Below are 72,089 nucleotides of genomic sequence, written 5' to 3' on the forward strand. Positions count from 1 at the left end.
GATGGCTCGTCCCTACTTTGCGCTTCAGAACGGCTCATCAGAATCCTATGGGTGACGTCACTGACACTACGTCCATATTTTTTTACAGTCTATGGTTAGTACATGTTTGATAATTAATGCATTAATTAACATGTATGGTTAAACTAAATCAAACAGGCTCCTTAAGAATAAATAAGAAGTACTCTGACTTTCACTGCATGAAAAGTGGGATTTTCGTCAGTATGTGACACTGTAGATTGCCGTGAAACTTCAGGTTTACGACTGTGCACGGCAATTTGCAGGCAACACCGAAAACTGCCGTAAATTGTGGTAAATTGACGTGGGCCTTGCTTGGCAGTTGTCCCCCCATGACCCCCCCTCCCCTTAATTCTAGGGGAGGCTTTATCATGTAAATGAAGATGCTGTGAGCTACACAAATGCAAATCAGAGTAGCAGCAGGGGGAGTTTTATCTAGGTTCTGAATTTTTTTGACTAAAACAAGTTTAAAGTTTAAGTTAAAATGTTATCTTAAATTTAAGTAAAATGTACTCGTTTTAGTACACATTACTAAATTTTTAGGGCAACCAGTTTGCTCCAATTTTTTAAGTAGATTCAACTTGTCCGGGCTCACAGTGTAGATTAATTACTCTGTATGTCATTAGCGATAACCAATGTTATGTAAAAAAAATAAAAAAATACAGGACAGCAGTTCATGTCTTCAACCTTTAGAGAGGTTATGTGATGCAACAAGACAATGAACCAAAGCACACAAATAAATCAAGTAAAGCATACAGTTTACATACCAACATTAATTTTTCCACCCTGCACTGTGAATGATTTTTTAAATGGCTATTAATCATAAATGTGAAAAGTACAAGTTTGTGTGTTTATAGTTAAGTCAGATTGTGTTTTTCTGTAATTGTCATTTAAATTGAGCTCACACCACATTTTATGAATTATCAATGCAGATTTTCAATAGGTGGTTTCCTGGTTTAAATTATGCCAAGAGTAGGCCTTAATCTAGTTAATCGTGAGTTAAAAAATTGTTGCCTGGAACAAAGATTAAGCACAGATTACTAACACCTGGACTATGAGTCCTGAACTAAAATAAACTGGATTCATTTACAGTTTTATCTAATTGCTTACACACAATTTCTGAAAATATGGCTCCATTTCTTGTAACTCTACACACAAAACATCAGACATCTCTTGCAAAAGCAACACTTTGTGCAAAACTATTTTAACTATTTCCAAAAATGTTGTTTTTGCATATATCTAACTACACAATGCACAACTGGGTGGCATTTATAGTGAATCGAAAGTTATCCAGGGATAATGTCATGATGTAGTGTGTGTGTGTGTGTGTGTGTGTGTGTGTGTGTGTGTGTGTGTGTGTGTGTGTGTGTGTGTGTGTGTGTGTGTGTGTGTGTGTGTGTGTGTGTGTCCGTGACTCTTTAGCTCTGCACGCCTGCATGAGCTCGGGTGTTTTCGAAAAGAATCGGTACAGCGTTATAAATATGATCAAACTAAAGACTCTACAGAGATATGACGGATGCAACACTACTCTATAGGTACTCAAGATTAACATGGAATTTACAGTTGAACTGAAATCAACTGAACTGAATCAACACTGAAGTCACTTGAGCTGAATATTGACACTATATTGGCTTGTTAGAGCCGGTTTACAGCAGAATTTGTTTTGAACTTGTTACTGAAGCTGCTATGAAACAATATATTTTGTTGTATGCATATTCTTTCTTTCTCAAACCTTAGTTTTGATTTCTAAGTGATCAATTTATGTATAAGTGTTTTCACACATGATCATTGGCTGTATGGGTCCTCAGTAAATGAATGTGGCATTTAAATGGCAAAAGTTATTCTTGTCTCTATAACTTATGGCTTCCTAAAGACACGTTTATGGGTAAATAAAATATCAATAATATAAATAAAATGAATATCAAAACATATTTTAAATATAATGAAGTCATTTTATTATAGCACTCATCAGATGTTCCTGGAAACAAAACAGAGACAGAACAGTATAAACAAACTATACAACAAACTAAACACCAAATTACAAAAACATTATTATGTGAAAGTGAATAAAGTTGTGTGTGTTTTCAGTTATAAATATGTGCTGTGTAAATTAGCCTATACTTTTAGAAATTATATATAGCCTAACTTTAAAAAACAAACAATAACCCATATAGATAAATTATAATAATTGTATAATATTAAGCATTTACTTAATATATATTGTAACATTAGGCTACTTTACTCTAGCACAGTAGTCAGTTAAACAATTAATTAATATCTTATATTAATATGTATGTAGCCTAGGCTACATCTAAAGGTAAGTCTGCTTTAAAAAAAAAAATATTACACTTCGACATGTACAGAATGTGCGCGTTAAGAAACACGTTCAAATGTGTCTTCTTAACATGTTAAAACTGTGCGTGAAGCGGAAAACAGGGCGTGTTGAAGGTTGAAACGATCATAAGTCACGCGTTTCGTATAAAGAGATTTGGCCCCGGGCGCGTTCCATATCAGAGCCCTAGTCCAATGAGGTGCGAGGTCGAGGTCATGGCCATGACGCGTAGAAGACGAGCTTTAAACTATTTTTTTATGTTTTTTGCTGCTTTCCTTTTTCGTGATCAACAATGACAGGACACCGTCTTCAACTCAATCTCTGCATGGACGCGACGAACTTTTTGGACTCATTTTCAGGAGGCTGTCTTCGTCTTCATAACTCTGAGGCAAACTGCAGCCGCTATGAACCACAGCATGGGTAATGTAACGTTACGATTTAAAGAATATGCTTTTATTCAGCTGTATAAGGAAATGGATGCGTTAATAGATCCGAGCTTAAAACTGCACATTTTGTTTACACAGACTATCCTCGCCTCATAACGAAGCCGTGAGCTCTTATCTGCTTGGAGAGATTTCCGCGAGTCCAGATTTAACCGCTGATCACGACGAAATTGTGTGTAAGTAACTTCTAATGTGTTTCTCATTCCTTGTTTAATTTTACCGTGACTGTTTTTATTAATACCAGTCTCATGTAATTGTTTTCCAGCTGCCTGTAAGACGTATTATGAATCGACACGCCGGAGCTTCAGATACAAACAACCTGAAACTGCGAAGTTTAGCTCGGAGTCGATCAAGAAGAAAAAGGGTAAGATTTATTATATTAGATCCGTTTTTTGTCAATGTGAGTATTTTTCAGGTTGCTTATTGTCTTTATGGATTGTATTACAGTTGCTGGAAGCAAGAGTGTGCTGGATGAGGTGGACGTTTGGAAGTCCGCGGCCATTGAACTCATGTCTGACGAGGAAGACGGCTTTGTTGACGGGGTGTCTGGATGGATTGTGCGGCCACCGCGCTCTCGCAGCCTGGAGCTCGACGAACTTTACATTACGAGACATTACTGCTGCACTGTACATAGTTGTGTGTTTAACAATAAAGCTCTTTCTTTGAGTAAACCGCTGTGTTTTATAAATGAAGCTCTTTCTTTGAATGAACAGCTGTATGCTTATAAATGAAGCCCCTTGTTTGAATAAACGGCACGGTCCGTATAATTTTCCCATATATTCCTTGATGGTATGAATACTTCATAGCACAATAACATTAATATGAAACAAATTATTACAACATAAATTATATATTTATTATTATTATTATTGGGGTTTACATTTATAATGAGCCAGGGGGACCAATAATGATTGGTTTGCAGTGATCTGCCAACCAATCACGAGGGATTTTTCTTTTTTAAATGTAGTGGCTTCAGCCAATAGTGAGTGAGTAAATTCAAGTCTGGCCGTTGACTCTCTGGTTTCGCTGCTATTCATATGCAAATTAGAGGCGTCGCACCTCCGCGCGGTCTCTCAGCGGGGGGCTCTCCACCTACGTCATGGTTCGTTTACGACAATTTGTGGCACAGACGAACGCGACGTTCGCTGCCTCTAAATTGTCGAAAACTGCCGAAAATTAGGGAGATTTCCAGGAGTATACAGGCGTTTATGGGGTCGAAAATCCCACTTTTCATGCAGTGTTTGAATTAAACATGTGATTTAATACTGTCATAATTTAAACTGTAATAGCCTATTATAATCTGCCATCTGCAGCTTTGTGATTTTTAGCCATTTTTGTGAGCCATTAATTACACACATTTGTCAAATCAAACGTGGAAAATAGACTAATAACTATCACTAATCATTTTAATTTGATATAAACCGTTTTTAGATTTTTATAGTTCAATTAGGCTACGTTTAGTCACAGCTAGTTTTCTTCCCGGAACTACAGTATGTAGGGTTTGTTTCTGGTGGGACACTCATTAGTGGCGCTCTCGGTGCTCCTAGCGTGTTAGTTGTGTTCCTTCGGTATTGCTGGCATTTTCATCAAATAATATATGTCGACTGCTTTGGTTAACCGAAATAATAATTTAAGACATGTTTGTATGATTGTTGTATTGGAATATTTCTGGAGGTGTGTACTTTAATTAACTGTATCTTTTAATTGTTCAAATGTAACTTATATGCTTCGATTAGCATTAGCCGGTGGATGCGCCCTGTTTTACATGTAAACATGCCTTATGTGGGTCTTTACAGGTATGTTTGGGCTTTCTTTTAAGTCCATGTTTAATTATATAAATATAAATAAAAGAACTAGCCTACAAATACTTTTTATCTTTGTTTGTTTTCTTTGTACCAAGGGTGTAAAGGAATAAGGATTCTTAGTGTATATGTTTATTCATTTTGTAATGAATTAATTGTTAGTCCATCATTGTGTCATGACTTTACTTCAGGGGGCACGACATTACTATCTCATGGTTATCTTACCATACACTAACATCAACTAATGGCTTGTTACTGTATGACTATGTCATGACTTTACTTTAGGAGGCACATCATGATTAATTCACTATTAACTAACCATACACTAACATCAACTCATGGCTTGTTAATGCATCATTGTGTCATGACTTTACTTGAGGGGGCACATCATGTTTAATTCACTGTTAACTACTTACCAAATTCAGCTCATGATTTATCTTAAACTTATCAAATACACATGTAACTAACTAGTATTCAACCCAGTTAAGAGAATGGAGGTACAGTATCATCACGGCCTGTGTCTGGCTGGAGAGAGAACTGTACGGTTCCCAGCAGACGATCCCTCACTTCCTGACTTTACTGCATGTTTCCTGTTTGGTTATTTTTTGGGAACTGATTTCTCAGAAACTGTTATAAGTCACGGTAGGTTTAGTTTGATGGGAAAGAGAATATCACAAAACAGAGACCTTTTGAGATAAAATATAGCAGATTTAGTATTTTCTATGATAAGGGTGATCAGTGAAAGTAATGAAAAACTATTCCTGTGGCTTTCAGTAATATTTATGATGAAGCTTCTGATAAAAATTGTTTAAATTATTACAATAATACATTTTAAAATGTATTTCAAAGTCAAAATATTTGTTATTCATTCTTAGAAAGCCTGTTTGATTTAGTTTACCCATACATTACCCATTTGACTCCTGTCTTAGTTCATGATAGCTCCTCATTTGTTCATGATTAGTTCATATCTTCACTAATCATGAGTTCATGTTTAATTAATCATTAATTCATGTATTAATACATGATTATTCATGTACTGTTATTGTAAAGTGTTACCTGTTTAAAATAACCAAGTTGCATGACACTTGCATGTGCTTTACAACAATCTACAAAATTTGATTGGTTACACTCAGGCCCCGCACACACAGAGGCGCGATTAGCTGTATACATAATTTTGTATCGTATCGGCATTTCGTCCAGACAGATCCGGCATTTTTGGAAGCTGAAACCGCTATTTTTTTTACCCAGAGTGGATAAATCTGAAAACGACACCCTTGCGTTTTCGTGTATACAGCCAATCCGTATATTTTGTGACACGATGATGTCATCACCCCACGTCTCGACCCTAGTCAGACATGTGCTTCCATCGTCCACTTCACAAAGTGGAACACACTTCAAAATGGTGGCAGGAATTTCCTGAAGTGAAGAGAAGTGCTTAGGGATGTTTACAAGTGTGTGTCTAAAAGTAGAGTGGAACGCAGCCCCTACATGCCCATGCTCCAAGTCTTCTTCTCCGTTTTTAGTGTATATCTGTGGCAGAATTGCAGCGCCACATACTGGTCTGACATATATACTACATCGTTTTGAGTCAGTTTCAGTGGTTTCATGTGTACACAGATTTTTCTTGAGACAAGGGAAAAAAATGATTGGATAGTGAAAGCTTTGGCTTCGTGTGGATGTGTCCTCATACTAGCCTGACTTGCAGCTGACAGTTTTCCCAGTTTAATCACTGAAGTGACATCTATACTATTTAACAATGTAATAAGCATACAGTGCATGGCCTTAGTATGGCCACGGGAATTACAAAGTATACTCATTCCACTACCATCTGAGGCCTTTTGTTTAAAATACCCTTGACCTTCCTAGAAGCATAATTATGCACAGGGCACATCGACATTTCAGATTATAGCATAATAATATTATTTTGAGAGCATAAATTAGGAATTATATAATAATACAATTATAAGAATTTCCATATTACTTATAACACATCCATTGCCATTGTTTAAAAAAAAATTGCATTCCCCAACATAAATTTCCACCACAGGCTACATGCACTTTTGGATTTTGGTGATGTCAAAATGTACTTTATGTGTGCTGGAAGTGAGCACTACCGACAAACGGACAATTGAAGCATACTTTTGACTTTTTCTCTTTTCACATACTTGTATTTGTAGAGTACACAGTGGCTACTGCACCATAACAAATTGCCATTGTGGATGATAGATGAATGGAAAAGAAAGGGTGAAATGTCAGGCACCAGACAAGGGATAAGATGCCATCCATCCTGTTCCAGCAGTGATCCATCAGGGAGAAAGTCTCCACGGAAGAGTGACCCAGGAAAACCGAGGAAATCCACCTATAGAGCTGGTGTCAGGAGAGAGAATGGATCATTTGATGTGTTGTGTGTGTTTCTGTGATCACCCCAATAATGCATCTTCAAGGTCACCTTCATAAATTACGCTGACATAATGTAGTGTGGGCTTTGAATTTGTCAAGTAAAACCTGAATAGTCCCTTGGGATGCAATTTCATGAACCATAAATAGATTATAGTTGAGCAACGTATTTTGGGCAACATACCTTCAAAGGCACCTCCAAGCACTCTCTGCAGTCCATAACGCTAAGGGTTAAAAGAACGTTCTTGATCTGGTGGCTTTTTACACACAATTATGTACAGTATGCCACTCATGGACATCGGAATGAAAATGGTGGTGGTTCACGCAACTGACAGTTTCCCATATCAACACTAATCCCTCAACTTTCAATGGTCTGTCTTGCATTAACCGAATGTGACAAAAATCACAATTTGTAGGCCTTAACCCTTTTTTTAGGCCCTTATCCCTTTGACCTGGGAGCAAGGCAATCTGTAGTACATAGCACATGCTTACAATGGTTGCAGGCTCTTATTTCATCCTAAAAAAAATGATATAAAAGGTCTAAGGCTTATTGGATAGTAGTCAGATGTGCCATCCTGATGGTGGTTTATTGCTTCGGATTTTCATAGTTTCATAGGGAAAATTTGCCATATTGCATGAATATTTAGATAGATATTTTAGAGAAATTAATTGATTAGGCACAAAGTAAGTGTCACCACGTCAAATCTCTAGGCTTACTCTGGCCAGGAGCAGATGGCGTTGAATGATGCATTTTGTTGGAACAATAAATATTGACAGGTGTGCTGGATGCCTTCTTCAGCTCTCCGTGGGCAGTCGAGAGAGGGCATACTAATTGGCAACCTCCACTGTGAGCCCAGACATTGGCAGCTGCCTGACAGATTCATACCGACTGTGCTGGGAGAGCATGTACCGCACTTGACCTCTGCGTTCGCTGTTGCCAACAATTGCTCCAAAGACAATGTGAATGCTTGGACAAGAAGTCATATTGAACAGCTCTGACATCAATTGTGGTCCTGAACTCCTCAGTGAATTGAAATCGATCGCCTTACCTGGGCCTGTTTGACTTTTTAAATTCGCAACTTCAGCCATTGTGCTCTGGGAAAATGCTTCTCGTCACAACTTCTGTGATGGGCACAAAAGTTCAATGAAGTATAGGCCCTAGACTGCTATATCCAAGATTCCAATGCATACATTATACCATTACCACACTCTTACATTTCTAAGATGTGTATTCAATGTTTGCTACATTTTCCTGTATATTTTGTAGAACATTTTCTCACCTCCAATAAGTCACAGAAGCATTCCCTGACAAATGTTAGAAAGACATCTGTCTGATGTTTTCAGCAATTTTAAATATGTTCATCAAAAAAAACAACACATTTTTTGCAACGATTTTTAATCAGTCATTATCTTTATCTTTATTAATCTTTTTGCCATGCTTTAAGTAAGTACTAACATTCTAAAGGACATGTTAAGTACTTGAGTTGATTATCATTTAAAATGTGTTAGTATGCTGTAGATATAGTGTGTTATTCAATATTACATTTCAAGTAAATATATCTTAAATGTACTACATCACAGCATCATTTCAAATGTCTATTTACAAATGTAAATATATGACATACAGGTTTCAAAAGAAATTACATTAAAGCATATTTTAGTTTACCAAAAATGCTTGTCACTACATTGGCACGATAACAGTGTTTCAAAAGTGTCACAGCAATGGAAGCAATATAAAGATTTATTTAAGGCCTACTTAAGTGGGTAAAAAAGCACTCTAAAGTCCAGCTAATTGCATTCAATATAATTTTAAGCAATAATACATTTTCATTTAATTGCAATTATTACACGGCTCTGTGGAATACTTGATTCTGATTGGTCAATCGCACATTCCAGTGGTATGTTATTCCCAGATAACAACAGACTGGATGTACATTATCCCTTACTTAACATTCAGTTAAGTGCCAGAAAACATTACGCTCTTTTTTTAAAGTATGCTAACGTGTACTGGTTGGGCTGGATATGAAGATTTAGAGTGTGTTCACACTAGTAGTTCGATTTGTTTGATCAAGACCAAAAAAACAAACCCATTTAGTCTAGGGCTTGAACAACTTCAGATTTTTTGAAGTCAACATTTATGTGATGAAAGTCGAGTCGACGTCGACTAGTCGCTGATGACATCATCAATGAACAAATAAGCCTGCCACTCAAGCTGAGACCTAATGCACAGCTATGGCATATGACACAGCGCTTTCCACAAGGTTATTGCTCCTACACAACAGCTTATTTTTTTATAATTTATTTTGGCCCCACTTTATATTAGGTGGTCTTAACTACTATGTACTTACATCAAAAAATAAGTACAAGTACATACTTACTGTGTTAAAAAAAAACACCTTTGCTGATATTGAGGTGGGATACAGGTAAAGTTAGGGACAGGTGTGGTGGTATGGGTAAGTTTAAGGGTAGGGTTAGGTGTAAGGGAAGTGTCAACAGTGTAATTACAAATGTAACTAAAGAAATGAATTACAGATGTAATTACATGAAGGTATTTTTAAAAATGTAAGTATAATATAAAAACATGTATGTACACATGTATGTATGTAAGTGCAATGTATAAAATTATTAATAAAAATGTTAGTACATAGTAGTTAAAGGGTTAGTTCACCCAAAAATGAAAATTATGTCATTAATTACTCACCCTTATGTCGTTCGACACCCGTAAGACCTCCGTTCATATCCGTAACACAAATGAAGATATTTTTGTTGAAAGCTGATGGCTGAGAAAGGCTTCAGATAGGCCTCCATTGGCATTCAGTACATTTTCACTCCCAAGACTGATAAAAAGGCACTTAAAACGTCGTTACAAAGTCCATCTCACCACAGTGACTCTACAATAATCTTACGATGCGACGACAATAGTTTTTGTGCGAAAAAAAATCTAAATAACACCTTTATCCAGCTTGTTATTGCCTTCCGCGTGTGCCTCCACGACGCATGCGCGAGAATATGACGTAGCACCAGGGTTCGGGAATCCATGAAATGCGCACTTTAGTCACATTTTGAGAACTAAGCCAAGACCTAAAGCACGATCAATGTAGAATCCAACAGCTTAGACACGCGAGTCTTCCTCTGATTGTAAACAAATCGCTTCTGGGTCATCTGTCCGAACGCCGGATCTGCGTCATATTCTCGCGCATGCATCGTGGAGGCACACACACGGAAGGCAATAACAAGTTGGATAAAGGTGTTATTTTGATTTTTTTTTGCGCACAAAAACTATTGTCGTCGCATCGTAAGATTATTGTAGAGTCACTGTGGTGAGATGAACTTTGTAACAACGTTTTAAGTGCCTTTTATCGGTCTTGGGAGTGAAAATGTAAATTCTGCTCGTTCTAAATCAGATACAGATAAAGTTACAGTAAAGATTGGGCTACATTTATATGAATGCATTAGTGAGAGAGCTATTGCGTGTGAATTGATTCTACCTGGCAGCGTCTCTCTACTAATAGTGAAGCTGCGGGTTTTAGTTACTAAGAAATATATGATATTTATACGAACTTTTCAGTTTCTAAGCTATTGTATTGATAAATCATAGAACAGTGTTGACAATACTTTTCTGTGCTACTGAATGATACAATAAGCTTTACAATACGTTTACAATAAGCTGTTTAAAACATGAAGTCAATAATCAATATTGAGCATCCCGATGGTATAATCAAACATATGGAGCACTCTCTGACTATGCATTTCTCTATCTCGTTTGAAACGGAGCATAAAAGTAGACTTACCCTGTTGCTCCCTATACACTCTAAAAAAATGGTGCTATATAGCTCTAAAAGTGGTTCTTTGGCTCGTAATCATAGGGGAACCACTTTAAGTGCTGTATAGCACCAAATCTGGGTGCTTCAGTGGTTCTTCAGTGGTTCTTCAGCAGTTCTTTAGGATGACTGAGGTGCTATATAGCACCTCTATATTATACAGAACCTGTTAAGATATGGTGCTATATAGCACCAAAAGTGGATCCATTATGATTACGAGCCAAGAACCACTTTTAGTGCCATATAGCACCATTTTTATTTTAGAGTGTAGGCCATGACCAGCGACTAGTCGACATCAAGCTTAAAGTGTCATGGCAGAGCATTAAAGTCTACTAGTCAATTAGCATTGCGTTCATATTTAATTCCAGAGTTCGTTTGGAAGCGGACCAAGACCCATCTTTTCAGTGGTCTCTATCTGCTTGTTTGGTGCACACCATGTTAGGATCGAAGCGTTCTCACTTATTCATGAACCACACTAACAGAAACAAAATGAAGTTTTAATAAAGATTGGAGGAGCATGTTCAAATAATCAACCTAATTAGCACGAAAGGATGTGTATATATAGCTGCCTTACCTCTGTCCAAAGAAAGTTTTCCAACATCCCTCCACTACCCCAACTCATCACATAATATTTTCCTATCATAGTCAGGGATGGGGGGTGTACTCTGGGTTCAGGCAAAATTCCGAGCTCGGAGCCCTCCCCTTGGACAGCACGCCAAATATGCACACTTTATACCACATCTGATTATATGTAAGGGTTAACTCATGAACTATAATTGTTTCTTTAAACAGATCGCCTGTTGTTGTCAGAAGTTTACCTGAGGCGTATGAGATGAGCAGGCAGTACTCGCATTGCAAAATGGCATACTGTATAATGTAAGCTTCTGGAATTACAGCTGAAGGAGAGAGAAAATAAGCCTTTTCCATCTTCCAGGGACAGTCACTCATGTTGCCTACAAGTACACAAGCACATACTTTCTCTCCAACTCTCTTAGAATAGGTGCTGTCCTAGAAAGGACACCCATGTGGTTAGGAAAAGCACTCACAAGTGTCAAACCAGGGATTCAAGCAGTTTCTCTGGCTCTCTCTAAGTCTCAGTCAAACCCCTTCAAGTCCCCAGTGTCTCATTTCCAGGCCCCCTTCAACAAAGTCGACCTAACTCTGGCATACCTCCACCAGACAGATGACTTTATGGCCAACTTACATGTCTGTTTGATCAAGCAGGCGACATATAAATGTCAGCTCATGCAGATGGAGATGTGAAGCAGCAGTAAATCCGACGAATCTGTCATAACCTTGGCTGGAAGCAGAAAGGGAAAATAGGGGAAGAAGGGGAAAGGGCAAAGAAATCACAGTGAACAGGAAACCCTTTTGCTGGCTTACCTAAATGAAGTGAATGTAAATCATCTCCGAAATGTAGCGCAGGCTCCCCACAGATGCACTCCATCATCGACTGTGCATTCATTATTTAGCAACATAAAAGCTAATGAAGGAGCCGTAGGAGCGAGTCTGCGGGCCGGGCATGGGGCGCAAAAGCGGGGACATCTCTCTAACACAGTGTGGAATACAGTAGGGCTGGGTGTCATTAACTTCAATTGAAAATGTTAATTTACAGTATATTCCTCTACTTGTCATTATTTCACAAAAACTTTGTTCAATTCATTGCATTTGTGATTTATTACAGTGACTTTGCAGTAAACAGAACTAGAGTAATATCTTGTATATTTACCAGGGTTGTATGCTATTTTGAATTTGAATGTGAGAAAGTAGAACTAAAATTATTTAAATTTTCAGAGAAATTCATATGATCTTTTTTCTAATCCATGCTTGACAACCTTGTATGAAAGTTTAGTAAAAACTTTTAAAAACCTTGACATTTGGGACATACACTATGTTGCCAAAAGTTTTGGGACATCTGCCTTTACATGCACATTAACTTTAATGACATCCAATTCTTAATCCGTAGGGTTTCATGTGGAGCTAGCCCACCCTTTGCTGCTATAAAAGCTTCAACTCTTCTGGGAAGGCTTTCCACAAGGTTTAGGAGTGTGTTTATGGGAATTGTATACCAATCTTCTAGAAGCGCATTTGTGAGGTCAGGCACTGATTGTTGGACAAGAAGGCCTGGCTCACAGTCTCCGCTCTAATTCATCCTAAAGGTGTTCTATCGGGTTGAGGTCGGGACTCTGTGCAGGCCAGTCAAGTTCCTCCAAACCAAACTCATTCATCCATGTCTTTATGGTCCTTGCTTTGTGCACTGGCACGCAGTCATGTTGGAATAAGAAGGGGCCATCCCCAAACTGTTCCCACAAAGTTAGGAGCATGAAATTGTCCAAAATGTCTTGGTATGCAGACGCATTAAGAGTTCCTTTCACTCCACTGCTCTAGAGTCCAGTGGCTTTACACCACTGCATCCGACGCTTTGCATTGCACTTGGTGACGTAAGGCTTGGATGCAGCTGCTCGGCCATCGAAACCCATTCCATGAAGCTCTCTACGCACTGTTCTTGAGCTAATCTGAAGGCCACACGAAGTTCGGAGGTCTGTAGCTGTTGACTCATGCGCTGATCCCGCTCTGTGTTATTGTGTGACCTACCACTTCGTGGCTGAGTTGCTGTTGTTCCCAATTGCTTCCACTTTGTTAAAATACCACTAACAGTTGACCGTGGAATATTTAGTAGTGAGGAAATTTCATGAATGGATTTATTGAACAGGTAGCAACCTATTCCATTCTTTCACAAATGTTTGTAGAAGCAGTCTGCGTGCCTAGGTGCTTGATGTTATACACCTGTGGCCATAGAAGTGATTGGAACACCTAAATTCAATGATTTGGAGGGGTGTCCCAAAACGTTTGACAATATAGTGTATGTAAGATTAAGTAGACAGATAACTATGGTGCACTAAGTGTTAATAGATACTCCAGATAACTTTTGTGGACCAGAGTAGAATAACACTTAATTTCCCAAAACGCATTACTTGCATTGAATTTCTTTTATTTGTAATTTAGTCAATTCAATTTCATCAGTTTGATTCAAATTCACACTCAATAACTAAAATAGAGTCAATTATTTTATATAGTACTGTATGAAACTTAGGAGGTCAGACATCACCAGAGTGAATTTGGAGAACATCACAGTCATACTGGGTGAAATAGAAGGGGGTAACTGATTTCGGTGACCTTTAAAATAGCCTCATCAGATTTGGTGTCTATGCTGTATGTCTTTTGGCGTTCATGTCAGACCAAAATTATTTCTATTGTATGAAACAGAGGAGATCAGACATTACAAGAGTGAATATGGAGAACGAAATGTCGTATACGCTCATCCAGAGCATCCCAAACATGCTCAATGGGTAACATGTCCGGTGAGATTAATATTTTGTTGTTTTATTAGCCTAATTTTGTAGCCTGGATGCCAGCCGAACTTAGCCCCACCCACAACATTTTTACTCGAGCAGTTCGGTCTGGACTTGATCCATAGAGAAGTAATTATGCCCGAACAGAAACTGTTCGGACCAATGAAATTGTCAGGGCGGGCTTTAGACGATGATGGACAGATGATCAACAGTAACGTAATCAATCACGTCATCAAAGGCGCTTGGGTTGAGTTTGTTCTTATCCTAAACGGAGAACTTGTTCGTATATGCATTCACCTTTACTATTTCTCTCAGAAATGATGATCGTGTTGGTAAGTACTCGGTGTATCCTTAAATTCTTTTTTTACAACACCGGCAAAGATCGTTTACACTCATCTTTTTCTTCTAACGTTAGGCTACTTATTCCAGCGTGCGTGCAGACAGGGTTGCCAAGTTTTTACAACAAAACCCGCCCAATTGCTAACGTTCCTCAAAACTAGCCAAAAACAAGCCCAATAGCTTTCCAGGGGGGGTTCTCCGGGAAAAAAGCATTTGGGGGGTAAAATATGTGTTATTTTGGCAGGGCTGGCAGCTAAAAATCGCATTCCTGGGTCTGTATGTCCCATAATTGGGGTCGCTTCAACCCGCGGACATGGCAACACAGTGCAGTTGAGTTCTGTTGACATTTGACAACTAACGTTATGCGTCGCTCCGTTGCTCTGATTGGTTGTAGGTCTATCCAATTGAGGTCTTTCCTGGTTCGGTTGAAACACGCCCCATAATCACAGCCCAACGGAGCAGTATCAGACTCATATTCTGACTAGAATTGAGTATGACGACGTCAGGCTACTAATTTTGGTTATTCAATAAATAAATATTACTTCTGAGAAAAAAATCTTTACTCCAAGTGTGCTCTCGATAACGTGCATGGGTGCCAGGGGTGTTCTTTCGCAAATGTTTAATGCGCAGCAATGGGTAGCCACCGAATTAAACATCATTAATAAGGTTGTCATTTGAAACACACTTGTAGGCTACTCTGCAAACAACCGCATTGGATTTAATTTGGACAGGCAAATAAGAATTTATGATGTGAATAACAAAAGTTCTGCACAGACTTTACCTTCTTTGACTTAAAGTCAGAACGTACGCTATTTGCATAGATCCCACAGCACAGTGACAACCACGCCCTCTACAGTCACATAATACGATGGTCACAGAATCTGGTGTAACACCGGAAAAGTCTCACATCGCAATCACAAAGATTGACCAAGCATGTCTAAAAATTCTCCAGAGACAACTACATGTTTTGTCCACACTAGCCTTAGAATAATTTTTTGATTCACGCAAATGGCATCATTGAAAACAATGGTACCGTTTAATGTATCCTTAATGATACTGGTTTCACAGCTGTTCTCAGCATGGTGATTATCCGTAATGGATTAATTATTAATGTGCATTATGGACGTTGAGTAATGCCATTTCAAATGGTGAAATCCACATGTTGAAATTCTTACTGTGACGATACAGCAGTTTTAATGAGGATTAAGTGATGTGTGGGTTTAGCGCGAGCTCCTTGGTCTCAGCCCATACGGCTTTCTAATTAGAGGCCCAGTGGACTTAACCCTGTCTCTTCAGCCCACTCAGACGAGGGGTTCTATTAATTGGCTCTGGTGAGTTGTCATGGATCTTCTTTTCTCCATGCCTTCTTCAACCAGTATGATGTCTGAGAAACATATTTCACTTGTGCAAATATTGACCCTTAAGACCCAGCACACTTCAAGTACCAGCAGCTTCCATTGTTGATTACCCACATAATCCACCATGATTGCCTCCGTATTCTCATCTTCACCACGTTTTCCAGGCATCACCTCTTTTCACCTCTGTATTTCTGTTGTTGGACTGTATTGCTGTCGCAGTTCAAATTTCATAAAATGTTATCAAAGTTACATATTTCAAACAGAGATCAAAGTGAGATAAGCAAAAGAGTTAACCTTTTTTTTTTTACTAGAATATTTAGTGATGTACTGAATACTGGCGTGATGGCTCCGATTGTTCGAATATTACAATTTAATAATTGTTAAATCGATATGTCATCCTCAATAAACCCGTCTCCGGCGTGTTGCCTCCGATCCTTTGAATATTGCACTTTAATAATTATTTAATCAACACATCATCCTCAATAAACCCGTCTCCAGCATGATGACTCCGATCTTTTATCTATTATGACCTCTGACCTGTAAAGTTGCCAGAATAATAATCATACGCTGTTTGTTAATTGGCCAGAGGAGAAATGGCACCCCGACTGAGCCTGGTTTCTCCCAAGGTTTATTTTTCTCCATTAGGTCACCTGATGGGGTTTTGGGTTCCTTGCCACTGTTGCCTCTGGCTTGGCTTGCTCAGTTGGGGACACTACATTTTTCAACTAAACATCCAAATAAATCTAATTATTAAAGGAGCTGTATGTAGGACTGTGGCCAAAACTGGTACTGCAATCACTTTCAAATTACTGTAGACCGGTGTATCCCCTCTCCCCCTCCCCTGACTCGAGGCTGCCAGATAGGCTGCAAGATCCAGCAGGAACGTAGGCTGCTACACGGAGCTTTCAATGGCAAGTGACGAGTCGTACACAGTAAGTTTTTTTTCTTTCTGTTAATTATGTTTATGCTTCAAGAGCGATGTTTTGTGAAGTAATTATGAATCGCAAAAATGTATTAATGGCCATTTGCCAAATATAATCGTAAATATGAACGCTCGTATGTGACAGTACATTCCCACATGAAAAAATACTATAGTAAAATTACAGCAAAGCTAAATAACATTAGCAATGGTCATACAGGTCAACTTGCAGCATGTTTTGTCCACTATATATGCGAAGAACGAATGAAGAATCATTTTTACTGAGGTAACGTTAGGCTACTGTCTCAAATACGTTTACACATTGCCATATATAGGCGTGCTAATGTTGTTTTCCTCAGCGTCCCAGCATAATGACAGAGAAAAGGGCTCTGATAATGCATTACTAATGTTAGCAATGACGACTCGCCGTTTTTATTTACCAAACAATTCCTTAACGTTACCTTTTCAATTCAATGACCCACCTCCTCCATCTGCGCTAACCTAATGTTACTTGCACGAACATGCATATCTTTGTTCGACTGTCATGAATATTTGAAATGTCCATTTACATTAAGTACAAGTTAGCCAAACATAGATGAACCTTACCTGTCCAGGAGAAAATTAGCAACGTTGGCTTCAGTCTTCAAATTATTCTCCGTTTTCAGCCGTCTCTATCTTTCAAAGGCATCTCAAATCCTTGTTTTATTTCGGACACTGTCACAACGTTTTTCTGATTCATAACGGTCGTTTAGGTTTCGTAAAGTTAGACATTGTTTATCCAAAAAGTTTGTAGCTGCAGCTGTGGTAACTAGAGCAGAGCTGGCAACCCGAATGCAGAAACGCTACTGACTTCGTGATTGGTAGACAGGTGGAGGGTGGCGCTTCAGGCCAAAACACAACATGTCAACATCAACATCAGTTGAGGGCTGCAACTTCACTTTTAAAATGACAATATCTTGGCCGGACAACCGTTGTCAGTGATATAAGTATTTGAAATTAACATGATTTCTTAATGTCTAGTGACATATCAGGGCCATTTTATGTTTAATTGAAATACATTTCTTACATACAGTTCCTTTAAACTAAATTAACCATATAAACTAAAGTACTGATCTAATTACTGATCTAAAGCCCACACTGTCATTGTATGATAATTGAAATTAACTGATGACATCACCGTTTTGAGCTCCGGAATGGCTGTACGGCTGAATAAAATTATGTTGCATTATTTTCCTGTTTAACACTGTGAAGCTGCTTTGAAACAATCTGCATTGTTAAAAGCGCTATATAAATCAAGTTGACTTGACTGACTTGACTTGACTTGACATGAATAGTGATGCTCATTCTGACTGTAAACTAATTCTGATTTTAATTTATCACTCCATTTGTTGCTCAATATTGTCATGTACACATACGGCAATGTTTGGGGAGTTACAACCATAAGTAAATGCAGGAATGAATCACCTTGTTCGGTTCTGTACACATAATAGAGATTTAATGAAAATTCCGAAGTCACTATCCGGATCTTTCAGTAGTGAATGTGGTTTTAGAATGTGAAGAGAAGTAGAATGTGAAGCTTCAGTGTGTAAAGATGAACTGTGGAAAACATGTTGTTTTTTACTCTGCCTGAGTGAGACTGTATGAAATTTGATATTTGGTCATTTTTTGATCTGTTCAGCCTGTACCAAAAAGCCCAAATGCATGTTTAGCCTTATTGAACAGTCTTTCTTACTCTGTTGCTTTCAATCTGCTTTTCTCTCTCTCTCATCTTCCCTCTCTGTAAGACGAAGGAATTGATGGGGGCCGGAAGCCAGAGCATGTAGAGCGGTTAGAAGTACTCATCTTTGACAGGGAATAGAGGTGAGTTTCCCGACCCATTCAGCTCAAGCTGTGCAGACAAATCAGAGAGATCAAGAAGGGTGAGGAACATGTGAGATTTCTACCACTGACGCACGCTTTGCCTCCGGATGTGCAGTGATCCCCTGCCGAGACGGCAAGTTACTAAACCACACAATTGACCTGGGTTTATAGATTTAAGAATGCTAGATTTGTCAATCTTTGATGTGCATAGACAGCATCTTACATAGACATTTTCCTATTAATTTCAATGATAAGAAAATCTGATACGTAGCTGCTATTTATTCCAAAAGACTCCTTATAAAAAAAAAATTAATATAGGCATAACATTATGACAGGTGAAGTGAATAACACTGAGTATTTCTTCATCACAGCACCTGTCAGTGGGTAGGATATATTAGGCAGCAAGTGAAGATTTTGTCTTTAAAGTTGATGTGTTAGAAGCAGGAGAAATGGGCAAGCGTAAGGATTTGAGCGAGTTTGACAAGGGCCAAATTGTGATGCTAGATGACTGGATCAGAGCATCTCCAAAACTCCAGCTCTTGTGGGGTGTTCCCGGTCTGCAGTGGTCAGTATCTATCAAAAGTGGTCCAAGAAAGGAACAGTGGTGAACCAGCGACAGGGTCATGGGCTGCCAAGGCTCATTGATGCACGTGGGGAGTGAAGGCTGGCCCGTGTGGTCCAGACGAGCTACTGTAGCTCAAATTGCTCAAGAAGAAGTTAATGCTGGTTCTGACAGAAAGGTCAGAATACACAGTGCATCTCAGTTTGTTGTGTATGGGGCTGCATAGCCGCAGACCAGTTAGGGTGCCCATGCTGATCTCTGTCCACTTCCGAAAGCTCCAATACTGGGCATGTGAGCATCAGAAGTGAACCACGTAGCAATGGAAGAAGTTGGACTGGTCTGATGAATCACGTTTTCTTTTACATCACATGGATGGCTGGGTGTGTGTGCGTTGCTGACCTAGGGAACACATGGCACCAGGATGCACTATGGGAAGAAGGCAAGCCGGCGGAGGCAGTGTGATGCTTTGGGCAACATTCTGTTGGGAAACCTTGGGTCCTGCTATCAATGTGGATGTTACTTTGACAAGTACCACCTATCTAAGCATTGTTACAGACCATGTACAGCAGGATAATGTGTCCTGCCACAAAGCAAAAATGGTTCAGGAATGGTTTGAGGAGCACAAGAATTAGTTTGATGTGTTGACCTGGCCTCCAAATTCCCCAGATCTCAATTCAATCGAGCATCTGTGGGATGTGCTGAACAAACAAGTCCATGGAGGCCCCACCTCGCAACTTACAGGACTTAAATAATCTGCTGCTAAAATTTTGGTGCCAGATACCTCAGGACATCTTCAGGGGTCTAGTGGAGTTCATGCCTTTACGGGTCAGGGCTGTTTTGGCAGCAAAGGGGGGACCAACATAATATTAGTAAGGTAGTCATAATGTTATGCCTGATCAGTGTATACTATATTATTAGAAAATATACTAAAATTAAAATGTACTTATAAGAAGTATAAGACAAACTTTGATGATGGCTTGAGAACACCTGGCAAAAAATATGGATGGATGGATGGATGACAAATGAATGGTGTGACTCCACTTGAATATCTGCTAATCTATGATTTTAATCAGGTTACAACTGTAAAATTTACAAATTTATAAGCCCTTTTTTATAAATAGTGGATGTCAGTTGTGCTTCATTGGTGTCTCTGACATCCAGAGGGAAATTAGAAGAAGAAGGAGATGACTGATTGGAGCCGCTACCCTGATGTTTATCTTTTTTACTGGCTCATTGCATTTGTCTCCGCCTGCCACCCTCTTGATCAATAATGTAAATTCCCAGCAATAACTGAGGCTGATTAATATTGAGAGCAGAAGTCTTAACTCACAGTGAGAGCCATTAGGAATGCACAGGAGCGTATCCACATACACAGACACGTCTTTATCTGACCTCGCGCTAAACATCTGATTGATACACCCCTTTACAATAGAGCACTGTGCCGCCATGCAAATGTTATTAGCTATGCCACAAATGAAATATTGCTTATAAGTGTCTCTAATACAATCCTTTCAGATCACAACCTTGAATAAATTGAAGCATTTATGCTTTGTTCCAATCAATGTCAGATTTGGGATATTCTTGCTTCATCTCTAAGTCATCCGGCGCTGCATCGACTGATGTTCGGAAGATGACATACATGGCAACTCTACTGTTAGCTTTGCATTTCCTGTTCGCTTTGTTTGTCAACCAAAAGGTCTCCTAGCAACCATATTGCAGAGGGTAAAAAAGACCTGATACACAGATTGAACTCATCCAAACAGGAAAGAGGGATGTACATCTAATGCCAAGTTCAGGGGTAGCATTCAGTCCAGTCGGTGAGTCAAAATTTGGGCTAAAATCAGGCAGTGTGAACTTGGCATAAGAGGAAGCCCTATGTAATTAGAATTGTTTAGGTTAATTTCCACCAGACACCGGTCAGACGTGTTCTTGCTTTCAAAACCATAAAAAGCAACATAATGGAACAGAATCAAGGGCCCTCAGGACATGTTTGTATGAACTATTTCTAGGTGAACAAGTTAACCTCACAACATCGACTATCCTGATTCATCCCTAGCAGAAAGCTGTAAATGCAGACTTACTGACTTGATCTGAACGCAGCATTAGTGACATGGCACTTAACTTGAACTGAATGCAGAATTATAGCACTTTATACTACGGGGCCGTTGAATGCTTGAATCTGATTGGCTGATGAACGTTCTGAGGTGTGCAGTTATTTTCTGGGAGACGCACAGCGAACGTAGTTCCAGGCAGCTCTCTTGACCGCATTACAGTTCCATATCACTGCGCATAGTTAACTGTAATAACGGAAATTACAGGACTAAAAAACAACAATATGACAGACGATTTTCCTAAAGTAAATCTTAATATTTACAGTGAATATAAAACGTTCAACAACTGGGCGGCAGCAGTATTAGACAGTCCAGATGAAAAACAATAAAGGCAAGCTTTTCTGTCTCATTACTGAAATCACACATGCTCGCACACGCACTACAGTTTGCACAAAAAGCTGTCAGCGCTGCCCTGACTATTTGATCAGTTCGCCTATATAGTGGAGCAACTTAAAGGCTACACGTGACATTTTTTCACTAGCGAGGTAATAACAGCGCTGTTTAGAGACGCACAGAGGGAGCCTAGTTCACACAAGCGCTCTTTCTTTCTCTCTCTCTCTCTCTCTCTCTCTCTCTCTCTCTCTCTGTCACTCTCATTCTCTTTCTAATAACTTTATTAATAACTGCAGTAGAATGCTATCAACGGCTCAAGCCTTCGTTAACAGCTTTAAAATGACGTTTCGGAACTAGCAAAAGAGCTGTTGGATGAGACGCGGAAGAAATAGTCCTACTCACAATAGCGATTTAAGTACAAAAACCGGACGAATCCCATTAAATATATAATCGGATCGATGTCTTGAGGTGTGGTAACCGTAGTATAAGCGGAATAATTGACTCCGCTTCGCGTCGTGACCGCATCACCACCTCGGGTGTGCATTATCATTCTAATAATTGAACGGCCCGTCGTCAATTATTCCTTACTTATACAATACTTTGATCCTTTGTTTCTGTCAATCATTTATCGTTTCCTTGATCCTTCGTTTCTGTGAATCATTTCTCGTTTCCAGTTACTATACCTGTATTATCTTGGCTTCATTGCATCTCAGTTGCTGGGCAGAGATGAGAAGGATCCAGAAGAACCTAGTTTCCGTTCATCATCTCAAGTCCTGCTCTCTGAAAAAGCTTTTAGTCTAATTTATTCCCTCATCTCAACATCATCTCAACTTCAACATTAATTTCTCAAATGAATGTCCCTCAGAGAAATTACCAGAAATACATTTACTGCTGTTCAGTGACCTGGACAACTCTTTTATTTTTTAATTTTTCTTTCTCTTTTAATTAACAGTTCATTTAAAATGATATTATCATGTTTTAAAAGCAATTTTTTTAGTGATAATTCTGGCACAAAATGTGACTGGATAAGCCATGTGTGAAGCTTTTTAAAATAGTTTTCTGCTGATAATGATCTGTTACCAATGTGTTAAAGCTGTCTTAAAATCTAATTACTACATTGCTTAGCATAAGAAATGTTAATTGTTATTAACAGCAATTTTTTTATATTATCATATTATTTTATATATTATAGTAATAATGTCAAATTAAAAACTTTAAAGTACATTTTAAGTCATTATGTTTTAATAATTTACTGTCATGTTTTAAATAAGTACACTTATTTTGATGTGTTGATCATAATTTTAACTCTAGTGACTTGTTTGATATTACATTTAATTTGTATATATTTTAAATGTACTAAATTGCAGCTTTACCATTACAAATGTGTAATTACAAAAATATTTAAATACATGATATACAAGTTTCAATAGACATGACATTAAAGTACATTTTAGTTCATCATACATGTTTGGCAGTATTTGGCAGTACACTTTAACCATATTTCAAAGTCAATAGAGGTCATTTTGAAATTGCATACAGTATAAAGATGTACTTAAGTCTTACATAAGTGTCACGGACTGTATTTCCCATCATCTTCCTTGGCACCTAACCACAGACACCTGGAACTTATCTAGCCTTCATCACCAGCACTATATAGAGCACACACACTTCCTCACTCATTGTCTGACCTTGGATGTGTCCTAAAGCTTAAAAAAAAAATGCTGCCTTCAGAGGATGCATTCCATGTAGGAAGGCATCAAGGCGCGTCCGAATCCAATGCTTCCTGCCAGTTGAGCTAAAAAATAAAGATGCCATCTGAAAGTTGCAGTTGGTGGTCAGTTTGTATGTAAATGTAAGTTTTTGACCAATGTTTTCCCATTTTGATGTCATTTCTAGCTGGAAATTACTATTGTAGTGAGTGGCGGCTGGTCGATAGAGGGCGCTGGGGCGCCGCCTCCATCAAAATTCCAGAAATATACATGTATAAAAAAATTATATAAAAATGAAATAAAAATAAAATAGTTTACTCATACGATGTGCCGTCTGTTAGTAAGAGCCTCAGCATTTAATAAAAACTGGCTTTGATCGGTTAGCTATTTTATATGTTCTTCAATATGTTTCATGCGGTTTCATGCGTGAGGGACGCCGGACAAATGATTGTCTATCTGAGTACAAAAATCTACGGGCAGCATGTGACCTGAAGCTGGTCTCTAATTGGTTTCTTAAAGATCCTCCTCCGGACGCAGGTCGCTGCGTCCCTGGCGAATCAGAATTGGATGCTGATTGGTTCTCGTCACCTGTCATTCAACTTTCCATTCTTGGCAACTAAAGCGAAAGTGCGCGGGCGACACATTCACTCCGACTCCGCCAAAACCTTGTAAGATGATCACTTTCGTAGGGATGGCAGCAGTTAAACCAAATTCTTTCACAAGGCGTTCGTTGGAAGAAAAAAAAGGATAAAGGATTCCGGACCAACGCGATTTACAAATCCAGCAGCAGGCCAGTGACAGAGGATGAAGCTACACTCGGAGTTTCACGCGCGTGTTATGAGAAACGTAGGTGGCTGGCTGGATGGATGTGTTGTTAGTAATGCCCTTTATTGCTTTCCCTATCTTTTATTTCAAAGTGTCGGTACTGAAGTTTTGTGGACAACAACGGGGGTAAGAGACCTCAAATATCTAACTGAACAATGCAAACGTCATGACACTACTGAGATGACTGACTTTGATCAGAGAGTCATTGAGAAATTTGCTGGCCAGAAAGAAAGGAGAGCAACATTTATGTTCAAGTAGTTTACATGCTAGTCTGGTGTTGCTTTTGTTTTTCCTTTCCTCCTTCAATTATATGCGGGAAATGAATGTGTAAAAAGATAAAAGTGAAGACACTGCTTTCTCTTTAATGCTTGAATTTAGTCAACATGCATCTTGATACTGCCCCCTCCCCCCACCCGAAAAAAAAAGCCGCCACTGATTGTAGCAATATTTGCTTAGTTATCAACAAAGCTCTCTCTATTTTGCTGCAGGGGAAGACCGGGGATGGTTAACACTTTTTGTTTGATCATCAGCAACTATAGTTGTTGACACTATATTGCCAAAAGTATTAAACACCCCTCCAAATCATTGAATTCAGGTGTTCCAATCACTTCCATGGCCACATGTATGCATGCAGACGCTTCTACAAACATTTGTGAAAGAATGGGTCGCTCTCAAGAGCTCAGTGAACTCAAGCGTGGTACCGTGATATGTTGCCACCTGCGCAATAAGTCCATTTGTGAATTTCCTCACTACTAAATATTCTACGGACAACTGTTAGTGGTATTATAACAAAGTGGAAGCAATTGGGAACAATAGCAACTCAGCCATGAAGTGGTAGCCCATGTCAAATTACAGAGTGGGGTCAGCGGATGCTGAGGCGCAACTTTCTGCAGAGTCAATAGCTACAGACTTCCAAACATTGTGTGGCCTTCAGGTTAGCTCAAGAACAGTACGTAGATGGCTTCATGGAATGGGTTCCCATTCAGTCGGTCACGTTCGACGTACGTCGGACGTACCGACGAATTGGGATCACTTCTGGGAGCCCCTATCAGCTTCGAGCTATCTAGAACCGGCCAATGAACAATTGGCGTGCGAGATTTGCATCTCGCGCTCCGCCCCGCGCCGCGGGTATAAACAGGAAGCGAGAGCGAATGCACGCTGTCATTCACTTCGGAGCCACACGGCAGATGAAGAGGACTCTCAACGCAAGACTGCTTGAGTTTATCGCTGCTATCAGCAAGCTTTATTTAGACCGGAGAATCCAGAGGAACGGCACATTTCAGCGGGATCCGCGCTGACTCATCGGCTGCCTCTGCAAACAGAGAAAAACTGCTGTTTTCACAGCAACGGGCAAACTGTTGGTCTGGTTGGGCATTTTTCCTGTTTTGAGTACAGGCACAGGCTGCACAACAATCCCGTGCGCTGTCGCGTTTCCCCCTGAGTGCTTCAGCACAGAGCGTTTCCTCACAAAAAGAGTTCACGGGTGACGTGCCGTCCTTTTCAGGATGTCTTACCACCCGTGCGTTTCTGGATGCGGTCGTTCCCTGTCCCCTGCTGACGGTCACAATCGCTGTCTCACGTGTTTGGGCACACAGCACGCTGAGGCGGCGTTTGTGGATAGTTCATGTTCCCACTGCGGGAACATGACTATCGCGGAGCTAAGATCGAGACTCTCCTACCTCCGGGCTGGGGGAGTCCCCTTACCCATCCCACGAACCAGGGCTGCCCCTAACCCGGGTGGACCTGCTTCTTTGGATGGCCAGGGTGATCTGAGGATCACGTTTAGGGCAAACCCGCCGAGTCAATCTCCGCAGGCCCCTATTCCCTCTGCTCCGCAGCCGGTAGAGCCTCCAGGAGAACCCGCTGGACCCTCCCACGGGAGACCAGTGGTGACTTTTGGAGCTCCAGCAGATGAACAGATGTCAATCGCTGCATCGGAGGGGGAGTTTCAGTCCTCGGGGGATGAAGGTTCAGTCGTACTGCCTCCCTCTGGGAGAGTGGCAACGGCTGCACCGGACCCTGAGATGGCTGCTATGCTTTCCCGGGCCGCCGAAAGGGTTGGGCTCGAGTGGAACCCTCCACCGTGTCCCGAACCCTCTAGGTTGGACGATTGGTTCCTCGGGGTGGGTCGCGCTGGTTCTCAGCGTCCCGCCCCGACACCTTTCTTCCCGGAGGTGCATGAGGAGCTCACGAGGTCGTGGACGGCACCTTTTTCTGCCAGAAACCGGCCGAGTGACTCCTCCCCCCTCACTACCCTCGACGGCGGGCCAGCCAAGGGTTACGTGGGAATCCCGCCAGTGGAGCGCGCCGTCGCGATGCAACTGTGTCCGGCGACCGCCTCTAACTGGCGCGGTGACCCGCGTCTCCCGTCCCGGGCCTGTAAGTTCTCTTCCAGTCTGACTGGGAAGGCTTACAAGGCCTGCGGGCAGGCTGCGTCCGCTTTGCATGGCATGGCGTTGCTTCAGGTCCACCAGGCCCAGGCACTCCTTGACATGCACGAGGGTAGGCCTGACCCAGAGCTCCTCCGGGAGCTCCGGACGGCGACGGACCTCGCCCTCCGGGCGACGAAAGTCACCGCCCGTGCCATCGGTCAGGCGATGTCCACGCTTGTGGTCCAGGAGCGTCATCTCTGGCTTAACCTGGCTGACATGAGGGAGACCGATAAATATCAGTTCCTGGACTCCCCCATCTCGTCAGCTGGGTTATTCGGCGACGCGGTCGAGAGCTTCGCCCAACAGTTCTCGGCCGCCCAGAAGCAGACGGAGGCGATCAAGCACATCCTGCCCCGGCGGCCCGCTGCTGCCTCCACCCCGCCGCCGGCGGCAGCGCCTCCGACTACTCGTCGCCGAGGACGTCCACCCGCCGCCGCCTCCGCCCCCGCCAAGGCATCGCAGCAGCCTTCCACCAGCCGACGGCGTGGGGCCGGCCGTGGGAAGGATGTCCAGCCCGCTCAGGCCGCTGCCAAGCCAGGTGGCAAGCGCCGTCGCAAGCGACCCTGAGACGGGCCGCCCAGAGATGGAGGAAACTGCTCTGAGGGAGATGGCTGCAGCACCACTCCTTCCCCCGGAGGAGGGCCGGGGGAAAATCTTTTGTTTGTCTGTTCCGCCGCTGGTCCCAGTGCCAGCGGCACCCAAAACATCAATAAAAGAGCAGTTTCCAATATCTCTGGGTGCCAAGAGAGCGCGCTTGGCGGTGGTCGACGCTCCCATGCCTCGCCACCCTCAAGTACCTCTCCCTTCGCCAGCAGGGGACGCCGGCTGTCGGGACGCACACAAGCGGCCTCCCCACACTCGCACGTCCCCTCCGCGGATGCAGGTAAGTGTTGCACAGCACACTCAGATCCCGCTTCGGGCCGCTCCCATGCCGTCCGAGCCGGATCCCTGCGTTCCGCCTCGCTGCCCCGCTGCGGGTACGTCCGTGGTGCCGATGGTCCCCCTTGCTCGGAGTCTGGGAGCCTGGCTAGCGCTTCCCAGCCCGTCTCGGTGGCTCATCCGTACCATCAGACTCGGCTATGCGATTCAGTTCGCCCGGCGTCCCCCCAAGTTCAGGGGCGTTCACTTCACGACTGTAGTGGAGGCGAACGCCCCCGTGCTCAGGGCGGAAATCGCTGTCCTACTGGCGAAGGACGCGATAGAGCCGGTCCCTCAAGCCGATATGAGGTCCGGGTTCTACAGCCCGTACTTCATTGTACCCAAGAAAGGCGGCGGGTTACGACCGATCTTGGACCTGCGATTCCTGAACCGGTCCCTTCACAGGCTGCCGTTCACGATGTTAACGCAGAAGCGCATCTTCAGGTGCATCCGTCCCCGAGATTGGTTTGCAGCGATCGACCTGAAGGACGCGTACTTTCATGTCTCGATTCTCCCTCGACACCGGCCCTTTCTGCGTTTCGCGTTCGAGGGACGGGCATATCAGTACCGCGTCTTACCCTTCGGCCTGTCCCTGTCGCCCCGCGTCTTTACGAAGGTTGCGGAGGCGGCCATTGCTCCCATGAGAGAGCATGGCGTTCGCATCCTCAACTACCTCGACGACTGGCTGATTCTTGCCCAGTCGCGAGAGCAGTTGTGCGAACACAGGGACAAGGTGCTCAGTCACCTCAGCCAGTTGGGACTTCAGGTCAACTGGGAGAAGAGCAAACTCTGCCCCACGCAGAGGATCTCTTTTCTCGGTATGGAGATAGACTCGGTCGCCATGACTGCGCGCCTCACCGAGGAGCGCGTCCAGTCGGTGTTGAACTGCCTGAATTCGTTCAGAGGCAGGACAGCGGTTCCACTGAAACATTTTCAGAGGCTCCTGGGGCATATGGCATCCGCAGCCGCAGTAACGCCGCTCGGATTGCTTCATATGAGACCGCTTCAACGCTGGCTACACGATCGAGTCCCGAGATGGGCGTGGCACAGCGGTTCCCTCCGCGTCCAAGTGACTCCGAGGTGCCGCCAAACCTTCGGCCCGTGGTCGGACCCTCTGTTTCTCCGGGCGGGAGTTCCCCTAGAACAAGTGTCCAGGCACTCCGTTGTCTCCACGGATGCCTCATCCACGGGTTGGGGTGCCACGTACAACGGGCTTGCAGTTTCGGGTCTGTGGACGGGGCCTCAACTGCAATGGCATATCAATTGCCTCGAGTTGTTAGCAGTTCGTCTTGCACTCAGCCGCTTCAAAGTGCCGCTCAGAGGCAAGCACGTTCTGGTCCGGACGGACAACACTGCGGCCGTAGCGTACATCAACAAACAGGGTGGTCTACGCTCCCGTCGCATGTCGCAACTCGCCCGCCATCTCCTCTTGTGGAGTCAGAAGCATCTGAGGTCGCTTCGTGCCCTTCATATTCCGGGCCTGCTCAATCGTGCGGCCGACGAGCTGTCACGTCAGCAGGTACTTCCGGGAGAATGGCGACTCCATCCCCAGGCGGTCCAGCTAATCTGGAGTCGTTTCGGGGCCGCACAGGTAGACCTGTTTGCCTCCCCAGAGACGACCCACTGTCAGCGGTTTTATTCCTTGACCGAGGGGACCCTCGGGTCGGATGCCCTGGCCCACAGCTGGCCCCGGGAAGAACGCAAGTATGCGTTTCCCCCAGTGAGCCTTCTTGCGCAGACTCTGTGCAAAGTCAGGGAGGACGAGGAGCAGGTCCTGTTGGTCGCTCCGTATTGGCCCAACCGGACTTGGTTCCCGGAACTAGTGCTCCTTGCGACAGCACCTCTCTGGCCCATTCCTCTGAGACAGGACCTCCTGACTCAGAGACGGGGCACCCTATGGCACCCGCGTCCGGACCTCTGGAAACTCCATGTTTGGTCCCTGGACGGGACGCGGAGGTTCTAGGTGACCTACCGCAAGCGGTAGTTGACACCATTACTTCCGCTAGAGCCCCCTCTACGAGGCGCCTCTATGCGTTGAAGTGGAACCTGTTCGTCGACTGGTGCTCTTCTCGCCGAGAAGACCCCCGAAGATGTTCGGTCGCATCTGTGCTTGCCTTTCTACAGGATGGGTTGGAGCGAAGGCTGTCTCCCTCCACCCTCAAAGTCTATGTCGCCGCTATCGCCGCTAATCATGAGCTCGTAGATGCAAAATCTCTAGGTAAGCACGATCTGATCGTCAGGTTCCTTAGGGGAGCGAGGAGATTAAATCCACCTCGTCCTCCCTCCATACCCTCTTGGGACTTAACTCTGGTGCTAACTGCGCTACAGAGAGAACCTTTTGAGCCTCTGCAGTCAGCTGAGTTGAAAGTTCTGTCGTTAAAGACAATACTCCTGACTGCGTTGGCCTCCATCAAGAGGGTAGGGGACCTGCAGGCATTTTCGGTCGACGAATCGTGCCTGGAATTCGGGCCCGGTAACTCTCATGTGATCATGAGACCCCGGCCTGGATATGTGCCCAAGGTTCCCACTACTCCCTTCCGGGACCAAGTGGTGAGCCTGCAAGCGCTGCCTTCGGAGGAGGCAGACCCAGCCCTAGCTTTTCTCTGTCCCGTCCGTGCTCTCCGGACTTACGTGGATAGAACGCAAAGCTTCAGGACCTCAGAGCAGCTCTTCGTCTGTTACGGAGGACAGCAGAAGGGAAAGGCTGTCTCCAAGCAGAGGATGTCCCACTGGATAGTGGATGCCATCGTCTTGGCTTATCAGTCCCAAGACGTGCCCTGCCCGCTCGGGGTTAAGAGCCCACTCCACTAGGGGTGTTGCCTCTTCCTGGGCGCTGGCTCGTGGCGCCTCGCTGACAGACATTTGTAGAGCTGCGGGCTGGGCGACACATAACACGTTCGCTAGATTCTATAGCCTCCGTGTAGAGCCGGTGTCTTCCTGTGTGCTCACTTCCCATAGTCAGTAACACCGAAGTACCCGTTCTAGTGTCGGCTTGCTGCGCCATTCCCTCCCCTATGGTACGGATGCGTGCGCTTTTCTGCTCCAGTCGAGTTCCCCGGAACGGCGGACCCTGTTGAGTCCTCCGCAACCCGCGGCAGTCGGACGTGGCGGAGCGTTCGACGCCAGGTCTAACACTCGTATGCATTGGTGGAACTTGTGTTAGGCTGGGTTCCGTATGTAGTGACCCCCACGGCGGTCCCATATGTGTATTCTTCCACGGTACGGCTCCCTACGGCGAGCCCGTGTCTTTCCCTCGGCAGAGCTCCTCTGCCGTCTCAGGTACGTGTTGTCTCCCTCCTAATTGGCCGGGGCCACCCCTGAGACTTCCGTATGTTGTGCTGCCCACGGCCAGCCCATACGTGTATTCTCCACATGTTAACTCCCTCTGGGCATGATGTGGCTTCCACAGCTGCCTTCACAGGCACGCTTCCCAGCGTTATCCAATACAGTCAGCTGAGTGGGTCTTGCGGAACAGCAGCTTTGACTCTCCCTGCGTGAACCTACCCGCCCGCATCAGATCGGGGTCTGTGGGGCTCATCGCTGGGCGCTGGAAGTGGTAGTAACTATGGCGTTTTCCATAGGGGATCCCAATTCGTCGGTACGTCCGACGTACGTCGAACGTGACCGACTGAATGGGAACGTCTCGGTTACGTATGGTAACCCTCGTTCCCTGAAGGAGGGAACGGAGACGTACGTCCCGTCGCCACAGTTGCTGTACCATCACTGCAGGTCGAGCCACTACGTGTGGCTCCTCAGTGAAAAACAGCGTGCATTCGCTCTCGCTTCCTGTTTATACCCACGGCGCGGGGCGGAGCGCGAGATGCAAATCTCGCACGCCAATTGTTCATTGGCCGGTTCTAGATAGCTCGAAGCTGATAGGGGCTCCCAGAAGTGATCCCAATTCGTCGGTATGTCCGACGTACGTCTCCGTTCCCTCCTTCAGGGAACGAGGGTTACCATACGTAACCGAGACGTTTTCATGGCTGAGCAGCTGCATCCAAGCCTTACATCACCAAGTGCAATGCAAAGCGTTGGATGCAGTGGTGTAAAGCTCGCCGTCACTGGACTCTAGAGCAGTGGAGATCTGGAGTGACCAATCACTCTTCTCTGTCTGGCAGTCCGATGGATGAGTCTGGGTTAGGCGGTTACCAGGAGAACGGTTATTGCCTGACTGCATTGTGCCAAGTGTAAAGTTTGGTGGAGGGGGGAACCCGATAGAACACCTTTGGGATGAATTAGAGCGGAAACTATGATCCAGGCCTTCTTGTCCAACATCAGTACCTGACTTCATAAATGTGCTTCTAGAAGAATGGTCAAAAATTCCCATAAACACACTCCTAAACCTTGTGGAAAGCCTTCCCAGAAGACTTGAAGCTGTTATAGCTGCAAAGGGTGGGCCAATTCCATATTAAACCCTACGGATTAAGAATGGGATGTCATTAAAATTCATGTGCATGTAAAGGCAGGCGTCCCAAAACTTTTGGCAATATAGTGCAACTCACTCGGACTCCTACACCTACCACAGATTATGTGAGTTAATGTCAAATACAAAGAGTTCCATTGTTACAATCTACCCCACTACTGGGGTACTGTGGTGCAAAACAATTGCCACGCATGTACAGTATGTGTGAGTGTAAGTGTACTATATTCCTGTCACATGAGGGTTAACTCAAGTTTCTAAGATCCATCTATTTTTGTGTGAATTTTGAGATATTGCATAAAAAACTTGCATTCAATTGAGGCAGATTCTTTTTTTTTTTTTTTGGTAAGAAGACGTGCATAATGTTGGAACACATTTACTGAATAAATTCCTCGATACGCAACAAAAAAACTTTTCCTCAACAGAGGACTCATTGAAACCTTCATAGGGGTTGGTTGTAAACATTTTAATAAACTGTTGCAACTATCCCCACCCCAAATGCCCATGATTTTTTTGCTATGCTGCCTCAGAAGCCGGTTTGAAATCAGTTTTGTGAGGTACCTTCATGCACAAACACTGCCTACAAAGTAATTGCCCGATAAGGCAGCAAGGCAATAAGTCAATAAGATGCAGCCGTTGTCTGATGCTGTAGACTACTTACCTGCTTTATGTTTCCGACTACTTTGCTAGCTTCTGCTGTCACCTCATCCAAGTCAATCTCCAGTCATCCCTCGTCTCAGTGTTGTTTCCCTTGTGTGTGTGTGTGTGTGTGTGTGTGTGTGTGTGTGTGTGTGTGTGTGTGTGTGTGTGTGTGTGTGTGTGTGTGTGTGTGTGTGTGTGTGTGTGTGTGTGTGTGTGTGTGTGTGTGTGTGTGTGTGCTTCACTGATTCTGTAAGACAAAGGGCCCTATCTTGCACCCAGCGCAATTGACTTTGTACACCGACGCATGTGTCATTCCTATTTTGCACCCGCGCAAAGCGCGCTTTTCCCTCCACAGAAGCACGTCGCTAAACTAGTGAATGAACTTGCGCTACCTGGGCGGTTCAGCGCAAAAAAGGAGGCGTGTTCCGGCGCAAACAATCCCTGGTGCTATTTTGCTGTTCCATTAAACAATTGCGCCACTGACCAGAAAAAACCTAGTCTAAAGTCAGTGGCGCGTTGCGCGTTGTTCATTATGCTATTGTAAGGGCGCATGCTTGACCATAATGTATAGCGTGCACAACGCGCATACACTTTGCTCATGTAATCTACACAGATGCAACAGTTATTTTTGCAAATCATAAATTGTTACACTAAAAAATATTAACACATGAGATGACGGAAATCATTGTGGTGTGCCACGAAGATGTGAAAAAATAGGCATAAATCTAGCTTACAAATTATTCAGGCTAATTGTAGTCTAATAATTAAGGAGACCTGTTTGCCCAATAGTGGCAACTTCTGGCAAGACATATATGTATATAAGGACATCTAACAAATTGGTTTGTCCGTCAAGAACCAGGAAAAAAAATCGGTGAGGATGGACGCAGCGATGTCCTCTGCTGGCGTCAGGTCCTGAGTAGAGGCAGATCCACCTCCCGTTACACGGCGTGCCCGATTGATGCTGGCAAGCTTGGACTTTCCCCGTCTTATGATGTCATTGTAGCGCTTGCGGCACTAGTACGACGTCCTGGGGATGCCAGCTGATGAAACAATTGTGGCTATTTCCTCCCACGCCTGTTTAACCGACGCTATTTTTGGTGGGTTTCTCCCATCCCCATACAACACAACTTCTCTGTCTTTCACTGCTCTTACAAGCACATCAGTCTCCTCGGCTGTGAACCGCTCCTGGCGTGCGCCTGGTAAATACGCCATAATAATAGCAATCCATAATGGAACTTGCGCACCTGCTTTTACAGGGAATGTTGGATGACGCTCTGATTGGTTTATTCACGTTACGCCCAAACCACACCTATGAATAATGAAGCTACTTCAGACCAACCCATTTTAGATTTGCGCCGGGCGCAAGAGCCATTTATCCCGCCGGGAAAATAGCAACAGCGCCGAGACCCGCCCACAAAGTTACTTGCGCTTCGCGCTTTGACACTTGCGTTTCAGATCGTTAAAATAGGGCCCACAGACTAAAAGTTAACAATACAAGTCTATCTCATCTGCTAACAATTTCAAGTATCATAGCTTACCTGTTTATGCATTGCGTTCCTGCCATATGTGCAAATAAATCTACCTGTTTGAGTTGTACCTCAGTTCTGGTCATTGCGTTTAAGTCTGAGCGTAACAATAAGCTAGTCAAAACAAACTCTTAAGCTACAACTTATTGCATTTAATATAAATGTAATATAACTATAATAATAATTTCATTTAATTGTTGCTAACATGCAATTAAGTGTCTGAAAACATTCAGTTCGTACTTCTTTTAAAGAATGTTAAAGTGTACTTTTTTTCACAAAGGTTAGCATATAGTGCTATAATATGAAGAACAAATTGTTATTGTAATTGTTTACTAATAACTAGGGCTGCCCCCTAAATACACGGGGCAACTTTTTTGAGCAATGTTGCCGAGCAATGTTGCTTGGTCACAACAAATTTCTATCTGGATACTTTAGATCGGTCGTGGGCCCTGTGTTTCACATGGTTGCCTGTTGACAGCAACATTGCTCAAAAAGTTGTTATCACCACGTGTATCATCACCTTAATAGTCAACTAAACGTTAGTCAGCTAAAAGAGGCTTAGTCGACCAAGATATTATTAGTTGGTTAGTCACAGAATAAAAAAAAATCCACAGGCGAAGTCACGCAGTCCGTGAGGGACAGATTGTTAACTGTCCCTGTGGTAATTATGTCAGTAGGACAGGAAATCCAAACATTCGCCTATCACTCATCGACCTCAAATATGGCTTATCATTTGAAACTTGTAAGTAGCAACTTTACATCGCCCCTTGCTGTAACGTTAACCTAGATAAATGTGTGCTATTATTAGACGCATATCCAAGTGTTTGTGTGGTGTGTGGAAGCTGAAGTATAGCGCATTTACTGCATAACATAGAGCACTGGTGCGATCACTTATACAGATAAGAGTAATGTGAGTAAGTTTAATAAAAAAAAGCAACATTTTGAGCAAAACGCTGAGAAAATCACGTTTTTGTCAAAGACTAAATTTGGATTTTGTCTGGATCGGATTCAAAACGATGATCAAAAAACAGATGGAGTAGATAGAGTCTTTCAACCCCCCAAAGCTTCACAGTCCTATAGCTCTTTCGGGTCGACATTTCATTCAGTAACATTAGAAAGTTTTGATTTATATGCTGTTTAATGTTGATGATCAAATTTTTTTACATATGCATCTGCTTAAATATGCTATTTCTTGTTGCTTCTTCTTCACCTGTGTTTTGATCAGGAGATTCAGTACTCTTTGAGAAGATGTGTAATAGCGCCCCATACCATATAACAGTGAACAGTTGGGTGGAACTAGTAACAGAGATAGAGAGAAGGTTAATTTTTTGTAAATTGAGGACACTAAATTTAAAGGGGAATGTTTTAATATTGAATGTTTCAATGGTTTCTAAGCTTTGGTACGTTTTATATGTATCTGAGATGTCTTTGTGGACCGAAAAGGGGTTAAAGAAATGTTTTCTTGACTTTTTATGGGAGGGGAAACCAGCAAGGATAGCACATAACACAATTTTAGGGGCAGTAGTGAAGGGGGGTTTGGGGTTAATGGATGTTAAACAGAAAAAAAGCTTTGGGAGTGAAAATTGTTAAAAAGTACCTACAAGAAGAGAACAAAACTGAGTGGAAAAAAACAATGAAATACTTTTTAAACAAATGTGGGGATTTTAACATGGAGGATGGAATTCTATGGATGAAAATGAAAATTTGGATGACGGAAGGATTGCCTGAGTTTTATATGGGAGAGAAAACATTTTAAATCAATCTCTGTTCTTAACCTGATAAGCTTCATGAGCGCGTGCACGGGTTGAAGCGCTATTTTTAGCACGAGTGTAATGTTTGTTAATAGATTTAACGTAAAAAAACATCATTAATCTTGACAAACTATATATCATTCTAAAGGTCTAAACCTCAAGCATCGAGGACAGACCACTGTTTTTCATTGAAAAGCTTATAACGGCTGTATTTTTGCATCAATGTAAGCAATACACATCAACGATTTTATAAATAAAAACAGAGTACATACCTTTAGTGTCCTAATTACGAGCCACACACGCATCCATTGCAAACAATTCCAGAACGAATGGAAAGGTGAGGGTCCACTGAATAACATCCCATAGAGCATTTTAATCCAACGAAACAATAACGGTGTAATATTGATGGTTAATCCTTTGTTTACATTGCATTTCTGCGGAGCGAAGTATCATACTAGACTGTTATGCAATAAAATAATGCACCAAAAACAGTCTCCCGGTAGAATAAAGTGGCATGGGTTTAAAGCTTAGAATGTTACGAACAAAATCCAACTAACCCCACTCAAAAACATGCAAAGATAGCCGCGATATAGTCAAAAATATCCAACCATAGCGATCGTTTTATCTGATGTCATGACGTGCTCATCCAATGATAATGTCTGTTTATCTGGAGCCAATAAAAGCATTGAATCGTCATGACTGACAGAAAATGTAGCCAATGAGCACACGATTCCAACGAGACCTTGCATGTGTATGTTTGTCACATGGGCGTGAATATTTATTCATCTGAATGTGCCAATGTGGCGCTATCTCCGACGAGATGCTGCGAGCCTGACACCCCCCATCTGACAGCTAAAAGCTAACGCGCTAGTAAACAAACAGAGGTCTCTTTGTAGTAACTGTTTGCTAATCTTACTAACTGGACGGAATGTATTATCCAATGGATCGTCAAAAGAAGTTTTTATTGTGCTGAAGATGCTTTATTTGAGCTCACTCGAAGCAGCGATGTGAAAAAGGAGAGTGAACACAGCGGTGACGGTGCTTGTTGACAGAGAAGTTGATCCAATAACACACCGGTGAGTTGCTATGTGTAGTTGTTTATGTATATTGAGAATGTGTGTGAGAATGTATGTATTTTATTGTTTCTGTGTGCTAGAAAAAATGCAATATACCAGTATGCATTATACATATGCTGATATTTTGCATTTTTCCTAGCACACATGGGGAAAAAGTATATATAATTTTTCCCCATGTGTGTGTAAATAAAACATATATATATATATATAACACATGTAATTGTTTATATATATATATATATATATATATTGAGACTGTATTTATTTTATGTTTTTCCTGTGTGCTAGAAAAATTACAATATACCAGTATGCATTATACATATGCTGATATTTTGCATTTTTCCTAGCACACATGGGGAAAAAGTATATATAATTTTTCCCCATGTGTGTGTAAATAAAACATATATATATATATATAACACATGTAATTGTTTATATATATATATATATATATATATATATATATATATATATATATATATATATATTGAGACTGTATTTATTTTATGTTTTTCCTGTGTGCTAGAAAAATTACAATATACCAGTATAGATTATACATATACTGATATTTAGCATTTTTTCTAGCACACACAGAAAAAAAAAAAATATATATATATAATATATAAAATGCATTTTTTTCCCCTGTGCTACAAAAACAAATTGACGAAAAAAGAAAAGTTCTGGACGGCCGACCATCTGTGTGATTGTTGAATGCTCACTGTTTCACCGGCCATTATATTGATTGTAGGACTGTGTGCGAATGTATGGGCCACCGTCAATATGAATGCTCACTGTATAGCCGGCCGTTAGATTGATGCTTGGGCTGTGTGAGAATGTATGGGCCGCCGTCAATATGAATGCTGTCTATACCAACATTTTAAAACAAGAAAAATAAATATTTTTTTATGAAATGGATGGAAGTGGGGATAACGAGAGTGAGAGATGTTCTGCATGAGTGGGTTCTGCAAGAGGGTTTTTTTTACCGATACAATATATTGTGGATGCAATGGAAGAAGCAAAAGAAGAATGTCATCCTCAGCGGGGGCAATGGTGTTGGCTGAACCCTAGTACACCAACACCCACTTGACGAACTTGCCGAATGATCCTCGAGGACCCACCCCGGGCAGGCGAGCATTTGTGCGCTTGTTCAAACTGGCCAAATAAAAAGTGCACAGGAAGCAGTCTGGATAGTGTGTGAGGCTCGCCTCAAGGTTCTGCTCTTTCTCCAAGCAAAACAGCAGCACAGCAGGTGAATCCATTTCGGTGGGTTCTTCTATTGTGATACATAGCCAGGAAACTCACAATTAGTGATGATATATGATGTATGTAAATATGTGAAATGTGGTGTAAAGGTGATTGTATAAGAAAAACTGTATGAAGATATTTTTTATTGTATTGTATTTTTATTGATTGACATTTTTTAATAAAAAACAAAAAAGTGAACACACGGAAAGCCGGACATTTCCGTCAATGACGGGGAAAGAGTTAATTTAATTCAAAGTAGCATTAATGTCACAGGGTGTTTTGGTGTTGGTTCATGTTCATTGTTCTTGGTTATGTTTTTAGTTTATCATGTTCTTGGTTATGTTTTAGTGTGTCATGTGATTCCCATGCCCTCATGTGTTGTGTCATGTCATTGGTTCATTGTTTAATCACTGTTCACAGGTGTCACTTATCTTGTCATTAGTCTCAGTGTATTTAAGCCAGGGGTGGCGAACTCCGGTCCTGGAGGGCCACTGTCCTGCATAGTTTTGCTTCAACCCTAATCAAACACACCTGAACAAGCTAATCATGGTCTGAAGGGTTACTAGAAAGCTACAGGCAGGAGAGTTTGATCAGGGTTGGAGCTGAACTCTGCAGGACAGTGGCCCTCCAGGACCGGAGTTCGCCACCCCTGATTTAAGCCCTCATGTTTGCCGTGTGTCCTTGTCTGTTATTGTCATTGTAACCCGTTGTCAGGCAAGTCTTTGTTTCTTTGTCAAGTCAGTTTAGTTTGCAACGTCTTTGTTTTATGTTTGGATTTTGTAAATAAAAAGCTGCACTTGGGTCTTCAACTTGCCTCGTCAGTAGAAATCGTTACAATTAAGCTGAAATATAAATGTAAAAAATATGACAAAGACCTTTTTCTAATAATTTCTTCTAAGAGCAGGAAGGCAGATGGTGTAATTTGTTTGCGAAGGAAAATCACAGAAAGATTGTCCCGATTAGCAGGCTATGTGACATGACCGGATGCTTTCCTCTCATATCTCAGGGCACAGGTGGCGTGGGTGATGCACGGCCCACAGAGGGAGAGAAATAGAGGGATTATGACCCATGAATAAAAAAATGCCTTGTTCCCTGAAATGAGGGTTTTCATTTATATGGGTGAAATGAGAGCCTGAAATTTAAGTATGTTATATAATTCCTCACAGCTTACTGATCGAGTCAAGCACTGTGGTGTCATTTATAGAGATGGCAGGGAACTACAGAGGGGAAACTGTTAAGAATTCCTTCCCCTGAAGGCACAGGTCAGAGCTTTGAATCATAAAATATAAATACAGCTGCAGTGTGCCTGTACGATCTGCTCCGCTATCAGGAGGAGTGAAAGCCCTTAGCCCTTCTATCAACAAGGCAGTATGTGAGTTACAAAATTATTTGTAAATAGACACATTATCATGCTCACTGTCCTTTTAGCAGCTGCGTCAGCTGACAGAAAGACTAAACTGCTGTATCAGATGCTGCTGTCATCTGGACGAGGCCTAGTCCAGTGATTGCTGCTGCTGTTCTGCTGTCACTGTAAGTGTGTAGTGAGTTCATTGCTCTTGTTTGTCTGTGCTGATGCTGCTGAACAAGTCCAGAGTGAATCAAAATCTCAAGAAAAGTTTCAAGCTTGTGTTATTTGTCGCATCCAGTAGCATTAGCCATGTAGTGCTTATTTGAAATGAATTCTCACAAGGGAAAATATACAGTCAGCCGGTCATCGATGCAGATTAAAGACCCAGTCATATCAAGACAGTTGCGAAAGGTAGTCATTGAAGGACAGTGATGGGTCAGATCTTATAAGTATTGAGCTCTACATTCAAGCAAAGCATGAGGGCTTGTATCATAAATGTTTAAAGGGGGATAACACACAGTTTCTCATGTTAATCTATCGCGTAGTATTACATCCGTCATATCTCCGAAGATTCTTTATTTTTGTCTTATTTATAAAAGACAGATAGTCTGTACCGATTTTTCCCGAAAACAGCGTGGAAGAGTGCAATGAGGAGCGCTACTGACGAACGAAGCTCATTGATCCGAAGTGCCCATACAAGCAATTCCGCCTATTATGACCTCACACATGCCCATACTCTGAAAAAAAAGTTTCCGAAACGTATTCGAATCCGGAAGGAGTGTATTTGGCACAGAAATACTCATACGTCCAACAAATATTTAGAAATTTTGACAATTTTTAGCATGAGAATCCAACTCGTTAACAGTGTAAATAAGTCAGAATACATGAAATAGCATTAGACCCCCCCCCCCCCCCCCCTTTAAAAAATCTCTATTTTTCAAGCATCCTCGTCTTTGTTTTTTATATTGCCTGTGCATAAATTTGCTGGCTTCCACGACAGACACTATAAATAAACGCATAATCGCTTACTTTAATGTCCTCCAGGTTTACTTCCATATGACAGCGTGCTGCATGTCATCTTTTTTCGTTCTTTTGCGCATAATGGTCAGTCCAGGACCATGATCTGTACACATTGCAATCTGATATCGGTCACATTTAAAGCAACAAGGTGAACAGCTATACAAGAAAATTGAATCTGAGCAATAAATCAGAATTTAGCATTAAGGCTGGCAGTGTGAACATAGCCTAATTCTGTGAGAATAAGGAACAATATGGTTGGAATCACTTTCAAACAGGGCAGCGGTGAAGCCGGTGGGAACAAGGATGAAAGTGGAGCCAGGGGAGGGCGAAGACAGGGCGATGTCTGACCAAGGCGAAGCCTTGGAGGTGGTGCCAGGGAATCCTGTGGACTGGGTGGAGCTGGTGGCCTGAAACATTGAGGCATTGAGGCTGGTGACGATGTCAACCTCAGTGGGGGCAATGGTGTAGGCTGAATCGTAGTTCACCAACACCCACTCGATGATTTGTGTGCTTTCTGTTGCGGATGGTCAAGCAAATGTTTGTGCTTTGTTTCAGTTTGATATAATTGTAAATATATCTAATAAACTCTGATATTCTGTTCTATAACTCCTCCTCGAACTTCCCGCTGCCCTGTATCTTGCTCTCTCATTGGCTACATGTCATTGCTGATTAGGGTTGGGTACCGAAATCCGGTTCCAATATGGCACCGGTACTTATATAACCGGTATGTACCGGACCGAATCAGAACGCAGATTTCGGTTCCTCATTTCGGTGCCAAAATTCAAACGTGCTTTCGCGCTTTGGCTGAGCCAGAGACAGACGCTCAGCGCTGGTCACATCACAACTCATGACAACTATTCAGTGTTTTCAACGACATCATGTTTATTTCAGGTTTCAGACATTTAAATGTTCATAAGTACTAGCAAAAAACACACACTGATGTCTATGAAAGCAGCAATGACAATCCTTTCAGACGGTTATAATTTGACTAACGTTACGTGTTTTATTCACATCAGATAAATGCACATTATATAGTAACTATATAGTTTACTCTATTCTTCTTCCAGTTCACTGGTCACTTACTTTCATGTATTTCGTGAGACGAGAATGAACTCAAGTGTTGTAAATCCGACAGATCCGATTCTGAGGCACAAACTAACATGGCGCCGCCCATTGCGCTTTATAGATCAACTAACACACATTCACTCACACATTTGAACATCAGATAGTTCGTGACACAGTTAAGAAGTTTGTGAATATTTTGAATAAAAAGAAAAAACGAAATAAACCCGATACAGCTGAGCTGTCAGCGCTATTGCGGCTGCTGTGTGTCATGTGAGAAACATGACGCGTCACCATGGAAACATTAAGGCGATGTGTTCTAAAATATTTAGCCAGAGAATATGATCATATTTCAAAATAAAGCTGAAGCTCGAAGCTGGTTTGTAGCAGAGCAAGAATACAGACGACTGCTGTTATTACTGTAACTGTTTAGAGTTATATTAGGCTTGTTGTAGTTGGGTGGCTTAGGTTTTACTGTGAATTTGTAAATATGTCAATTATAATTTGTAAATAAGTAAATTGTGTTTTGTATTTATTTATATTCATACATTTAAGTATACATTAAACTTTTAATAAATGGTTCAATTTAAATAATAAATAAATAAATAAAAAGCCATTTAATGTCATCCACCTCGTTTGGTGGCCTTTTAAAAAAAAAAAGTATCGGTTCAGGCACCGTTTAGGCACCGGAACCGTTTTAAAAGTATCGGTTTGGCACCGGAATCGAAAAAAACCCAAACGATACCCAACCCTATTGCTGATGTAATTTTCAGTCAGAACACATTTCATACAGCATGATTTTGAATCGGTGATTCTCTCAGATTGCGTCTTTGGTAATTCACACTGTGTGATTGTCACTCGTGTGCACGAGCACCAATTTGCCTATGATTTCCGGCATTTGTCGCGATTTCACAAAACCAAAACCAAAATCAGGGTTAAAATCTGGCAGTCTGAACTCGGCATAAGGGAGAACTGAGGGCTTATAAGAATGGACCAAGCAAAAGCAACTAAAGAGATAATTAATGGATGACAGGTGAATATTATGCTTAATCAAACAGACTGAGGGAAACTAGGTAAACAGTATACACATTAAAGTTAGCTTTATAGTTGTTATTCTTGCTGTGAATGGGCCTTTAGGTCCAGATGTTGAATTTGATTGGCTAAGGTGAATATGTTGTTCATGTTATTCTCATTAAATAATTTAATTATAAACAACTCATTATGTAATGTCCATGTTTTTATTTATTTGTTAACTAGACAAAATGACAAATGGATAATGATAGTCAGCCATTCATTACTGCAAAATAAACATCGGCAGGTTCATTATGACTCATGATGTGAAGCAGAGACTGAGTTCAGTGTTTTTGAACAGCACAGTGTCTTTCTTCCAACATAATAAAATCATTTAATGTAATAAAACTCAAATCAATACGTCCCTATCCATTTATTAAGTCGCTTCACATGGAGGTCCTGCTCACTGTACTATACTTTGAGTCAAACTCTGATAAAAGTTATTTGGTTTGTAAGTCTGACATCACTTACTGGGTTCCAATGCTCCAGCAGATCCTAAAAGCCAACAACAAACTGTAGACTGGTAATATACACTCATGGTTGGCTTAAAGCTGAGATGTAAATGAATATTAATTATTATAATTAATTAATAATAATTTATTTAATTATAATTTATGTATTAATTTATGTATTTATAATTCATTTGTTACATTTATATAGCGCTTTTCGGGGTACTCAAAGCACTTTACATGGGAGGGGGGAATCTCCTCAACCACCACCAATGTGCAGCATCCACCTGGATGATGCGACGGCAGCCATATTGTGCCAGAACGCCCACCACACATCAGCTGATTGGTGGAGAGGAGAAGAAGAAGCCAATGAGTATATGGGGATGATTAGGAGGCCATGATGGACAGAGGCCAATGGGCAAATTTGGCCAGGATGCCGGGGTTACACCCCTACTCTTTTTCGAGTCAGGACCTCGGTTTAACATCTCATCTTAAGGACTGTGCTTTTTGACAGTATAGTGTCCCCATCACTATAATGGGGCGTTGTAACGTACTGCTCTGAGACTTAACTGGTTGAGGATCCAAACACAGCTTTATTAAAGGGTAATCCAAACTCGTAGTCAACAAACAGGCAAGAGGTCATAACAGGTAATCAGTCCAATCAGGCAAATAAGACAGGAGAGACAGGCAAATGGGTAATCCACGGAACAGGCCAGAAATCCAAAACCAGAGACATGAAACCAGGGAAACCGCTTAGAAATGCAGTTTACAACAAACAAGACTTCACAATGAATGACTGAGATAGCCAGGTTTATATAGGGTGAGGTAAACAGGGTAATGAGACACAGGTGCATGTAATCAGGGATGATGAGGAGCAGTGAGTATTGGGAAATGTAGTTTGTGATGGAGTGACAGTCCGGGGTGGAGTGCCCTCTGGTGGTAATCACGGACACTCACACTGGTGAATTGTGACAGGCGTTAGGACTCACACAGACCACAGGTGTCATGATCCTGGCTCTTTCCTTTCTTTCTCCTCTTTTCTCCCTCTTCTGGTCACACTCATTATTACATTATTTTACGCACACACATTTGCATTCATTTACTCTAATCGTTCTCAGCTGTCTCTCATCACCTCATCCCTTACGTACTCACATTCTTGTTCATTATCTCTATCGTTCTCATCTGTTGCCCACTTTCTCTGATTGGTTTCTCTATTTCTTGTCCTTCCTTTCTCTTGTTCTTCGTCAGATTATTGCCAAGTGTTACGTACCTGTCTTGTCGAAGTCCCGTCTGATGCATGTTGTTCTCTGACTATTATATTTTCACCTCGTATCTGCTCTATTCAAAGTCTCCAGTAACGTGTGTGGTCTACTGTTTGGCGTTGCCTTGCTCTCAACGGACCCAGCCTCTCTCTACCTCCGGGGATTTCCCATTGCCGTTCCTGACCGGGCGTTTCGGTTCCCTTCCGATTGAGCGTCTTTCTGTTCCCTTAAAGACTGAGACATACTTCTGTTGTAGTTAACGCAAGAGACTTTCTGTTGGATTTATATGCCTTGTGGCAACCTGAGTTATTTACCCTGAACTGAATTAAACCTTGTCAAATCACCTTCTGCTTTTGGGTCCTCATCTCCTGTACGTGACAACAGGGTGAGCACCCCCTGCTGACCTCACTAACACCTCTACCAGCAGCTACCTAGTTTTCCCAGGAGGTCTCCCATCCAGGTACTGACCAGGCTCAGCCCTGCTTAGCTTCAGTGGGAAACCAGGCTTGGGCTTCAGGGGGATATGGCTGCTGGTATGAATATTGCTTATAAATGGCTGTATTGAGATAATATTCTCACTTGATATAGAATGGAGGCTTGAACCTGGAAACAGTATTCGATATGGATACAGCAAACACTGGAACTTCAAGTTATAATAAAGTTTAAACCTAAAAAAAATCTCTCAACCTTGCTGCCGTTCCCTCTGCCTCTCAGTGTGCTTTGTCCAATTTTTTTTTTTTTTTCATTTCTGTGAAAATATTAAAGTGACCTTTAAAGATAAATTATATTCAGCTTGGTTGACTCTTATGTGAACTACAGCTGTTTTCACAAAGAAAATGTTCTGTAAAGCTGCAAAGACTCCAACCACCGACACCAAAGGTCAAGACTTTATATATATATTAAACTACAGTAGTTATAAACTGTGAAAAACAATTTATTTTTCATCAATCTTCGCCTGTTGTGATCAGTGTTAGGGAAAGCTGCTTTTGAAGCTTCTCAAGCTAGTAGTTGTCTAGTCTACATCTAAAAAAAATGCATTGTATTAAACGTGCACTTGTAGTGTACTTCAAATCTTAAAAGTAGTTTAATATTAATTAAATAAAAAGACCACTTAAGTGTGCTTAAAGAGAGTAAACTGTAAAACAGTATTTTAAACCTTAATTTGCTGTTTATCCCGATTAAGTTGTATGTATTTTATTCCCCTGTATTTAAATTGACAAAATTAAAAATGTAAAATAAAAAAGCCTGTGCAGAAAAGAAACTAAATATAATCAGTTTAGTTTTTTTAGAGTGCTTTCATGACTTTCACTTTCGAAGTAGCACTCTACACTGTATCTGATCAGACGCTATGGGGAACAACATTAGCGTGACCGGTGTCTGAAGCACGTGTTTAAACATGACAATCTTATTGGTTGACGACAGTCCATGATGTCACTACCAGTGCGTCTGTGAGTATAAAAGTGTTCCTGCAATGTACGTCATAAGCTTTTTTGTCTTCGGGAGTCGTTTGTTTGTTACCACGTGTGTGGTAAGGGGCCATATGCAGTCTCCATGTCCATTTTGCTTGGGGCCCCCAAATTTCTTCAAACGGCCCTGCTCACATCGAGTTCTCTTTTGCTCTTGAACAAACAATAACACAGAGGATTTTGAGTATTCTCATATTAGGAGTCTTAAATTAGTTAAATAACGTCTTAAATTAACTTAAAGAGTTGTGAGGAAATGAGATGCGCGGGACAGCGCGTGAGATCCGCGGCTGTTCTTAAAGTGACAGGAGCACTGATGATGCCTGTCATTAATGTTCATCACAGAACAACGGGAACAGAGAAAATTTTAGCTTTAATGATGATTCATCTATATTTAATTTATTATTTATGCAGTTAAGAAAGATAACTATTACATTTCTGTATATGTATAACAGGGAAGGCCATGGGTAAATATAACATTTGTTATTTTGGGTTTATGTAAAGATTGTTTTAAGTTCACTTAAATTAAAAGTTGTTTTTTTTTAAAGCCTAATAAATGTTGAAATTGGGAGCTTTCAGTTATACTGTAATGTAACGTCATTAATGTTTCATAGACACTTTAGCATCAGTGATACTGGCCTTCATTCATAAAAATATGACAATACAACACATATTTAAAATATGCTGTCTTTAAATTGTTTATACATTAATTTGGAGAGTAACTGAAATTATTACAATATCAAAATATTAAAAACGTAAAATATTAAAAACTTGCGATTAATCGCGATTAATTACAGAAAAAAGTGTGATTAATTCGTAAATTTTTTTAATCGATGCCCAGCACTAATTTAAATACAAGTTTCAATACACTGTAAAAAATATATATGATTAGTAAGTCATGACAGATGCTTTTTACTCATCAAAATAATTTAAGCAATTTCCACCTTTTTATCTTGATTTTTTAAGTCAGTTTAATATAATTGAATAAATACCTTGCAGGAGCAATGGTCAGGGACTTAAGTGATCCGATATCACAATGTTACATATGAGAGCCAGATGAGTTATCAGTTCGCAAGGCTATAAAGCCACACTCACAATGCAATGTGACAAAAATACTGATGTGCACAATGCAGAAATGCTTATGCTCATTATAACTTTTGTCATAGTCTTGAAAAATGTTGAGTTAATAGCACTGCTACTTTTGGCTCCCCAAATGTCTTTGATGTAGTTTAATCCTCACTTTAATTTAAAATCAAGATGACTAAAAATCAATGCTAAATCCTTTCTTGAGGCAAATGTTTAGCTGATGTTTAATGTACTTACAGAGTATGAAACCACAACACAAGGAATCCATATCAAATTGAACAAATATGCTTACGGATGCGAGACATTTTCAGTCGCTCCTACTTGACATGGCACAACTTCAGACAGCAGCGGCTCTAACAAAACAAGCATTTGAACAGATAATACTTTCATCACAACTGCAGGAAGTTAATCCTATTAGAGCCCAGCTGTCGTCATGGTAACCCTGCGTTTTAATCATTTTCTACCAGGATCTTTCCGCCCATTTTCTCATGGAAAGCTACTGTGAAGTTTTTCCAATCTAGTCCTCGGGTTGTGATGGCTAAGAAACAACACTTGGAATGGAGGATATCCCTGCTCGCAGGCAAATTTCATACTGTCTCCAGGATCAGAGATAATGCTGTAATTATGCAAGGGATGTTGAGTGATTCTGTGACAGCCCTGTCAGATCTCAGGCAGATTGTCAAGCTCTTTTCAATCTAGCTTTTGTCACAGCTGTGAGTAGAAAGAAAGAGTGAGAGCGATCCACGACCCACCACGCGCCACATGACTGCAGACTCCATCAGCATCTACCCCTGTCTCTCCGCCTGAGACACATTCACTCACAACCCTGCGATCCAGCATTCACGAGAACCTGCGGTGTTCTTCGCAAGCAGACGAGCGAATGTTTCATTCTTTTTAGGTTTAGCACACATATACAGCCTTTCACGTCAACATATGAATTTGTAGCAGTGTGTGTGCTACACTAGCTTCATTTGAACTGTCTGTTTTGGAGAAATTAATTAAATTATATTGTGAGAAAAGTTGGTCCAAATGGTCCAAAAAGCAGCAGTGAGTGACATTTGTAACAAAATTATTTCCTGTAACTGTTTAGTGCGAGTATAAAAATCTGGTTAGCAGTGTGGAGTAACTTATTCATGAGGAGTGACAAAACATTTTGACAACTACAATATCCCTCAGATTATTCTCAGATTATAACTCAATATTTCATATACATTCAAATATAGATTATTCAAAGAAAAACATAAATAGTTAAGATGCATATTTAGAAGAACATTACATCTACAGTAGTGGCCAAAAGTGATGTCCAGTCTAGGAAAATTGACATCTCACCCTTATATATTATTACAATCTTGTTAAAGTTCTATAAGCATAGTTGTGCCTGAAGTCAATAGGTTTATTTGTGATTACAATGTGCTATTAATAATGAACTAATTAATAGCAACTTTTTTATGTAATCGCGACTAAAAATCATTGAAGTTTTTCATATTTTTATTTTTATAATTTTACAATTACTCACCAAATTAATGTATAAAGATGGCATCTTTTTATGAATGGAGACCTTTATTAGGCTTTACAAATAACTTTTAATTTAAGTGAATTTAAGTGAATTTAAAACAATCTCTTTAAATAAACCCATTGGCAAAAATGACATATCTGTCTAACAGGTAGAAAATATACAGAAATTGAATAAACAGTCTGCACTGCATATGTAATAAATTACATATAGATGAATCCTGAACCCTTAAATGCATGACTATTTCGCCAATCATTCTTACATATTCGGGTCTTTAGTAACCCGGATCTATGTCTAACGCGGATGGATCTCTACCTGTCGCGATAATATAAAACTTTCCTGAAATTAGTGTAACAATTACAGAAGAATAAAATAAAACATATTTTGTCACCTTTTGGAGCTTGGAAGGGTTCAGTTTGGTTTTGAGGTCACAGTTCGGTACGGGTTTGGTACAGCAGTTTTACAAAATTGCTTTTAATTTATTTTTATTAAACAGTGGTTTCCTGAAAAAATTGTGTCTGTCCTTAAATTAATTCAATCATAACTAAACGTTTCTTGAAGATAATGCGGTAAAATATATAGGGAGCCCTTACTTGCACATTACTATAATATTAAAGGTTAACAACAGAGCCCAAACTATTAGCCCAAATTCAGTTGCTATTTATTTTTAGATATAATAATCAACACTCAAATAACACATTGCATGCAAACATGTAAACTTCACATTAGGCATTTATTTAAATATACATTAAATAATCAAGACATCACTAACAGGTTCAGTAGAATATAATGAATATATAGCGCATATATTTAGCGAAAACGTCTCGGTTACGTATGTAACCCTCGTTCCCTGAGGAGGGAACGGAGACGTACGTTAGTGACTAACGAATGGGGGTTTCGCTTAGAAGCCAATCATCTTCTTCGTATTCAACAGCGCCCAATGGCAGTGCCAATGCCATGGGCATGCGGAATTTGCATGCAAAACTCCGCCCCACCTCGTGGGTATATCAGGAAGTACGCTGGCAACATCGCATTATGTTACTGCTGCAGGAGCCAAGACTGAACTCAGCGTTCCAGGCAGCACAGCTGACGTGGCAAAGGAAACGTACGTCTCCGTTCCCTCCTCAGGGAACGAGGGTTACATACGTAACCGAGACGTTCCCTTTCGTTCAGTCACTACGACGTACGTTAGTGACTAACGAATGGGGGATCCTATTCAACAACGCCACTCAACTGTCATCCAGTGCCCTGCGTAAGTGTGAGACCTGCCACTTAAGGCCGTAGGAGTCCCACTTATCACAGGAATACCAAGGTACACTGGGAAGCATATCCCAGTGAGGGAATGCCAAGATGCCTACCGTAGGGAGGACTTAGAGAATACACATATGACCCGCTGAGGGTTGCATATGGAAGATCTCTAGGGTACCAGCCGAAGGTGGATTTTTAACCCTAGGGGTGGCAGGGACTTGCCAAGGGAAAGACACCTGCTCACTGGGGAGGCTTACGGTGGGAATACTCGTGTGGGGGTCGCCGGAGGGGAACCATGCACACGGAGCACCTGGCCGGACATGAGGGTCTGGGCTCGAAAGGGCAGACTGAACTGATGTCGGCGTAAGCAGTGCTGGAGGAGCTCAGGGCTCTCGGGGAGCTCACCTGAGGAAAATATCGCACGTATCCAGTCCTGGGAGTGGAATGGCGAGCAAGCGAAGACACCTGAGCCTGGCCCATTACCGGCCACCCGTAGGGGCGAGTACATAGTCGGACACTGGCTCCACTCGGAGATTGTAGAATCTGGCGAATGTGTTGGGTGTCGCCCAGCCTGCAGCTCTGCAGATGTCTGTTAGCGAGGCGCCATGCGCTAGAGCCCAAGAGGAGGCCACACTCCGGGTGGAGTGTGCCCTCACACCAAGGGGACATGGTCGGCCTTGCTGCTGGTATGCCAAAACAATGGTGTCCACTATCCAGTGAGACAACCTCTGCTTTGAGAGAGCGCTTCCCTTCCGCTCTCCACCATAACAGACAAAGAGCTGGTCTGAGGTCCTGAAACACTGCGTCATGTCTACGTAGGCGCGGAGAGCACGTACTGGACAGAGCAATGCCAAGGCTGGGTCTGCCTCCTCCAAAGGCAGCGCTTGCAGGTTCACCACCTGATCTCGGAACGGAGTGGTAGGAACCTTGGGCACATATCCGGGCCGGGGTCTCAGGATGACGTGAGAGTTAGCTGGCCCGAACTCAAGGCACGCTTCGTCAACCGAAAATGCTTGCAGGTCCCCGACCCTCTTAAGCGAGGCCAATGCGGTCAGCAGAGCCGTCTTCATAGACAAGAACTTAATCTCGGCCGACCGCAAAGGCTCAAAGGGAGGCCTCTGCAGAGCACTTAAGACTACTGAGAGGTCCCAAGAGGGAACGAGAGGAGAGCGAGGAGGATTCAGTCTCCTCGCCCCCCTCAGGAACCTGATGATCAGGTCGTGCTGACTTACCTTTTTGTCTCCCAGGAGATCGTGGTAGGCAGATATTGCGGCCACGTACACTTTAAGGGTGGAGGGAGACAGCCTTCGCTCCACCCCCTCCTGGAGAAACGATAGCACGGACCCGATCGGGCATTTCCAGGGGTCTTCTTGGCGGGAAGAGCACCATGTGACGAAGAGGTTCCACTTCAACGCGTAGAGACGTCGTGTAGACTCAGCTCTAGCGGAAGTGATGGTAGCGACCACCGCAGGTGGAAGGCTACTCAAACCTACCGTGTCCCGTCCAGAAGCCACACGTGGAGCTTCCAGAACGCTGGACGCGGGTGCCAAAAGGTGCCCCGTCTCTGAGTAAGGAGGTCCGGTCTCAGAGGAATAGGCCAGGGAGGGGCTGTCGCAAGGAGTAAGAGTTCTGGGAACCAGGTCTGGCCGCGCCAAAGCGGGGCGACCAAGACGTCCTGCTCCTTGTCCTCCCTGATCTTGCACAGTACCCGTGCAAGAAGGCTCACTGGGGGAAACGCATACTTGCGTAGCCCTGACGGCCAGCTGTGCGCCAGTGCATCCGTGCCGAGGGTGCCCTCGGTCAGGGAATAATACAGGGAGCAATGGGAAGAGTCCTGGGAGGCAAACAGATCTACCTGTGCGTCGCCGAACCGTTCCCATATCAGCTGGATCGTCTGGGGGTGGAGTCTCCACTCTCCGGGGAGAGGCTGAAACCGTGAGAGCTCGTCGGCTGCACAGTTCAGGTCTCCAGGGATGTGGACAGCACGAAGGGACCTCAGGCGCTTCTGACTCCACAAAACGAGATGGCGGGCGAGTTGAGACATACGGTGGGAGCGTAGACCGCCCTGGTGGTTGATGTACGCTACTACGGCCGTGTTGTCTGTCCTGACTAGCACATGTTGACCCTTCAGCAACGCTCGGAAGCGGTGCAGGGCGAACCGTACAGCCAGTAACTCGAGGCAATTGACATGCAGAAGGCGCTGGGGTCCTGTCCAGGAGCCCGCGGCTGCTTGTCCATTGCACATGGCACCCCAGCCCGTGGATGATGCATCTGTTGTCACAACAACATGCCGGGAAGCTCGTTCTAAGGACACTCCGGTCCGTAGAAACTTGAGGTTCGACCACGGGGTGAGTGTCTGTAAGCAGGCCTGGGTCACTGGGACCCGGAGCGTGCCAGACCGCCATGCCCATCTCGGGACTCGATCGCGTAGCCAGTGCTGAAGCGGTCTCATATGAAGCAATCCGAGCGGCGTTACCGCGGCTGCAGATGCCATATGCCCCAGGAGCCTCTGAAACCATTTCAGTGGAACCGCACTCTTGCCCTCGAGTTGTCGAAGGGAAGTCAGCAGAGACTGCGCGCACTCGCTCGAAAGCTGCGCGCACATGGCGACCGAGTCGATATCCATACCGAGAAAAGAGATCCTCTGCGCGGGGCAAAGTTTGCTCTTCTCCCAGTTGACCCGAAGGCCCAGACGGGCTAGGTGATGGAGCACCAAATCTCTGTGTCCGCAAACCTGCTCTCGAGAGGGACCCAGTATGAGCCAGTCGTCGAGGTAGTTCAGGATGCGGACCCCGTGCTGCCGAAGGGGCGCAAGGGCTGCCTCGGCAATCTTCGTAAAGACGCGAGGGGACAGAGATAGCCCGAATGGTAGAACTGCGTACTGATATGCCCGCCCCTCGAAAGCAAACCGTAGGAACGGTCTGTGTCGAGGCAAAATGGAGACATGGAAGTAGGCGTCCTTCAGGTCGATCGCTGCAAACCAATCGTGTGGACGAACGCATTCGAAAAGGCGTTTCGCTGTCAACATCTTGAACGGAAACCGGTGAAGGTAACGGTTCAAGACGCGCAGGTCCAGGATTGGCCGTAGCCCACCGGTCTTTTTGGGTACAATGAAGTACGGGCTGTAAAACCCGCAATTCATCTCGGCTGGAGGGACAGGTTCGATCGCACCCTTCGCCAGTAGGGTGGCAATCTCCGCTCGCATGACGGGGGCGTTGGCCCCGATCATGGTGGAACGGACTCCCCGGAAGCAGGGAGGAACCTGCGCGAACTGAATCGCGTAGCCGCGCCTGACGGTCCGCTCGACCCAGCGGGACAGCCCTGGAAGCTGAAGCCAGACATCCAGAAACTGCACCAGCGGGGTCATACGGTGTACAGACGTACCCGGTGTGGGCTTGCAGCGATGCAGCGTCACCGGCCCGGACATGGGAGGCTGTGGGGCGTCCCGGTGCGGGGGCACGGTTGACAGCTGCGTCCTGACAGAGGAGACCAGGGAAGGACGCACGTTCCACTGGGGTCTGCTCTGCCAGGAGGCTGGCGACAGAGTGGGATGCGAGTGGCGGGACCCGTGGGTGGCGCGCACCGTCATCACCGGACTCTGTGGGCTCAGGGATGGGAGTGTTAATTCTTTCTTTGACCAACATAGGGTGCTGCTGACCCGGGGGCCAGCAGCTGAACAAAGGATTCTCCCCCGGCCCTCCACCGGGGGAAGGAGTGGTCCTGCTACCATCTCCTCGAAAGAATTTCCCATCCCTGAGCCGTCCGTCTCAGGAGCGCCGCTTGGCCTGGCGTTTAGCGGGGCGCGGGGCGGCCTGAGGGGACTTGGACGCCTTCCTAGGGCTTCCTCCGCGACCCGGCCCGGGTGAAGGCTGCTGCTTGGACCGGGTGGGAGGGGCGGGAGCCTTAGGAGGGCGTCCTCGGCGTGGAGCAGACTGAGGCGACTGTGCCGGCGGCTGGGTGGAGGCAGCAGCTGGCCGCCGGGGCAGTACATGTTTGATTGCCTCAGTCTGCTTCTGGGCGATTGAGAACTGTTGGGCGAAGTCCTCAACCGCCCCGCCGAAGAGGCCGGCCTGGGATATGGGGGCATCGAGGAACCGGGTCCGCTCGGTGTCCCGCATATCGGCCAGGTTCAGCCACAGGTGACGCTCCTGGACCACATTTGTGGACATCACTTGACCCAGGGAGCGTGCGGTCACCTTCGTCGCCCGGAGAGCGAGGTCGGTGGCGGCACGCAGCTCATTTAAGAGCCCCGGATCAACTCCACCCTCGTGCATGTCCTTGAGGATCCTGGCCTGGTAGACCTGGAGGATCGCCATGGCATGCAGCGAAGCGGCAGCCTGCCCCGCGGCTCTGTGCGATTTCGACACCAAGGTTGATGTGAACCGACAGGCTTTGGAGGGGTGCTTAGGATCACCACGCCAGGTTGAAGCGCTCTGAGGACACAGTTGCATCGCAACAGAACGTTCAACTGGAGGGATCCCAGTGTACCCTTTAGCTGCCGCCCCATCGAGGACGGAGAAGGCGGAGGAAGCCACCGAACGGTCGCGGGAAGACAACGGGGACTTCCAGGACCGCGTGAGTTCCTCATGCAGCTCGGGAAAGAAAGGTATTGAGGGCAAGGACTGACGGGTGTCAGCGCGAGCCCCCAAAAACCAATCGTCGAGCCTTGAGCGTTCGGGACAGGGTGGAGGGTTCCACTCGATCCCTAAGCTCGCGGCTGCCCGAGACAACATGGCTGTCAGCTCTGGATCTGACTCGGGCAATGCTGGCACGCCCGAGGGCGGCAGCACAGCCGAGTCATCATCTCCAGAGGACTCGAGCCCACCTTGTGATGCGGTGATCGACATCGCATCCTCCTCCGGAGCGCCAAACGAGATGCGCGGGGGGGCCGGAGCCGGCCCCGCGATCTGCATCTGAACGCTCGCGGGTTGCAATATGCAAGACGGGGGTGTGGCCCGAGGCATGAGCGTCGGGGCTTTGTTCCACACCGTAACCGTCAAGTCACCCTGACCACCAGCCGAAGTACTGGGCCTCTGGGACTCAGTAGATCGGGGTGTGGTAGAGGGGACTCTCACTTCAGTACGAAGGTCATGGAGTCTTGACCGCAACATTGCGATGGTCATGTTCCCGCAGTGAGAACATGACTCATCCGCGAACGCTGTCTGAGCATGCTGAAAGCCCAAACATACCAGACAGTGTTCGTGCCCATCAGAGGAGGAAAGCAACCGACCACACCCAGAAGTACACGGACGAGACATCCTGAAAAGGACGCGTCACGTGTAAGCTCTTTTATGAGAGGAAAGCCTCGCAGAGAACGCCGAAGCGCCCAGGGACCACACACCAGCCGTCTAGCGGACCACTGCGCAGATCAGCAGGCAGGCAGTATGATGATCACTGGAACGCGCCGTAACACCAACGCCTCTGGAAAGCTGCTCGTCTCGAAAAGCTGTCGAAGACTCAGATCAGGCTTGTAGGAGTGAAGAGATCCTCTTGGCTCCAAAGCAGAAACATAATGCGATGTTGCCAGCGTACTTCCTGATATACCCACGAGGTGGGGCGGAGTTACGCATGCAAATTCCGCATGCCCATGGCATTGGCACTGCCATTGGGCGCTGTTGAATACGAAGAAGATGATTGGCTTCTAAGCGAAACCCCCATTCGTTAGTCACTAACGTACGTCGTAGTGACTGAACGAAAGGGAAAGTTAATTTCTCTAGTGAACTAACAGCTGTGGACTCTGAATGACTTGCCTGAGGTAAATGTAATGCTACGTGACATTGTTTACAAGCTGTTTTATTGACGTCTTTCCGCAGTTGAAACACTGATTGAGAGATCACACGACATATGATACGTTTCAGTAAGTTGTAATGTATCCTCAACATATCCTCAACAATGTTTATTCTTTAGCACGCCATGCTGCCACTTGAACTGAACTGACGTGAATATACAGTGATCAGTCACATCACATTAAAGAGCGTGTTAAAATGGACTGAATACTTAATATGTTCGCGTGGGAACTAGGATTGAAGTATGTTCCACGCTTAAAACAAGCATACTGTTAACTGTTAAAGATTGCATTCGAAACCGTTCAGTACACACATGCACCATACCAAAAGCCCTGTACCGAAACAGTTTGGTGCGAATACGTGTACCGTTACACCCCTACTTGTTATATTGTTTATAATGAATTAATTGAGCAATACTAAGAAGGTTGATGTCTAACTTTTAAAAAAAAACATAATGAGGAGGGTAGTGCATGACGTCCTGGGTCGCTAAAGACCCGAGTTATGCATTTAAGGGTTAAAGCTAAAATGTTTTCTGTTACCATTGCTCTTTGATTAACATTAATGACAGACAGCAACTGGTTTATTTGGCTGCTGTCACTTTAAGATCTGATGCTGATCTGACGCGGATCTTTCACACGCATCTAATTTTCTCAGAACTCTTTAAGTTAATTTAAGACGTTTTTTAACTCATTTAAGACTGCTCTTATGAGAATACTCAACAAAATGGGCATTTTGGTATAAAGTGCATTCTCTTTTGTCTTGTCGTACTTGAATGGTTTAAAAGCAGTTGCATGAATAAGAATGTGATCATATAATATAACGCTAGCCCAAGGATGACAGAAAAAACGGATGCTGCGTTAATTGTGTTAAATATTTTTAACAATTTAAACAGAAGAAAAAAAAAGTGCTAATTTTGACACACACATTCAAACAAAGTTCGGTACTGGCATCAGAACTGCATCGCCTTGCAGCAGATCTTTGTTTGTGTGTGTGTGTGACGAAGGGATTCCTGCTGCTGTTTTGTCTCCTTTATGGTGCGTTCACACCAGACGCGAATGAAGCGAATAAATCGCGCTATTCGCGCGAAGTTGGACGCTTGAAATTCGCTTAATTCGTAAGTGTCATTCACTACACAACAGACGCAAATTTGTGTCATGGTAGGGGCTTTCTATCAGCCAGCTCGTCTCGTTGCGAAATAGCTGACAGATTGTTTAAAAATATGGCGAATAAGCTCCATTTGCCAGCTTTAACTAGCTTGTAGTCTCAATAGGGTGAATTCACACTTTGAATTCTTTTTTCCAAGTCATCTCAATGGCAAAAAGGGTCCTAGTCACCCTGAAATCACAACTATGTATAGCTCAAATTGAGTAAAGAGCATTTTTTACAACTTACCAGACTGTCCGACCTCCTCACTCACTTTCTTCCAAGCAAGATCCTTTTTATTCCTGTTTCTATAAAGTACAAAGATGTATCGTACAGTTCAGGGTATCCACATATGATTTTGTCCTCATTGTTGTCACTACTAGAGCAAGCTCCTGATTGGTTAACGCGGCGCGAATATCCGGCAAAGTTCAGATTTTTTCAATTCACGCGAATCACGCGTCAATCGCTCAATTTGCGCCGCCTCATTCGCGCGAATCGCGGCACAGAATGTCTACTCGCGTCTTTGCATTGACTTAAAGGAACTGTATGTAAGAAATGTATTTCAATGAATCATAAAATCGCCCTGATATGTCACTAGATATTATGAAATCATGTTAATTTCAAATATTTATATCACTGACAACAGTAGTCCGGCCAGGATATTCGTCATTTAAAAGTGAAGTTGCAGCCCTCAACTGATGTTGATGTTGACATGTTGCGTTTTGGCCTGAAGCGCCACCCTCCACCTATCTACCAATCACAAAGTCAGTAGTGTTTCGGCATCCGGGTTGCCAGCTCTGCTCTAGTTACCGCAGCTGCAGCTACAAACATTTTGGATAAAAAATAAAACTTTACGAAACCTAAAAGACCTCGTTATGAATCAGAAAATCGTTGTGACAATGAAAAAAAAAAAACTTGCCGTGTAGGACTCGTCACTTGCCATTGGAAGCTCCTTGTATTAGCCTATGTTCCTGCTGTATCCTGCAGCCTATCTTCTCGCCTATCTGGCAACCTCGAGTCAGGGGGAGGGGGAGAGGATACACTGCTCTACAGTCATTTGAAAGTGATTGCAGTACCAGTTTTGGCCACAATCTTACATACATTTCCTTTAACATGTAAATCACTCGCGCCTGTCGCTTCGCTACGCGAAGTCTGGTGTGAACGCACCATTATACATTTTATAAGCTCTTCATGAGTTTTCAGCCGGTCAAAATACCATCATATGTAGTGCTATGCACATACAACGAACGCATTTAGCCCAGCACACAGCACTGTTTTGAATGTTCGGTACGTTTTGTCTCAAAATATACATATTAAAAGCCAACCAATCAGGTTGCAAACATTAGATTTTGTCTAAAGCCAGGTTCACAGTGTACTATTCTGGCCACAATTTGGCAGTCGGAGACAAATTTTGTAAATCCTAAAAGATTCCTCTGATCCTGCGCCAAAATGCAAAGTCTTTGATCGCTAGCTTAACAGACGATTAATGACTATTGCAATCAGATTTTACCTGTTTGCCAGTATCAGAAGTTTAGGCAAGAGTCCTACAGCTTCTCCTACAACAACCATCAAATTAAAAACCAATAGAAGCACAGAACCTAATGATGCAATTAGTGAGACAGCAACAAACCGTCGCTTTCTCCACACACATTGTCTTCATTTTTTTTACAGTTTTCTTTTTTAAGTAAAGCCATGATCAAAATTAACGTTTGAGATCGTTTTTGTTTGCCAGCCACCATTTATATCCTTCATGTAAATGCAGCTCACCTTCACAGAACGCATCATGGATTGATGTAAAACTTGAAGGCTTCTTGCTTGCGTCCGTCTTGACTACCGCAAAGTCTGACATTAATGACAACTGAGATCCTAGAGTTGTAAAAGACTATTATAAATAATACAGTGTCTCAACACCATATCATATAATCTAACAAGCAGCAATCACAAAGGATAGAAAACAAATCTCACATTGCACACCTTCAAAACTCTCACTCCACAAAGACTGATCAGAATTAGCAAAACAATCTTTGTTTCTCACCAATTACCACTTATAGACTGGAGGCTCATCAGATTTAATACTTAAACGATTGTAGGTGCATTTCCCAAGGCGGCACTGCAGGTCTTAATGAGACTGAGAGAGAGTGAGAAATCATGTCAAAATCCCATCATGATTTGTTTCACCTGCATACCACAAACAGCCAACAAGATCTGTGATTTTCCTTAAGGCAAACAAGGGATGCAAAGAATAGTTTTTCCATGAAACAACTGCACTTTTTTTATTGCCTGCCGGATAAGAAAATGGGTGTGTCTCAATCAGTTCCTCCCTAGCTCCTGAACTTGTGAATCAGTATATTGTGTATACTAATTTGGGCACTGGTAAGGACACTGGTTCACTAACTATTGGGACACTGATGACTTTATTACCGGCAACGTGACAATGTCCTCATTGTACAACATCATTACTGGTATTTATGAATAACAGCAGAGCTGATGTCTTTCTGACATAACTTGTAATGTTATTTAAAGTACATTATGATAAATAATTTGCTTGTTACATATGTATGCAACATTTCAGACGTAAATAAATTATGAATGTTAGCTAGATTGTGTTCATTACTTGAGGTGTCTAACGATGTATGTTTATCCTGAAATATAATAAAACAATGGTTTATATTTTTAAAAACACATATTGCGTGTCGTTATCAGTCATTATGTGTAGTGAGTTGGCTCATGTGACTTAAGTTTCATGCTTCCGTTAAGGGAACATAGTGAGCATCGATGCACCCTGGGTTTTGCGGTGCATTGTGGGACTTTTTAGGGAGTGAACGTTTCAGTGCACAGGAAGGGTTTGAGACAGCCCTAAAAAAAGGCAGACTCCCTGATCAATGCCCAGACTACTGAACTAGAGAGTTGACTGAGGTGCACCCTATGATAGTCCATGGATTGCCTGCAGTCTATTTACTGACCACCTGATGCATACTGAACACAAATCAGATTGGCCTACTTGTACATCAGGAGGTCAGGCTGCTATCCGTTCACTTGAAAACAAAGGCTACGTTCAGACTGCATATCCGATTGAAATCCGATCAGATTTAGCCAGTCTAAACCAAAAATCACATATAATTTTACATATTATGCATCTGCTTATATGAGATTGCTCGTTTCTGCAAGGGCTACGTTCAGACTGTCAGTCCAAATCTGATTTTTGTGCATATCCGATTGAAATCCGATCAGATTTAGCAAGTCTAAACAGCCAAAAATAACATGAAATTGTACCAACCTGGTCTCATTGCGAAAATGTACCTCTGGCAACGTTTTTGCAAACCGCCAAAATACGTACCAATTTGTACATATCTCTGCAGTTTCAAAGTGAAATGAACACTAGAGGCAGTAAAACAGCAAGCACTTTTTATCGTTTTTTTTGTACCATGTAAATGAATACATTTTGGAGTTTGCGTCACTTAACCTGCTCCATATGCTCAGCTTTTTTTTATATAACAAGCTTGCTCAGTAGCTCAGCTGGTACAGATTTGTACTTTACATACTGTAATAATGAAAGCTCAGGTACGAATCCTGTGAAAGACAAGTCATGATAAAAGAGCTCAAAGATGAGTTCACACAAGCTAAAAAGACATGGTTACTATTGTATTTTTGTCACAATTGCTTTTGTTAACACTCTCGGGTAGGTTTAGGGTTTAGTGTAGGTGTACGTTAAAAAAACAATGTCACAAATGTCAGATTGACGCTCATCTGTTCCGGAAAAAAACTAAGCTTTTGGCGCCACCCAGTGGACATTTCACTTTGAAACTGCAGTGATATGTACATATTGGTACGTATTTTGGGGTTTGCAAAAACGTTGCCAGAGGTACATTTTCGCAATGAGACCAGGCTGAATTTTACATATGTGTAACGGAGGCCAGCTAGTAGTTGCTGTGCGAGTAAACCTCACTCCTCTGATCTCTGAAGAGATGCTCTAGCGACTGACGCTAGAGGTTGCAGCCTTTAGCCTTCTTGATAGAGCGTCCAACTCCCATGGCGGTGGACCAGGGTTCGAGTCCTGCTTGGAGTGGGTGGTTTGAACAGGAGGGGTTACATTGGTGTCGTGACCCGGATGGGAGTGAGGTTTGGGGGGGTGAGTGTAACAGAGGCCAGCTAGTAGTTGCTGTGCGAGTAAACCTCACTCCTCTGATCTCAAGGGACGCTCTAGCGACTGACGCTAGAGGTTGCAGCCTTTAGCCTCCTTGTTAGAGCGTCCAACTCTCATATCGACGGACCTGGGTTCGAGCCCCGCTTCGACCGGGCTGTTTGAACAGGAGGGGTTACATATGCATCTGCTTATATGAGATTGATCGTTTCTGTAAAGGCTACGTGCAGTCTGTCAGTCCAAATCCGATTTTTGTGCATATCCGATTGAAATCCGATCAGATTTAGCAAGTCTAAACGGCCAAAAATCACATTAAATTGTACATATGTATCTGCTTATGAGATCGCTTGTTTCTGCTTCTTCACCTGTTTTGATCTGGAGATTCAGTAATCTTTCAGAAGATGCGTAACAGCGACCCCTACCGTATCACTGTATATAATATCCAATAGGGCGGGGGAAGCATTTTCTTGTAAAAGATGATAATAAATAACAGAAAGAAAAAAGAAAAAAAAATTCACTCACTGCTCTTGACTGAATAACATTAAAACTTACAAATTCATTTCGAGCTACATTCATAAGCATTTCAGGAAATCCGTTTCAGTCTGACCATTCTGATCGTATTTTGCATGGTTTGTGTGACATTCTCACGCCATGCAAATCGCAAACGTCAGACGCTGTTGTAGGAAACATGCTGAAAGACACTGCAGAAACAAGGTTGTGTTGCTGCAAAATGCCAGTCGAGCAGAAAATGACAATATAATGAAGACATGTTTTGAAACCGGCGGAAACGATAAAGCCGCACATACCAGCCTCCTACGGTTCTGTCACTGCCTCATGAGACGCAGTAGCCCTGCGTGCCATGGCTGCACAATGTCATGTTGTAAACAAGACAACTTCTCTATTGCAAACCCCTCTATATTGCGGAAGCTGTTGCTGTTTTTGACTTATGCCTACCAAAGCAACGTCATTGCCATAGAAACCAATGCAGATATTCCGGAAAACGAAAGAGCTGTGTGGACACTCAAATTGGATCTGAACAGTTGCGATACACAGTGTGGACGTCCATAATTTTAGATCAGATTTTAATAGGATACACAAATAATTACCTTTGGACTGACAGTGTGAACATAGCCAAAGTCATGTTCAGCACTAGGCTGCAAACGTGTATGTTTTGCTATCAATGTTCAATGTCAATAATTCACAATTAAGCTCATATTTTTACGCATATACTGTATTATGTTATGGCATTAATTTCCTATTTAAGGTGAGAAAAGTAAAAAATGTGTAATCGTTGGTTTTTAGCAATTAATGTGGATGACACGCACTGTCCAACATTACACAAGGGGAAAAAAATGTATAAAGTGGCCACAAATTAAGAATTTGTGGTAATGCTTTAGATTACGGCCTGGAAAGTACTACGTAGGTAAATCGAATTTACAGCATAACTTTCGGTAATTAAAGTGTAACTATAAAGTAAGTACGTGTAGGTATAAGGGAACAATATGTAACATTGGGGGAGTAAAGGGGTAACTATCAGGAACATTATTATACTGAAATGTATACTGTTAGTATTTTTAATTAAGGGGTAATTATCTGTGTAGTTACAGGGTAAGTATGAATCTGCAGGCTGTAAATTAAAGTGGTTATTATTCCCCTCTTGTTTCATGTAGTTGCATGGTAAGTATAAATCTACAGGCTATAAATTAAAGTGGTTCTTGTTCCCCCCTTGTTTCATGTAGTTACAAGGTAAGTACAATAACATTTTTACATTTACATTTAGTCATTTAGCAGATGCTTTTATCCAAAGCGACTTACAAATGAGGGCAATAGAAGCAGCTAGAGCAGTCCAAGGGCAACAATATCAACAATATGCAAGTGCTGTAACAAGTCTCAGTTAATCTAGCACAGAACAGATTTTTTTTTTTTTTTATATATATAAATAAATTAGACAGACAGACAATGAATAGAATGATAAGTGCTATTCTCGATCGGTCAGGTGTTGCTGGAAAAGATGTGTCTTTAGACGTTTTTTGAAAATGGCTACAGACTCGGCCGCACAAATTGAGATAGGCAGGTCATTCCACCAGGTGGGATCGGTCCAGGAAAAGGTCCGTGACAGCGATTTCATGCCTCTCTGGTATGGCACCACAAGGCGTCGTTCACTGGCAGAACGCAAGTTCCTGGAGGGTGTGTAAGTCTGAACGAGCGAGTTTAGGTATATTGGTGCAGAGCCAGTGAATGTTTTGAAGGCGAGCACCAGTGCCTTGAATTTAAACACTAAATTCAATAAAAACACATACACAAACTGATATCACTTGGAAACCAATAAAAATCAATAAAAACACATACACAAACTGATATCACTTGGAAACCTTTATTTAAAAAACGAGTTTTTTTAAAACAGTGTAACGATTGTCCACTGACAAGGCAAGTTGCTGAACCCAAGTGCAGTTTTATTATAACTTAAAACTTAACATAAATCAAAACAAAGACTTGACAAAAACAAAACAAAGACTTGACTTGAACTCACCGACACAGCGACACATGGCAAACATGAGGGCTTAAATACACTGAGACAAATGACTAGACAAGTGACACCTGTGGACACTGATTAAACAATGAACCAATGACAGAACATGACAAGATCACATGAGGGCATGGGAATCACATGACAAGACCCAGGAAGTGCATGACAAGACATGACTGTGAACATGACAAACTGAAAACATGAAACATGAACATGAACATGAACCAACACCAAAACACCTTGTGACAGCCTGGAGCCTGGACGTGGGCTTGGCTCACTGGTGTGGAAGGTACTGTGGGACAGTGGAGCTCCTCATCCACCGTTCCCACAGTAAAGGAAGAACCACTCAACAGCAGGGCTTGGTCAATGTAATCCTGAAGAGTCCCTTAAGAGGTACTTTAAGGCATCAAGTACCTCAAGAGGTCATTCAGTCCATTAAGGAAAATGCCCTTGAGGGCAACCTCATTAAACTTGACCTCATGGTATAGTCCACAAAACTCCTCCACATAGTCCTCAATGTTGCGATGGCTTTGACAAAGACGTAGGAGGGCAACTGCTGGGTCCATATTGGCGGTCTGTTATTCTGTAACATCAGTCCGCTGACGAGGCAAGTTGCTGAACCTAAGTGCAGTTTTATTATAACTTAAAACTTAACATAAATCAAAACAAAGACTTGGCAAAAACAAAACAAAGACTTGACAAAAACAAAACAAAGACTTGACTTGCACTCACCGACACAGCGGGTTACACATTCAATAACAGACAAGACACATGGCAAACATGAGGGCTTAAATACACTGAGACAAATGACTAGACAAGGGACACCTCCGAACACTGATTAAACAATGAACCAATGACAGAACACGACAAGATCACATGAGAGCATGGGAATCACATAACAAGACCCAGGAAGTGCATGACAAGACATGACTGTGAACATGACAAACTGAAAACATGAAACATGAACATGAACCAACACCAAAACACCCTGTGACAAACAGAACAGAATCCTTTAAAGGATTAGTTCACTTTTAAATAAACTTTTGCTGATAATTTAGTCACCCCCATACCATCCAAGATGTCCATGTCTTTCTTTCTTCAGTCGAAAAGAAATTAAGATTTTTGATGAAAACATTCCAGGATTCAATGGGCCCCAAACGGTTCAAGGTCCAGAGACAGTTTCAGTGCAGCTTCAAAGGGCTTTAAATGATAACAGACGATGAATAAGGGTCTTATCTAGCGAAACGATTTGTCACTTGAAAAAAAAAAGTGTACAGTAATCCATACAACCCCAATGGATGAATCAATGTCTTCTGAAGTGAAACGATAAGTGTTTGTAAGAAAAATAAACATTTTAAACTGTAGACTATCGCTTCCGGCCAGCAGTCATCTGCTTCCGAGGGTTGAGTTCACACTTAACGTAACTTGAAGCGTGCCGAGAAACTCTGGTCATGTGGATGTCGGATGCTGTCGGGTTTTTTTTTTATGTCACAACAGTATTCAAACAATAACATAATATATGATAAAAGCAATGAGAAACAAACAAGACTAGAAGACAGAGACGCCAGTTCTCGCGTGTGTTTCAGATGAAACTTGCGCGAGAAAGTCATGAAAGCTTGAAGCTTCTTTACTCATGCACGTGCTGGTAACAGCTGATCGGATGCGAGAAGATTAGTAAATTTTCTTTTCTTTTAATACATTTTCTTTTAATAAATAATAATTCAAAATATCAAAAGACATTGGATTCCTCTTAAGATCCATCAGTGGAAAAATGATAAAGAAGAAGAGGAACAAGAAGAGGAAGACAAGCAAGATAAACAAAAAAGGGACAAAACGTGCATTTTTCTGTCCGGACGTTATTTTTTAAAATGAAAAGTTTATTTTAAAAAATGAATAAGAAGTGTCATAAAACTGTTTTGGATTAAGTTGTTTTTCAAATAAATATTTCCGAGTGATATCAGATTTTGTATGTGTTGTTTATTGTACTTACCCTGTAACTTCCAATCACCACTTTAATTTACAGCCTGTAGATTCATACTTACCCTGTAACTACATGGATAATTACCCCTTAATTAAAAAATACTAACAGTATAAATAATTTGTTAATTTTCCTGATATTTACCCCTTTATTCCCCCAATATTACATTTTGTCCCCTTATACCTACACATTCTTACTTTATAGTTACACTATAATTACTGAAAGTTATGCTGTAAATTCTCTTTACTTACGCAGTACTTTCCGGGCCGTAATCTAAAGCGTTACCGAATTTGTTCCCACAACTTACTAATAAAACTTATTAGGACAGATGATGATGTTGATGTCACAAGCACGCCAGGCTCCACCCTCTCCCGGACACAACGTTCACAGTCACCAGAATACTGATCACACGCACCTGCACTTCATTATCACTGCAATCACCACCTGCACTTAACCCCCATGCATGCACTCAGTCACTGTCCGGTCTCGTTTGCACATGCTAACGCTACTGCTTGCTTCTACGGACTCACCTGTGTTACCTACCTGTTCTCCCAGTCTCCTGAGTGTCTCCTTGTCCTGCTCTCCAAGTCACCTGCAACCAGACGTACAGTATCACCATTGACATTACCATTCTACTGGATACCTCTTCTGTTACTCACCTCATCTGCTCACATCCTGGTCCTACTTAATAAACTCTGTTTACCCCTGTCATCAGTTCTCAGTGTCACCTCTGTATTGTAACAGTTGAAGTTAAGATGCAGAGAATCGTAAAATTTACCATGAACTTAATTAAACAAAAAAAGAGCATATTCCAAACATAACAATAATCCTAAACAAGAGAATGGTAACATAACAGCATGTATGAACACAGACAATACCAGACAATGATGAATTGAAACAGAGGGCATTATATACACATGAACTAATGAGGAGCAGGTGTGAGAAATCAATCAAACAATGAATTACCTTGACAATAAAGGACAAGCAGGAACATAGGAACACAGGAAACAAAGAGAAACAAACTAAAAGTCCTTTAACATGAAACCAAAACACAAACAAAACGTGACAATATGTCAGCACAATTCATTCCCATATTTAAGTAAATTGTGTGCACGATATAATAATTATGTTCCTCGATTTATTAAATTGTGGCCATGTAATTAATTCCTGTAAGGACGCTGAGGCGGCGTTAGAATCCATGTGCAGTGTTTTATTACTATCCGCAGCAAACAAATCCAAACCGACAGGCAAGAGGCATAAACGTGAGGCAGGCAGAAGTTCAAACACAATAAGGTAGTCCAATCCAAGCAACAGTACAAAGGGAAATCCAATCAAACGGGCAATGGACATAACAAGATAGCAAAACAATGGTGAAAGAAACGCTCGGTAAGGCAGGTTAACTGACAATACTTTGCACTAGAATGTTGGCATAGCCATGCTTAAATGTCCACCAAACAGGAAGTAACCAATGAAGCAGAGGGAGCAGCACAAAGTCAGTACTCGGGAGAGGGCTCCCTCTGCTGGCGTGGCGTTACAGAATCCCCCCCCCCCCTAGGGTGCTCTACGAGGACATCGCGGTGGTGGCAGTGCTGGACGGTCAGGTCTGGCTCGATGGAATTCTTCGATCAGCGATGGATCCAGGATGTCGTGAGCGGCTACCCATGATCTCTCCTCAGGTCCATATCCCTCCCAGTCCACCAAGTATTGGAACCAACCCCCTCTCTGTCTGGAGTCCAACAACTCCCTTACCGCATACGCCGGAGTTCCATCAATGTCCAGCGGTGGAGGTGGCTCCCCGTTCTCGACGTTGGGGTCAGCATCCGGGTGGACCGGTTTGAGGAGGGAAACATGGAAGCATGGAGAGACACGATAGTTAGCAGGAAGCTCCAACTGATAAGTGACCTCATTTATCTGTCTCAAGATTTTAAATGGGCCTACATACCTTGGGCTCAGCTTCCTGCTGGGTAGCCGTAACTTGAGGTCCTGTGTGGAGAGCCAGACCCTTTGTCCAGGTTGGTAGGGAGGAGGTGGGCGTCGCCGTCTGTTGGCCTGGATTTCCTGGTTCCTGACCGCTCTTTGCAGATGCACATGAGCACTGTACCAAACCCTCTCACTACGTTGAATCCAGTCATCCACTGCTGGTACTAGAGATGGTTCACCTGACCACGGGAACATGGGGGGTTGGTATCCTAGAACGCATTGGAAAGGAGTAAGTCCAGTAGATGAATGCCTTAGCGAGTTTTGTGCCTACTCTGCCCATGGTAAAAACTCGGACCAACAATGCTGTTCACGACCACAGTACGACCGGAGATATCTGCCAATTTCTTGGTTCAGTCTTTCAACTTGTCCGTTCGATTGAGGATGGTAACCTGAAGTCAAACTAACATTGATGTCCAGTTGTTTACAGAAGGCCTTCCATACCTGTGACGTGAACTGTGTCCCTCTGTTGGACACGATATCTTCAGGTATACCATAGACTCGGAAGACGTGATGAAACATTGCTTGGGCTGTTTCCATGGCTGTGGGGAGACCTTTCAAAGGGGTTAGCCAGCAGGCTTTAGAGAACCGGTCAATAATTACCAGGATGGTCGTGAATCCATTCGATAGGGGAAGATCAGTGACGAAGTCTATTGAGAGGTGTGACCAAGGTCTTTGAGGTATAGGCAGGGGCTGTAACAAACCAGATGGTAGTTCCTTGGGTGTTTTAGATTGAGCGCAGATTGAACAGGACTTGACGTAGTTAGCCACGTCCTTGACCAAGGACGGCCACCAAAACGAGTTCTGTGTGAGGTGAAGGGTTCTCGAAATACCTGGATGGCCAGAGCAAAGTGATGTGTGGACCCATTGCATGACTTGAACTCGGAGATTTGAAGGAATATAGTGCTTGTTTGGCGGGCAACCTGGTGGTGTGGGCTCGTTCTGTTGTTCTCTCGGAATATCTTCCATCAAATCCCATGTAACTGGAGCAATAATGATGGATGGTGGGAGGATTGATTCCGGTCTGAATTCTGCTTGTGGGGGATCATGTCTTCTGGATAATGCATCTGCCTTGCTGTTCTTGCTACTCGGATGGTAGGTTACGGTGAACTGGAACCTTGTGAAGAATAGTGACCAGCGTGCTTGGCGGGGATTTAGTCTTTTTGCACCTTTGATATACTCAAAGTTTTTATTATCTGTAATGACCCCTAGAAGGGGTGAATGGAGCCCTCCAGCCAATGTCTCCATTCTTCAATGGCCGCTTTCATGGCTAGAAGCTCCTTGTTGCCGACATCATAATTGATCTCTCCTCATCAGATAGCCTGGTGACTCCTAGTTGCATGGGTTCAGGGTTGGCATTATCATTGGATTGGTTAGGGCTGGAAATCTGCGTTCCCGGCTGGATAGGCATGTTTCTCACATAGACTGACTTGATTTGAGCCTGGTTGCTACGCATGAGATTGTCAATCTTGATAGCTAGTGTAACATAGTCTGAGAAAGAGTGATCCTCACCCTTGCACGCAAGCTCTGCCTGTAGCTGTATGTTCAGACTGCGTTGAAACATGGCCTTGAGTGAAACATCATTCCAGCCACTCTGTGCAGCGAGCGTCCTGAACTCTATGGCGTAATCAGCGGCTGTCCTACGGCCCTGAGTCAGTTGCACGAGACGGGTAGAAATATCCTTGCCACCTGCTGGATATTCAAACACCTCTCTGAGTTGTTTCACAAAATACGTGTAAGAGGTTCGAAACAAATGGTCAGATTCCCAGACTGCCGTGGCCCACTCGATTGGTTTACCAGTTAGCAAAGACATGAGAAATGCACACTTCTTCTCATCAAACTCAAAGTCACATCCTTGATAAATAAAATAGATTTCAACTTGCCGGAGAAATCCTCCGCTGAACCATTGAATTTATCTGGTAAAGCAAAGCTTTCCTTCCAGGGCGTTGGTGGTGGTAGCGATCGTAGGTGTTGAGTGAGATATTCGTTAGCCGCTTGAGCTATAGCCAGTTGGTCTCTGAACTCCTTGAGCATATCACCTTGACAAGCGAATGCGGCCTGTAGATTGGCAACTACTGCTGGATTCATCGGTGGCGAAGTATTATGTAAGGACGCTGAGGCGGCGTTAGAATCCATGTGCAGTGTTTTATTACAATCCGCAGCAAACAAATACAAATCGACAGGCAAGGGGCATAAACGTGAGGCAGGCAGAAGTTCAAACACAATAAGGCAGTCCAATCCAAGCAACAGTACAAAGGGAAATCCAAGAGGCAGAAACAGAATCAAACGGGCAATGGACATAACAAGATAGCAAAACAATGGTGAAAGAAACGCTCGGTAAGGCAGGTTAACTGACAATACTTTGCACTAGAATGTTGGCATAGCCATGCTTAAATGTCCACCAAACAGGAAGTAACCAATTAAGCAGAGGGAGCAGCACAAAGTCAGTACTCGGGAGAGGGCTCCCTCTGCTGGCGTGGAGTTACAATTCCCTTAATTTTGTTAAATCAAAATGAGTGAATGAGTGACCACGATTCACTAAAAGGAGGGAACGAATTAATAAATTGTGGGAAAATTAATTCTTAATTCATGGCCACATACATTTTTGCCGCATGTCATGTGTGAGGCTCCATAGCCAACATTTCTCATTTTTCTTGATTTAAAGTTGAAGTAATAAAAAAACTAAATAAAATAATATAAAGTATATAATTATTATAAATGAAATAACTGAAGTAATAAACACTAAATAAACTAAAATAAATACAAACTATGTTGACATATTTTAAACACGCACACACTGAATTTACTCCAGGCTTCAGAGTCGCATAATCCTTCAAAAATTATTTTAAAATGTGTTATTTCTTATTATTATCAATGTTAAAAAACCATGATACATGACACACTGATACATTCTTTGATAAACAGAATGTTCAAAAGAACAGCAATTATTTGAAATAGAAAACATGTAACATTATAAATGTGTTTACTACCACTTTTGATCAATCAAATTGTTCCTTGCTATAAAAAATAATTGTGATTTTAACGGTAAAAAACTAAAAATACTACGGTGAAAAACAGTTAATCGGTTAACAGAACGTTTCTGTACTATATACGGTGAATAACTTTAATAAATCTTAACAACATTTAATTTAAGTACATTTACAGTTTTTGGAAGTGAAAAAGAACAAGTCATTGTATAATTACAGTGAAAAACTGTAAATTGACATTCTCAGAATTCTCTGCGTGACACTTCACATTTGATGTATTTTCATTGAAATAACTGTTTCTTCTTATTTTTTTTACTAATCAGTTATGTACATAAGGGTTTAATGTTACATCTAATGTTGTTAAATTAATGTTTATTGCATTTTTTAAATTGGATGTGTGTTACCATAAAGATGTTTAGTGTTTGTGTAAATGACACTTTCCATATATTAGTATTGTCCTCCTAAAAGCTGCTTGAGATGAGCTTTGATTCATTGTGTGACTCTCATTACTACTGTTTGGTGGTTGCCAGTACAGATATTAGTATTTCAATAGGATGGTAATTTAACATTATTTCAGTTAATGAATATGTTTTTTTTTTACCGTAAATGTAATGTGCATTTTTACACATAATTATTATAATATAAACCTTTAAGTTATATGGTTTTGAACTGTAAAATAAACAGTAAACTAAGTGCAGTCCCATAAAACCTAAAATGTTGCTACCATATTTTTTATGGTAAAGTTCTGGCAACCACAGCAGCCCGTAAGTATTTACAGGGATTTCTTTACAGTGTATATATATATGTGTGTGTGTGTGTGTGTGTGTGTGTGTGTGTGTGTGTGTGTGTGTGTGTGTGTGTGTGTGTGTGTGTGTGTGTGTGTGTGTGTGTGTGTGTGTGTGTGTGTGTGTGTGTGTGTGTGTGTGTGTGTGTGTGTGTGTGTGTGTAAATCTTTGTATAGAGATGGTGAAAGTGCAGCAGTGTGACATAACAGAGAAAAACGACCAGCGCAAGCAGCTTTCACACAGTCCCATCATCTCTGTTGATGCCCTCCATGCCAGAGAGGGGTTATGTGACTCTGGTGACAGGATGCATGAACACTGACATCAGCTTCACAATGATAGAAGTGAGGTGTCTAATAATCAGAGACATGCTAGACAGGCAGTGCTGCTGTCATATGTACGTGAACATGTTCTCTGTGCTGCCTGGCTGTGGCTCATCCTGTTAGACAGAAATGTCACCATACTGGCTCAAATCACCTGTCTGAATAATGAAACAGACTGTGGATTTTTTTCTCGCTCTGTGGATGTTCCAGAGAAAGACAGATGGTGAAATTAATCAGTAGTAAACCCAACGATGAGCAGTACTCCCAGAATTATTACAGAAAGCGTCCTGATGAATAGTGGCTTATTATATATTCCACACCTCACACCAACAATTCAAATATTTCACGATGATTTTCTCACACCATTAAACCGAGGTGTTTTCGGCAGGGTCTGAGAGGTCTATCATAAAACTAATCTGAAATTTTCATGTGGGCTTTTTCTCTCAATTGATCCTTAGCATGAATATAATAGCATATTAATAAAATATATGGGCCACTTGTTCAGGTGACAATGAATGTTTACATGTACATGCATTTAATTAAAATCATTAAGGAAAACGACATGAGGACAAGTAAATTATGACTTTTTTTTAGTTTAACCCTAAAGTTGATGTATGTGGCATCAACCGATGTTTTGGTGGTGATGTCACATGCATAAATAACTTTTTCAAAATTTTCTCACTCAAATAATTTTTTTTTTTTTTGGTCATCCACTTCCACATCCACTAGTGGTA

General features: G+C 42.7%; 1 protein-coding gene across 1 annotated transcript; it reads left to right on the forward strand.

Annotated features, from left to right (window-relative positions):
- Positions 1-2,639: 2,639 nt before the first annotated feature.
- Positions 2,640-39,243, forward strand: LOC307119570 (uncharacterized protein; the record flags this gene model as incomplete). The annotated part of the gene is made up of 5 exons (XM_079805912.1): positions 2,640-2,767; positions 2,872-2,966; positions 3,056-3,154; positions 3,238-3,416; positions 39,196-39,243. 5 exons carry the CDS (start codon positions 2,640-2,642, stop codon positions 39,241-39,243), a joined length of 549 nt encoding a protein of 182 aa, XP_079662038.1.
- Between the last annotated feature and the right edge of the window lie 32,846 nt (positions 39,244-72,089).

This window comes from Gobio gobio, assembly GCF_949357685.1.
Source record: "Gobio gobio genome assembly, chromosome: 23".
Lineage (NCBI taxonomy): Eukaryota > Metazoa > Chordata > Actinopteri > Cypriniformes > Gobionidae > Gobio > Gobio gobio.